Here is a 58,181-nt window from a genome sequence, read left to right as displayed (position 1 = left end):
CTCTATTCACTAAAAGACCAGGTGATACTCATACAACCATAGAAACATTTCCCCCTTCACATGTATTATTGCATTAATTTTAATTTAATACATACATTTTAAACCCTACATTCATTCATAATGAATTCTAGTCAATGGTGGATGGTTAATTAACCATCTCAAATATGTCTTTTTATTATTCTGTGGTGGGTTCATGGTCTTCTCTGTTCCCAGCTTAGGAGGTAAAACTGAGCATACGAGAGCCAATAGACACTATTTTTAGCTCAGCCTTTTCTTTGAGATGCATTCAATGATATTTCAAATGTCAAATGAATCTGCCAGCTGCAGCCAAACATAACAGTGTGGAGAGGAAATACAGCCAAGAAGCCAATATGTGTTCATCTGAGTGGATTCATCTCTGTGTACAGATGATATCCATTATTACCTCTGACCAGCATGAAGTTTTATCATGCCATAATTTATCTAATATGCATTAAGATGGCAGGTGTGGGGATAGACACTAGACAAGCAAAAGATTCATTAATATTTTTCTACGGCAAATCACAGAGTTAAAGAATCAAGCTGCTATGATTCTTCCCAGTACCAATTCAGAACCTAGAAAGTGGAGTTATGAAATGAATCATTCTTGCTTTCTATGTTGTCAACAACTACTAGTACTGGAGATGTAAGGAAGTGGGTAATCTATTTACAATTCCATTTTTTTAGTTACTATGGATAATCAAATTTGATGATCCACTGTAATCCAGTAGCCCAATGGGATAAACTATATTTGATGCATCTTTTTCAAGTTACTATTTGTGTTTCCATGTCATCTTCCTAATGTTTTCTGAGATAATGTTTAGACAGATGAAAGTTCATACAAATACCTGACACTGGTGGATAAGAGTTTCTAGGTACATGTGTTGAACTTCAGTAATTAAATCCATAACTGACAGTTACTAAGTTACAAAGTACAGTAAAAGTGTTTGGGGCAAAGATGTCTGCAAAAAAAAAAAAGAATTCAGGCAAGACATGAACATAAGTAAAGATGATAGAAAAGTTTAGTAGAAAAGAAAAATAATGGGCCAGGAGTTTGGCCTAGTGGTAGAATGCTTGCCTTGCATGCACAAAGATGCGGGTTCAATTCCTCGGTACCACATACATAGAAGAAAGCTGGAAGTGATGCTGAGGCTCAAGTGGTAGAGCTCTAGCCTTGAGAAAGTCCAAGGACAGTGTTCAGGCCCTGAGTTCAAGCCCCATGACTGGTAAAAAAAAATAAATATAACAGAGCACTTGGCATAGATATGCCATAGTAAGATGCCACTTAAGTCAATCTCTTCCATCTTGGCCATCTTCTATCTTATTTGTGACAGAGATTGGCCTTGGGTTAAGTAGTGGGGATTGAATGGCTTTGTGATCAGTGAGTCTCCTTTCTGCTTTCTGTAAAGTGGTGATGAAAAAGATTTAGTGATCCATTCTATTTCCTCATTCTTGTATACTTACTTCCTCCTCCTTTGTAGCTCCTCTGCCCCCATTTCATGGCAGGCAGGTTCTGGGGCATCCGTTTATCCTGTCATCTGCAGCTATTATAGGCTTGCTTTTCTACTCGTATGTATGAAAGGCTGCCTTTTTCCACTGGGTACCACATTGTATCTGTTGATGTAATGGACCCTCCAGACCCTGGCTGAGTCTTACATAGCTGTAAGCTTGGTTGCTGTCCTTAACAAGGTCAGTCAACTCCTTCATCCTTTCCTCTGCCAAGTTGTACCCAGATTCTCAGCTAACTTCTCCAGCTCTCTTAAAAGGCATGCAGAAAATTCTGTGCCAGAGGGGGGGAAAAGCTCATACTGGTACGTGTGTGCTTCCATGTCTACTCACAAAGCCATTGGGCAGAGCAATCATATCACCTCATCCTATTGTAAGAGGCATCTCAGAAGATGTTTTTGCTGAGCCCTATGCATTCACTAGAAAAATCCAGAAGTGGAGCTGTGGTTCAAATGGTTGAGCAAGAAAGGTCAAGGACACCAAGATTCGGAGTTCAAACCCTGGTACCAGCACACACACACACACACACACACACACACACACACACACAGGAAGGAAGGAATAAAGGGTGAATAAATGCAATAGACACTATGTTGAAAATGAACTGCACAATTTACAGGGGATGACAGGAGGGGAAAAACTAAGAGAGAGTGAGGGAAGGGATGATACGATCCAAAAAGAAATGCACTCATTACCTGACCTATGTAACTCTAACCCTGCTGTACAACATCTAGACAGTAACAGTAAGAAAATGTTTTTAAAATAGGTTAAGAAACACATTTAAAAACTTGACATCACAATGAGCAAAATATCAAGTTCCACCATGTAACTTTGGAGAATGTATAAAGCACCAGTTTGTGAATAATAATTCTTCTAAAAAATAAAAAGATGCACAAGTCTTTTGATGCTTAATTAAAACATCTATCCAGATTCATCCCATTCCTTCCATCTGCAGGATGTTTTCCTAGGGCTCTCTCTGAGCAGTCAGGTGAAATCCACAGGCAGATGGAAGTGGTCCTCTGGGACTGGTTCCTGGGCACTGAAATGTCACAAGCATGGTGCATACCCTTCAGATTCATAAAGCTGCTGTTTATATCCCTAGTGTAATGAACCAAGGAGAAATTTATGTCACTGGCAAGTTTATTAAGATGTGCTATGTGGTAGTTATCAAAGCTGTCAAAGCAATTTGCTTGCCATTCTCTTTGCCTGAGATAGATTATAGGTGAGAGCTGATGCTCTTCCAAGAGAGTCACGTGGCGCCCCCTATCCTCAGTGCTACTCTCGTCAAATATTTCAGATAAGGTTGAATGTTTTTTATTCATATATATAATTATTACATGTTTTTTTAAATATAGTAGATGTGAGGAGATTCTCTGAGATAATACATGCATCTTATTCTTCATAAAATTTCACCTGAAGATTTGAACATCAATGGTTGAGTTTTCCACCCAGAGTTGATCATTATTGTGTTGACTGAAAAATGATTGCTCCTAACTTTTCACATTTAGTGTCTTCTGCCATGCTGAAATGTGAAGTCAGGATGGATAAATAGGACTACACAGTATGTATTTTAACTATAGCTGCCTCTTAAAGTTTGTGTATTACCTTCTGTCATCTTCCAGAGGCTTATCTTGTGGTCTCAACACCAGAGGTATATTTCCAAGATCATGAAAGAGATTCAGGATCCAAGTGGATGATGTCAAAACCATTGAATTTGTCTCTGTGTCTGGCCATATTCTAGCTCCAGAGAAATAAGAGAGCTGCTGATGAACTTGATGCCATTTTATATGTCTCCTCTGTCTTGAACTGTCTTAGTGATCCTTGTTCCGATCTTGTCCTAGGTCTCATCAAGTCCTCATTTTCACTAGACCATAGAGTATGGTACCATATACATAGAAAAGCTAGAAATGGTAGCTCATGTGGTAGAGTGCTAGCCTTGAGGAAAACCCAAGGACAGTGTGCAGGCCCTGAGTTCAGTCCCCAGGACTGGCAAAGCACAGGCATGTACCATGAATGCACAATGTCCACAGTTTATTATACTGACCACCAGTCAACGTGAGATGCTTGGGCAGGCTTCTGAGCGACAAGCTGTGATAAAAATGAAGAAAAACAGCACTTGACTGATCAACTCCCAAAGCCCGACTTAGTATTCTACAAGGTTTCTTTTCTATTGGAGTCACTGAAAGGAAAAAAACCCTGAGGGTGAACATAAAGTAGGTTATACCAGGGAAAGAAAAGGTCCAATTTAGTCATTTTCCATGAAAATGTAAGAACACGATTAAAGGAAAATTCTTTCAAATTCAGATTTCTGTAGGAACACATAATGCCTACTCTAATAAATGAGTGAAGCAGATGAGATAAGCCTTTTCCCATTGAGTGTGGGATGGCAGAAGTTTCTAGATACTTTTAGTTGTTCTCTGTGTGTATAGAACCTGCATCTTTCCATCGCATTAGCTGTTTGCTCCTTCCCCTGCCTCTAACTTACTGGCGTCAGATAAGTACTTAGTGTGCCAGTGCAAGGTCATTCACTCTGTTGCAGGGTCCTTCACAACCCCTGTGAAGGGTCAGCGATGGGAAAGGTACCCTGATGATGGAACTTGATACATTGTTTTGATTGTGAAGTGATGTGGTGAAATTGCTTTCTAATAATAATGAGAAGGAGAAGGAGAAGAAGGAGAAGGAGAAGAAGGAGAAGGAGAAGGGGAAGAGGAAGAGGAAGAAAGAGGAGGAGTAAGAGGAGGAGGAGGAGGAGGGAAGGAGAAGGAGAAGAAGAAAGAAGAGGAAGAGGAGGAAGAGGAAGAAGAAGAGGAAGAAGAAGAGGAAGAAGAAGAAGAAGAAGAAGAAGAAGAAGAAGAAGAAGAAGAAGAAGAAGAAGAAGAAGAAGAGAAGAGAGGAGGAGGAGGAGGAGGAGGAGGAGGAGGAGGAGGAGGAGGAGGAGGAGGGGGAGGAAGGGGAGGAGGGGGAGGAGGAAGAAAGAAGAAGTTAACTAGGCACTTGTGGCTCATGCCTGTAATCCTAGCTACTCAAGAGGGTAAGATCTGAGGATCATGGTTTGAAACTAGCCTGGGCAAGAAAGTCTCTGAGCCACTAAATTACCAAAACAGCTAGAAGTAGAGTTGTGGCTCAAAGTGGTAGAGCACTAGCCTTGAGCAAAAGAAGCTGTCTCCTGGTTCTGAGTTTAAGTCCTAGGACCAGCACACACACACACACACACACACACACACACACACACACACACACACACACACACACACACACACACAGAGTAAATATCCATGGTAATAGATTGGTTGTCTTATAAAATATATCACATAGGTAACAGAAACAAGTTCACATTTACTCCCTTCTCACCCTCTGTATGGTGGGATGATCCAATATAAATATGCCAGAGAGGCTGTAGATCTTGGTTAGAAGAAAAGACTCAAGAGTCTTTCTCCTTTGGAGCTGTATGGGAAGCTTTATTTCAGTTTTCCTAATAAAATGTGACAAAATGCATTCGAGACTTTGGCTGCTGACATCCTGTTAGCCCTTAGGAAGCCAAAGGTATGTTTTGGAGCTGTTGATTCTGTCTTACATATAATGTTGAACAAGAAGTAAAATGACATGCAATCTACGCAATCTAAATTGTCCTACTTTAGAGCTCCATGGGAAAATAAAGGGAACAGTAGCACATAGAAATGAAAAAAAAAAAAAAAACCTGGCTGACAAAGATAAAATACAGGTCCATCCCTGGTGGCTCTCCCCTATAATCCTACTCAAGGGGATAAGATGTGAGCATTTATATAGGCAGACTCTTTTATCTCCAATTAAATAGCCAAAAGCCAGAAGTAGTGTTGTGACTCAAGAAATAGAGCACCCAGACAAGAGTGAAAAAGTTCAAGCCCCAGTACCACAAAAAACTAAATATAGAAAACTGAAGGAAGAGGAGGTGAATAGGAATAAAAAAGTTCTGAGTCAGAAGCTCTTTCTACAGAAACAACAGTCTTTCTTGATCTCAGCACTTTGAACTCGTGTGCTTGCTCATATGCATATCTGGCAGCTGCTACAGCAAACCTGCTGTTGGGAGAATTTATGAAGCAAAGTCAATGTATATAAATATCTCAGACAGACTTACTATTTTCAGAAGCCTTCGATTTGGTTGTGTTGAACTTGGATGATGTTATATTTATTGCAGTGTAATCAATGAAGTAACATCTGGCTCAATTACATATAGCTCCAAGGAGCTTATATTTAGAAAACTTCCCAAATATGGCAAGTTTCTTTTTATATTGACCCCAGAGCTTTATCTTTTTTTAGTGAAATATACACTATTGAATCTATCAGGTGATATTGCAAGAAGTAATATGCTTTTGGCACCATGAACACTCTGTAATAGAGCAATGATTGTCCATGCTTAAAAAGGTATTGTACAAAGCTGGGCACGGTGGCTCACACCTGGAAGCCTAGCTACTCAAGAGGCTGAGATCTGAGGATCAAGGTTCAAAGCCAGGTCAGGCACAAAAGGATCTGAGACTCTTATCTCCAATTAAGCACTAGAAAACTGGAAATGGGTCTTGGCTCAAGGATAGGGCAGTACCCTGGAGCTGAATTGCTCGGGGACAACACCAGGCCCAGGAGTATGGTGGTAGCCTTGAGCTGAAAAGCTCAGAGGACAGTGCCCAGGCCGAGTTCAAGCCCCCTGACCCACCAAAAAAAAAAGAGGTATTGTACAGCCAGGCACTTGTGGCCCATGCTTATAATCCTAGTTAATTAGGAGACTGAGATCTGAAGATAGAGATTCAAAGCTAGCCCAATTAGAAAAGTCTGTGAAACTCCTATCTCCAATTAACCACTCCAAAAAGTCAGACATGGAGCTATGGCTCAAGTGGTAGAGCACTACACCTGAAAAGAAAATGAAAGCTCAGAAACGGTGCCCAGGCCCTGAGTTCAAGCCTTAGGACTGACACCCAAAAATAAAGCAATGTACAATACGAAGTAGTGCATATTCAAAAATATATCATCACTGAGCTGTCAGTATATGGGATAAATTTAAGAGGACAAAATAGGGCTATGACTCAGTGTCTCAAATAATCAGTAAGTCATTTAGATTTTTATAATTTCTTTTTTAGGGATCTATTTTTTAATGTCAGTTCTGGGACTTGTACTCAGGACCTGCGCATTGGTCCCTGAGCATTTTTGTTCAAGGCTAGCACTCTGCTGTTTGATCCACAGCTACACTTTTGGCTTTTTCATGATTGATTGGAGATAAGAGTCTCATGATTATCTGGACTGACTTGAAATCTGAATCCTCAGAGATCAGCCTCCTGAGTAACTAGAATTACAGGCATGAGCCACCAGCACCTAACACCATTGTTTATACTGTGTCCCCCCCCCCCTATTTTTGATTGTTGGTTTTGTTTCCAGAAATGAACCTCAAGTTCTTACACATGTTGGCAGTCATGCTACCATTGAGCTGCATTTCCCCCAGCTTCATTGTACACTTAATTTTCAAACCTGAAAGGGTGACTCATGCCTGTGATCTCAGCCTTTGGAGACTGAGGCAGAAAGGAATTGAATTCAACACCAGCCTAGGCCTACCAATCAGACAACTAAAAAAAATTACCTTACAGGCCAATATGCATAATTGATTTGGCCACATTTTACATCCTTGGATAAAAAAATTAGTATGCTTTCATTCTCAGAACACTTTTTTTTTTGCCAGTCCTGGGCTTGGGCTCAGGGCCTGAGCACTGTCCTTGGACTTTCTCAAGGTTAGAGCTCTATCACTTGAGCCTCAGCACCACTTCTGGCTTTTTCTATATATGTTGTACCAAGGAATCGAACCCGGGTCTTTGTGCATGCTAGGCAAGCACTTTAACCACTAGGCCGAACTCCTGGCCCTCAGAACACTTTTTAATGTCAGGTTGATTATGTAAAATCATGAGGGCTAAAGATATAATCTACTTATATTCATTGGAAATTCATTTTATCTTTCCTATCACCAGTTTTGTCAGAATGAAAATAAATAGTAAGCCTGTGTGCAATTCTGAATTTATTCTCATTCAGAGATGGACAAAACAAATAGCAGGTTTCATTTTAGCTGGTTTGTATTGTTCACTCAAGAATATATCTGAGAGATATAAATTCCCAAGGAAATCAGATGTCCTTTCTGTGAGACCAGAGTTGATTGATAGATTGTTCATCTTGCATAAGACATAGCAATGTCAACTTTTTGTCCTTTAAATTTTCTGATGGAAATCATTCCATTCTTTCTATATAAGAGGTAAATGTGGCTTAGCTCATTGGAAGTGATTAGCCTTACTCTAAAAAACATTCACAAAGATAAAAAAAATAAATGCACTCTTTTAAGCATTCAAGAATTGAAATCTGGCCTATGTATTCATATACATACACAGTTAGATGTTGGTAATTCCAAAAAGCTCAGGGACAGCACCCAGGCCCCGAGTTCAAGCCCCGGGATGACACAAAATTAATTAATTAATTCCATGAAAATACAATTTTAGCTCTGTTTTTCAGGTATACAAAGTATAGTACGTCAGGCACTTAGCGGCTCACACTTGTAATCCTAGCTATTCAAGAGTCTGAGATCTGAGGATTACAGTTTAAAGCCAGCAGGAGCAGGGAAGTCAGTGAGACCCTTATCTCCAATAAGCTACTAAAAAGTCAGAAGTAGAACTATGGCTCAAGTAGTAGAGTGGTACCTTGAGCAAAACAGCTGAGGAACTGAACTCAGTCTCAAGTTCAAAGCATCAGAACTGGCACACACACAGGCATACATGCTTGTGCATGTACACACACACACACACACACACACACACACACACACACACTCAAAGTACAACATTACTAAGGAGAATTATCATTGGATTTTCATATTTGCATAGAAAGGGGTAAGGGAAACATTGTTTTAGCCTCCATACTCCAGGCTACATGTGCAAAACAAAATCGTCTTGAAAGAAGCATGCAATCTTTACCTTTTCTCATTAAGACCTCCTCGCCAGATTGACAATTACACGATAGCCAACTTTTATTTCAAATTTATATTTCACTTGGAGTTCCTCTATGTTTTATGCATACTGAAATTATATGTGTACTCATCGTTTTTGTAACTGCTGATTAAATGGGTCTTTCCAAAATTTAGATATACCTGGCTATTTCTTATCAGTTTTCCATAGATCTATCATTCCAACTGAATCTATGGCAAGTGTCAGGTTAAAGAAAAAACACACATGTATAATTACCATTAAGCCTCATTCCTCCCCAGCTGTTAAGAGGAGGATTCATGTAACACGAATCATCTCCAAATGAACTCATCCTGATGAAGCAGACATTAGAAACAGGGAGATCGTGGTTAAGTCAATAAAAGGTTGGCTCCGTTTGGCAGCCATCTGTTACTTATGACCTTGCTTCCTTTGTTCTGTGCTCCTCCACTGATTTAATTTAAACATTAATATTGTTTGACAACTACCTAGTGTCTGTAAGAAATGCTCCTTTTCTTACCCAACAGTTATTTTAATCTTGAGACTATGCTTATACATCAATCATCTTCATTGTGCAGCACTGAGGTTGAGGTAAATATGAGAATTCATGTGTCTCTTATCAAGGCAGACATTAAGAAAATTTATAAGGCATATCTCTTTTATGTAATTTTTTTGCTAAAGTGCATTATTTACATTAGCACATAATTTCATAGGCTAAATTATCATATTATTATTATTTTAAATGGATTAATAAATGTTTTTTTAACTTGTCAAAAAAACCATCTAGACGTAACGTATAAACAACTACTGTATATTTTTTTTTTGCCAGTCCTGGGCTTGAGCTCAGGGACTGAGCACTGTCCTTAGACTTTCTCAAGGCTAGAGCTCTACCACTTGAGCCTCAGCACCACTTCTGGCTTTTTTCTATGTATGTGGTACCAAGGAATCGAACCCAGGTCTTCCTGCATGTTAGGCAAGCACTCTACCACTAGGCCAAACTCCCAGCCCCAACTATTAGATTTTTAAAATGAACTTTCCCAAGGAGATTACATTGCTGACTTCTTTCCCATAGTATGCCTGCGAACCCTGTAGGTTCACAGAGGAAATAAGCTACCAAGATGTAAATTAATACAAATGGCATCTTAGGTTCTCACAGAAAACTGTTTCAAAGTCACATCTAAATATTTGGAGCCATCATTATAACTTTAGGGATTAGGAGCTATGTACAGGGAACTGGCACAAAAGTTGTCCCATATCAGAATAATAACTGAAACCTAACATTTCCAACCCTTAGAAAATTAACAGAAGATGGGCCAGGAGAGTGGCCCGGGCTGGCTTTAAACCTAGATCCTCAGAGGTCAGCCTCACATCTCAGAATTACAGATGTGAGCCACCACGCCCAGCTCCTTTCTTTCTTTTTTTTTTTTTTGTTTTGTGCTGGTCCTAGAACTTGAACTCTGGGCCTGAGGGCTGTCCCTGAGCTTTTGTGCTCAAGGCTAGTGTTGTACCACTTGAGCCACAGCTCCCTTTCCAGTTTTTTTGTGTAGTTTAGTGGAGATAAGAATCTCACAGCCTTTCCTGCTGCTGGCATCAAATTAGGATCATCTGATGTCAGCATCCTGAGTAGCAAGGATAGCAGGCATGATCCACTAGCACCTGACCACATGTCTATTTTCCTATATGATGATGTTACATATAAGACGGTAGGTCAGTGTTCAGGGGCCATTTTTCAGTTTTAAAAAATACTGAATAAAGGTCTTCTCCCGGGTAAGGTGGCTGATTCCTGTGTTGAGAACTGAGTCAGGTGAGCTGGCGTGGGTTACTGGAACAGGAATTAACAGAACTTGAGTCACATGCTCTAGTGACCTCACCCTCTGAGGACAGATAGAAGCATCAGAAAGAAATATCTAGAGGAGAGATTAAGAGTTTCCTGTTCCATAGACTGAGCGGAGCATTTGCAGCCACTCCTGGAGAAAGTTCAAGTGGGAGACCCTCATTACCCTCCAATGACTCACTGATCAATTTGTGACTTCTTTGGATGCCATTACATGCCCGGAATGAACCATGTGAACTCAGTGCTAATCAGGATACACTCTGAAATCCAATCGCCCTCTACTTAATAAAACAAAAAGCTTTCCTTGACTTTCCTGCCCACTTGCATCGCTATCAGCTCTAGCTATGATACACCTCAATATACCATATCATCATTTTTGAAAACTATTAAGTACCTCAATTTAAAACCAAAAAAGTTCCAATAGGGAGAAAACCGGATCTGAGGCCTCTGCTGCTATTGTAAGATGCCACCACACGGTGTCGCTGTTCGTGAATGGACAGAGTCCTGTGGGGGAAATGTGCTGGTTCCCATAGTTACCAGGCTGTTGGCAGACCACAGAATTGGAGGGAAAGGTTAAAATCCAGAAATTAGGGAACGCTATCACAGCAGTCTGCTACAAAGGAGCTTCTAGTCTCACATCTGCACTGTGCAGCTCTGTGGTCCGTCACAGATTCTTGGGTAGATTTCTAAATGAATGGGGGAAATTCTCCCCACTGGGAAAGGTATCTCTGTTTTAAAAAAGAAACATCTCTAAACCCATCTTGAACATTCATAAACTTTAGTTTGGAAAAAAAAATTAGCTTGTGTAAGCAATTTTCCTATCCTGGAATACAAAGGCTCCCGATGTGTTTTGAGAATTTCACATCAATTCTCTCTAAAGTAGTCGAACTACTATTGTTATAACCTAGTGTTTCTCAGCTGAAATATAAAAGCTACATAAATTTGAAAATAAGGAAGAAATCAGAAATAGCTAGCATCAGAAGTTGCATACACCCCCTGCTGAAAGATATACAGCTGTTAAAAATATAGTACTAGATGGGCATGGGTGGTTTACAATTATAATTGTAGCTACTCATGAGGCTGAGAGTTGAGGATCATAATTCAAAGCCAGCCTACACAGAAAAACCTGTGGGACTTTTATCCCCAATTAGCTGTCAAAAAAAAATCTGGAAACGGAGTTGTGCTTCAATTGGGAGCCTTGATCAAAAAAGCTCAGGGACAGCACACAGGCCCTGAGTTCAGGCCCTCAGATCAGCCCACAGACACCCACAAACACACAGACATAGACACGCACACAACAAAAGAACCCTTATGCTGTAGTGCAAAGTAACAAAACACATTGTATGTGTAAAACACACCTCACAAATTCAAACAACTAGAATTCATCTGCATGCCAGTTACCATTGCAGGTGGCTTGATATGGACAAACTTTCTTTAATCCTCTTACCCCTACATTCAATAAAAGTATCCAACATTTACAGTAATCTTTTCTTCAGTTTTCCAGACATATAATCTCATGGTCAGCTTACTTGTATTTTAGAATTATAAACATTATCATTCACATAGAGTATGAATAATGTGCATGTAGTTTAAACAAAAATGATAAGCAAAGGCATTTTTTTTCCTGTCGGGAATAAGAATCCCTGAAGGTTCTACACAGGAGACATGAGTGAAGACAATATGTACAAGGGTGTCATCTGGGCTAAAAGAATTATTAAGTGGAACCATTCAGAGTCAAGCAATAGAAAGAAGCCTGTGCCATGCCCAGGCAAAGGAGGAAAAAAAATGTAAGTCCACAGTCCAGCAAGCTAGAATCGGGAAATAAGGAGCATTTATTAAGAGCTACAGTCGGGAAGGAAGACAGCTACTCCCAGATCCTCAGTGCAAAACGAGGAAAGAAACAGACACATGTGATGTCTCTTTGCTCCTGCTTCTCATTTCCTCTAAAAGCCTCAAACATGCAATTCCACGGGAAACCTGCTGCACAGAGTCCAGAAGATGCTAAACAAAGAGGCCCTCTTCCGGGATAAAGTGAGTCCAGGGAGAGAAAAATGCCCTCTCCTTTATTAGGCCTCCAATTTAGGCTTCTGCAGCCTTGACCACACCAGTTTTAGTAAGAATCCAAAACATAAGACCATCTTCAATGTCAGATCAAATGTCTACTCCTGTCATCCAAACGTGATTTCTGCTCATTTTTGTCTGCTTTCAAAGAGTCCCATTAAGTCATTTTAACAACAGTTCCTTCTGTCCCTGGCGTCTCCACCTGGTTTTCTGCCCTGATGGCTTCGGCTTAACTGTACACCCCATTTGTCCATTTGTCCTTGCAATATTTGGGATCAAATCTTGTTGTATAATCAAGACTCTTTTCCACCCTCTTTCAATGGTTCTTGAATAAAAACATTTTTATCCCTTTCCTGTCTGGCTTTGGTTATTATCTAATCCCATTTAATTACCATATCACCTAGAAGCAATGTCAGTTCAGGTATACACTGAAGTGTAGTGTCTCGGCCAGTTAGGTAAGAGGCAAAAGAGGGGCGGGAGCATTTCTTATTCAGAACTACTGGAGCTAACCTCTTAACAAGTCAAAGTTCCACATGACTTGTTCCTGGCAATTTAGCTGCTCTCACAAGGAAGGAAAGGGGGGGAGGGGAGGGTGCTGTTTGAATTTCTTCTTCCAGGCATGGAACCAACAGGGTTTTGTTGTTGTTGTGTTGTTTTGTGTTTTCTTAATGTGGGACTCGAGCTCCAGAGTACTGACAGCTGGAGGTGGAGAACATGAAGATAAGCTCAGGTGGGAGAGATACTTACACATGGTGGCTAGAAGAGGTTTGGATACCGTCCAGATGTGGTGGCTAACCGGGGCTAAGATAGAAGCCAGTGAAGTCCTTGTTAATGTCCCCAAGCCATGTGGCAGCAAGCAGATGACACTGTGGCCATATAGTTATTCAACTATTCTCTTAGTTGAGCCTGGGAGACACTGGGTCTACACCAGACAGAAAACGCTGGACAGGAAAGGAGAACAGAAATGGATATAAGAGAAAAAGAAATGCATATGTGTTGCTGACAGCCCCAGGCAGGAAACATAGTATCCCAGTACTTCTAGCCAACTGAATGATGCTGGCAGGCCGCTGCCCCTTCCCTCCCGTCTCCCCTCAACCTGGGGCCCAGGAGGCCTGGAAGTCTGGGACGTGCGGGGCCGACACCCCTCCCACCGTGGGTCCTGGGGACACCGGAAGAAGGCTCGGGGACTTCGGGGAGTCCCAGAACTTTAAGCTTCACGCTGATTGGCTGAGGCTCTTAACTCACTGCCATCACCGACCAATCCCGAGGCTCGGTCCGGGAAAGGCCCGGCTTCGGCTGACAGCCCAGCACCTAGAAGCTCGCGCTGGCCTCCCGGAAGGGTCCGCTGGCCATCTGGTGAGTGAGTGGACGCCAGTCCCGGGTGGATGGGGAGCCAGGGTGGGCCCGGCTGCCCGGGCGGTCTGGGTAGCCCCGCGGGGCGGGGGTGCTGCGCGCTGCTGGCCTCTGGTTCTCCTTCCTGCGCCTTGTGCCCGCCGATCTTGCCAGTCTCTGTTCAGAAGGGCGTGTGCCGGGCCCTCGAGGTTGCCCTAGAGCTGGGGGAGAAACAGGCTACCGACATTCTATTTGCCCGGTGGCTGGAAGGGAAGGACAACACCTTCTTCATGTTGCTTTGTGGCAACGACCTGTGGGGGCTGGGAAGGGGAGCTTTGACTTCTGAAGGGGCTCACTGAAGAGCTAAAAAAGCGCCCCCATTCTGAAGTAGTTTATGTAAACTGCGAGTGACCCAAAAGTGCACCTAAATTCAAGAAACAGAGTTGTGGTGCCATTAAGTCCCAGGAACTGACCTGTCTGTGTTAAAAATGAACCAGAATTCGTGTACATTCAGGGGATGGCATTTGTTTTCTAGAACCATAAAACTACCCTCAGACAGCTAATTAGGACTCTACCGGCCTGGGAATCTCCCTCAGCACCCACTGCCTTGAACCATCCCTAACCCCTACCTTATCTCACTCCAATTAATCACTGAATTGCAGAATTGCTGAATTGCTGTGTTAATGTAAATGTATAGCCTTTGTCTTTAAAAGCCCTGTAGAAAAGCTGTCCAGGGCTTCTCCTGGGCTCCCGCTGTATGGGAGTGTAGGACAGAGGCCGGGAGCTAGCCCGCCTGAATAAAGCCTTGCTTTTGCATTTCAGAATGTCTGACTCTCGGTGGTATCTTGGTGGTCGTCCTGAGACTTGGGCATCACATGACCACCACTGATCCTCCGAGTGTGACCACTTAACAATCGTCCCCGGATCGGAGGGTGTGGGTGTGGTGGGTCAAAGGTCCTGACTAGCAACAAGCACCATTGATCTTTCACTTTATTACCTGAGATTGCTGTCATTGGGTCCAAAGTTGCAGGGTGGAAATTGCCCCCTTAGAAGCTGGGCACTGACCTGGGAGGAAATGATCTTGGAAGAAAGATGTATTGGAAGTCAGGGTGATTCTGTGACTCGTCGTGGATTTAGACAATGTGTGTTTCGATCAGGAAATAAGTTGGTGCAGGAATCTGGATGACAGAAGTCATGGAAGTCCTTCGCCACATCCAACTTAAGTGTCCCGTGGGGTGGCCAGGGGAAGGCTATCTGGAACTGGTACAACCAGTGCCCTCCCCCCAAAACATACTTTCCCGTAATAGTCCAAACCACAGCGGAAGCAAGCTGGCCCATGGAAGATCCTCTCCCCAAATCTCCAGGTGACCTAAGGAAAAATGGAAGCAGAGGGACGTAAACCAACATCCTCACAGTCTGAGACTCAGACTTTAGTTGCATCAGTAACAATATATTGGTTACCCATGAAAACGTGATGGGTTTCTGACAGACTTACTTTTATGCACATAAAGGAGTTCAAAATGTCTCCCTTTGCAGATCAATCTTATTTATCCGCTAAGGATTTTTCTAGTGGGAGAGAGAAAGTTGAGACTCTGCCGACTTACCCCAAGGAACAAGCTGAGGTTAGGAAACAGAGAGGCTGAGATTTCTGTGCTTTCTGGAGCATCAGAGCTATGTACCATTCCCTTTTTTTTCAGGTGCGGTCTCCCAGAGGGAAGCTCTTCTTCCTGTGTGGTTTCCACCTTCAATCTTTCCACACACAAGTGTCTGCTTGCACATCCACACCACAAGTCCAAATCAGGAGAGCCAGGACCAGAAAGAGGTGAGTCTCAATTCTAACTTTGCAGAGTGTTTCTTTATTTGTTAATGAACATGGATGAGAACGGTCCCTCCACGTCAGGGAAAATCCCAGCCACTCACAAACAGTAGTGCTATCCCGTGAGTGGGTGGATGGAAGAAAGAGGAGGAGGAGGAGGGGGAGGAGGAGGAGGAGGGGGAGGAGGAAGAAGAGGGGGAGGAGGAGGAGGGACAGTGCAAGAATACTGATGCACTCACCTAGAGATGCTGAAATGTTTTTTTAAAGCCAATGCGAAGTGTGCAAAGAAATGTATTTTCTTCTGAACCAGTACCCAAATGCAAGATTTTATTGGTCATCTCCACTGATGATATAATAATATTATCCTTGGTTTCAAGATTTATAGTGGGGGGGGGCAGAGTCAGAAAACATGGTACCATGTGCTGACAAAGCAGTGAGAGATTTTTGGAAATCATGTAGCTGCCTTTGTGGGTTTTAGCCCAGTAAATGATGACCACACTAGTTCAATGTGCCTGAGGTTAGAAAGGTATTTAGAATTCATACTGCATTCCTAGGTCAGAAATCCATCCTTCCTTCCTTCCTTCCTTCCTTCCTTCCTTCCTTCCTTCCTTCCTTCCTTCCTTTCTCTTTCTCTCCCCTTCTCTCTCACACTGTCCCCTGTCTCTCTTTTACTTTTCTGTAGCTCATGGGAGCCCACAGAAAAGAGTATCAGTCTACACACTGTGTATTTATTTAGTTTCTTTGCATTTTTACACTTTAGGTCAAGATGGGGTTTATATTTTCAAAATCTATGAATGAAAACCTGAAAAATCAGCAAGAGTTCATGCTTATGAATGCACAGCTTCAGGTATGTGTTACAATAATTAAGCTGTTGTGTTGGCACAGGAGTCAAAGTTCTAACTCATGTGGTTCCTTAAAATACGCCACTCTCAAAGACAAGATGACATTAAGTTCTATTTATCTGATGAATGGCCTTGTTTAAGTCTTTAGTCTAGATACTCATGGAAAATTTCCATACTGCAGGAAGAGACAATAGCTCATATTATCATAGAAAGAATGATACTCTCTCTCCGAGATGTCCCCATCCTAATTTCCAGGATATGTAACGTTAAGAATGGCAAAAGGGCTTTCACAACGTGATTGCTCAAGAGTTTCAGATGCAGAAATCGTTTTGTATTATCCATTGTAATAACTCCATTGTAATTGTAAGCATATTTATAAAGAGAAGTCAGAGAGAAATGGAGAGATACAAGAAAGACAAATGAGAGAGAGAGAGAGAAGGAGAGAGATAAGAGAGACAGAGAGAGAGACAGAGAGAGAGAGAGAGAGAGAGACAGAGAGAGAGAGAGAGAGAGAGAGAGAGAGAGAGAGAGAGAGAGAGAGAGAGAGAGAGAGAGAGAGAGAGAGAGAGAGAGAGAGAGAGAGAGAACTTGAAGACAGACCACTGGCTCTGTACATGGAATCAGGGCGACAAGCTAAGGATTGCCTGCAGCTTCTAGAAGACTGAAAAGACAGAAAACAGGTTAGTTCTATAGCCATCAGAAGGAGAGGAGCCCTGCCAGCCCATTTTGGATTTCTAACAACAGGCCTGTAAGATAGCACATTTGTATTCGTTTAAATCCTTTAGTTCTTGATAACTTGTTATAGCAGCAACAGGAAACTAATACAAACTAAAAAAAAAATCTTGACAATGGATCCTACAACTTTAGCAAATATCAGAACATATTAGATTGTTGAACTGTCAAATGCAAGTTGTCACAAAGTATTTACAAATGTTGCCAATCAAAGCTAAATGTCTCAAGTTTGCCCTAAATCATTTGCCTAAGATTTCAAACCAAGGTCACTACGTTTCTGTGGCTCATTGTACTTGGTTCTAATCCTGGTGTACAGCTGGTCACAAACAAGGACTCAAGTCCTTGAGCAAAGATGATGCATATTATATAGAATGATGTTTCCAGTCTTTAGGAAAATGCCTCTCTCGTGTGGAGGATATAGCACACACACAGGCACACACAACATACATGTACCTGTGCTATACATGCACACGTGTATAACCACATCTACATATATACAAGCACACACACATATACATATGCCTGTGTGTACATATACATGCAGACACACATGCATGTGTGTGTACACAGCATATACACGTGGGTGTGTGCACACCCGTGTCTGTGTACATGTGAACAATCTGGCTAAAGCACAGTATCTACATGTGTGAGACACCATGATAAGACCCCATTGAACAATGAACAGGTATTTTTGCAAAAACAAGTATTAGGAAATTGAAACATTTCTGGTCTGTCATTTAAGCATGGGTGGGGGGAAGACAAGTGTGAGGGAGAAAGGAAGCACAACATTTTCTTTGTTTTATATTCCAATGAATATTAGCACAGCCACTCTCAAAGCCAGGTAGGGATTCTTGAAAAAACTAAGAATAGAACTATCATATTCAATGATAACAGTGCTGCATATGTGCCTAAAGGAATCAAAGGCAGAATAGAATAGAAATGCCTGCACATCCATGTTTATTATAGCACTACTCATAATAGCCAAGGCATAGAATCAGCCTAGGTTCTCTTCTACAGAAAAATAAATGTGAAATCATCATGTTCACCAAATAAGACAACTTTAAGAAGACATTCACCCCATGTATTTTGTTGTTGTTTGTTTGTTTGTTTGTTTGCCAGTCCGAGGGCTTGAACTCAGGGCCTGAGCACTGTCCTTGGGCTTTCTCAAGGCTAAAGTGCTACCACTTGAGCCATAGCACCACTTCCAGTTTTTTCTATGTATGTGGTAAGGAGAATCAAACCCAGGTCTTCACGTATGCGAGGCAAGCACTCTTATCACTTGCCCAAACTCCTGCCCTCTTGTGTTCTTTTATATATGGAATTTAGATTTTATTTTTTTTTTAATTATGAAAGTAGAAGAGGGAATATCTAAAAGGAAGGAATGAACATTTAGATATATAGTTGAAGAGGTTATAAGGAAACTAATTAAAATTTATAAAGCAGGAATTTGGCAAGCTTGGACTCTTACTAAACTCCTTATTCCGTAACATCACTGTGCTGGAAACAGGGGCTCTATATAGTTACAAATCTCTATACATCTTCCAGTGTATTTCAGCAATCACAAAAACATCCATTTTCATTTATTAATAGTGTTTAAAAATCAAATGCAGCTGGGTGCTGGTGGCTCACGCCTTTAATCCTAGCTACTCAGGAGGCTGAGATCTGAGGATCATGGTTCAAAACCTGCCCAGACAGAAAAGTCCCTGTGAGATCCTTATCTCCAATTAACAACTCAAACCAGAAATGGTAGAGTGCTAACCTTGAGCCACATAGTGGCTCAGAAACAGCTCCCAGGCTCTGAGTTCAAGCCCCACAACCAAAATAAATAAAAAAAGTGGCAAGAAATACCTTCCAAAACGGTTGTGTACTTCCTCGAGTTCCCTCAGATGCCCAAGTTTCTTCCCTAAACAAGCACAGAGAGTTCTAACTCAGTAAGCAAGACTTTGTGTCTATTTTCTTTTTTTTCTATTTTCATATATTTTATTGTAATTAATAGAAGGGTTACATTATAGTCACCAGATAGAAGGTGCATTACTTCACAAACATTGATGCTTTTTTGTGTCTATTTTCAATTTTGAGTGTTTTTCTATTAGCAAATCAATTGCTAATAGAATTCAAATTTAGTTTTATAATTGTTATAGTTTATGTATAGTTTATATCATTTACAATTGTTGCTACTATATATCTCACCTTTAAGGATCCCTTGACTAAGTGGCAACTCACATGACTTCCTGCTGGCTGGCATGTATGACTTGACACACTTATACTAACAGCCTTCTTTCTCCTGCCCCAGAAAAGGTGACATAACCAAAACACCACTTGGACAGTATATTTTAATCCTAGCTCGGCCAGTCAAATACTGGTGCAGTCACACATGCTTGTCATCCCATTTATGCAGGAATTCTAAATAGGAAGATCATGCTGCAGGCAAGAAAAGAGACTTTCTTTCATAAAAAATAAAAGCAAAAAAAAAAAAAGTTGGGAATATGGTTTAAGGTGTAGGGTGCCTCACAAGTAAACACACACTGAGGCCCTGATTTCAAATCTTCCTACCACTAAAAATATGAAGAGAGTGCATGTTCTTTGAAATCATCAGAAATCTTTTAATTCCAAATAGCCTTTCCTTTCCCAAAGCTGACTGACAAGCTACACTCAGTAAACTGCCATGCCTGTAAAAGAGTAGTTTCTTGGGCCAGGAGTTTGGCCTAATGGTTAAAGTGCTTGCCTAGCATGCACGAAGACCCGGGTTCGATTTCTTGGTACCACATACATAGAAAAAAGCCGGAAGTGGTGCTGAGGCTCAAGTGGTAGAGCTCTAGCCTTGAGAAAGTCCAAGGACATTGCTCAGGCCCTGACCTCAAGCCCAGGACTGGCAAAAAAAAAAAAAAAAGTAGTTTCTTAACGCGCCACTAGGTGGAACACATGAGCTAAGTTTTTATGTCACCTTGCAAATACATTTTGATGTTAGAGAATAGAATGAAACCTGGGCTTGTAAAACAAGAGAGAAAGAATAGCTATAGTCTCACATTATGGAAGCATAGCAGTATGATCAAGTTAAAGACGAATTGGGTAATGAGTTAAGGTTTAGTGACTCAAACTATGATCCTCAGATCTCAGCCTCTTGAGCTAGGATTACAGGCATAAGACAGCAGAGACTGACCTATTATTTCTTCTTGTCTCCTCCTCCTCCTCCTCCTCCTCTTCTTCCTCCTCTTACACCACCTCCTCCTCTCTCTCTTCCCCCTCCTCCTCCTCATCTCTTCTCCTCCTCCTCCCCTTCCTCCTCCTCTTTCCCTTCCTCTTCTGCCAGTACTGGGACTTGAACTCAGTGCCTGAGCACTGTCCTTTACCTTGTCACTCAAAGTTGCCACTCTATCACTTGAGCCATAGCTCCACTTCCAGTCTTTGATTGGTTAATTGGAAGCAAAAGTCTCATGGACTTTCCTGCTCTGGCTGGCTTCAAACCATGCTCTTCAGATCTTAGCCTCCGGATTGCAGGCTGTGAGCCACCAGTACCTGGCTCTATTGTTTCAAAAAATGGTGATTTTTCTAAAAGTTTTCCATGGCCAAGAGCTCTGGGAGGGTGAGAGAGATGGTGGAGACAAGGTCCGAGAGGCACCAGGCTTTGGGCCTATCCTAACCCCTTGGCCATGGATCCTGAGTCATGTGAGAAGCCATTCAAGGGTGATGTGTGGAGGAGTGACACGACAAGAGGGGGTTTTGCCACAGGAAATATACTGTGTGTTCCATAGGTACTTTTTTAAAAAAAAATTACATGCAAATTCAAACCACAAATAATGGTGATGAGAAAGAACGTATTACAGTTGCTTAACCCCCACATAATTTGCAGTGTCTGTCTTTTTCTATCATCCCATCTGTCTTTCCTTTCCTTATGTGGCAGCTGTGGCCACATTTGAACTTTGAGAAGGGGGTCAGGGTTCTGAAGAACTCGAAAGAGCACAGGGTGTGCTTTGTGGAGAGGCTGGAGGTGACCAGGAAATGGAGGAGGAGGTGGGAAAGGAAAGGAAAGGGAGTATGGGAAGCAGCCTGATCTTTTTCTTTTCTTTTTTTTTTTTCTGTAGGCAAAGAGCTGAGATATCAGGTGGAAGTTAGCTAAGGGCCTACAGGGTGTGGAGATTTCACTAGCAAATGTGACCAGTATGAGGGGGCAGAGTGATCAGCAGTTTGCTTAGGCAATAGGGCTACAGAAAGGGAGGAGTTAGCAGGGTCCAGCTCTCTCTACCCTCTGTCTTCCACTTACTCTTCTGGAACTCATTTCTGCCCTTGCCCAACCCCCATTCCCTCTGCCTGGGGACACTGTGTCCCTGGCTCTTAAATCATTCTTCTGAGACTTAAGTGTTTTCTGTTGTGTGTGGGGAAGGGGGGTATCCATCCTATAAGATTCACTATTCTAATGTATCCAGTTCTGTGGCATTTGCTACAGTTCTAATATATGCTTTGTTTATTTATTTAATCATTCATTTTTTTGTGCTAGAACTAGGACTTGAACTCAGGGTCTGAATGCTGTCCCTTACCTTGTTCACTCAAGGCTGGCACTCTACCACTTGGGCCACAGCTCCACTTCTGGCTTTTTAGTAGTTAATCGGAGATAAGAGTTCTCACAGACTGTTCAAGACCATGATTCTCAGATTTCAGCCTTGGAAGTAGCTAGGATTACATATGTAAGCCACTGGAGGCCATTGACATTGTGCTTTTAAATCTGTAACATTCACATCACTCTCAAAGGGTCATTCTAAATTCCTCCCTTCCCTGACCCCACCTGTGACAACAACGAATCCATGTTCTCTTTCTACAGATTTGTCTCTGTGGACATGTTATATAAAAGACATCACACAATCCATCCTCTTTTTTTTTTTTTTTTGCTTAGCTTCCTTCATTTTCCAAGGTTCATCAGTGTCATGACTTCCATCTTGAGCTAAGATTAAACAGCATTCTGTTGTATGAATATATTTTGTCTTTTCACTCATCTATGAGGCTGTTTCTACTGTTGATCTGTTGGAAAAAATAACAGGCTGCCATGAACATTTTTATACAAGTTTTCCTTTGAAACCTTGGTTTCAGTGGCTTTTGGATCATACTTAAAAATGACACTGCAGAATTCTCTGGAAATTTGCGTGATGCACTGGCTGAAGATAACTATGTTGTTTCCCAATGTGCCCATGTAAAAACTATTACAAGTTATGGTGTCTCCACAGTACTTTTCTTCTTTCTCTCCCTCCCTCCCCCTCTCTCTTCTCCTTTTCTCTCTCCCACTTCCTTTTACTCTTCTCACCCCCTTGCTTCACATCACCTATGAAATCTAAAATGGCATCTCATTAGGTTTAGAATTTCCATAGTGACTAAGAACGCATGTGTTCCATGGGTTTGTCGGCCATTTATATTTCTTCTTTGGCGAAATATCTGATCTTCTCTTTGGCCATTTTTAAGTTGGTTGTTTCACTTTTCATTGTTGAGTTGTAAAAGCATTTTGTTTTGGGTTTTGTTTTGTTTTTTTTAACCCAAATGATGACTACTAGATCCTTATCAGATATAAAAACTTTTAAGTCTACGCTCTCACTCTGTGGATGATCTTTGCTTTTAACAGTGTCTCTTGATGGACACGTATTTTTAAGTTTTATGAAGTCCAATTTATTTTTCTTTCACTGAGCATCTGATGTCAGATGACAATGAAATTACAAATCAGGAATACTGTATTTTCTTCTAAGGATTTTAATGTTTTAATATGTGCATTTCAGTCACTGATGCTTTTGAGTGACCTTTTATGTAGAGGATGAGGTAAGGGTCTAACTTAATTCTTGCATATAGATACCCAGATATATGTGTTTTGTATATATAGTGATTGTTATAGTGACCGGGGACCCTTATATGCCCAACACTGCCCTAAAGATTCTATGTACATTGATTACCATATATTGATTCCCATGTAACCCTTAGGGGCCATGTTTGTTATCATTCCCATATGATATAGGGTTTTAATCACCTGCTTCAGGTTAGGTTGTGATAAATCATGGAGTCATGATTCCAGCACAGTCTGTGTGGATTCTCAGTCTGTCATCTTCATCCACACACCATTCCCAAATGTAAGTCGCTTCTCCTCAGCTAGCTTCCATTTTCCATTTCTCTCTCTCTACTTTGGCACCGTTTCTCAGTTCACATTCCTGCTATCCAAATTACTTGTACTGATTTTTTAGCTAATCTAGAAACATTTCTTTCCAGTTTTGTTATGTTGGGTTTTTGTTGTTGTTGTTTTGGGGTTTTTGTTGTTGTAGTTGTTGTTTGTGGGTCATGGGGCTTGAACTCGGCCTGTGTGCTGTCCCTGAGCTCTTCAGCTCAAGGCTACCACCCTACCCTTGAGCCAAGCCCCACTTCCCATTTTATAGAAGTTAATTGGAGATAGCCTCAAGTCTTCAGTGCCTGGGCTGGCTTTGAACCTTGATCCTCAGGTCTCAGCCTCCTGAGTAGCTAGGATTACAAGCGTGAGTCACCGTGCCCAGCTTCTTTCCAGTTTTGAATTCTGGAGTAAATTTTAAAGAAAATATTTGCATTCTCTTCAGATATATTGTTACAGTAATAAAAAAAAGTCCTACCACAGGACTTTATATATATATTATATAAAGTAAGGATAATGCTCTACAATTTCCTTTGAGAAAGTATTTATTGGCTGTTGCTAAGTGAAAAGGCCAGATCACTGTTGAAAGACTTGATTAAATTGTATTAAAAAAAAAACACTGCTTTACAAAGTATCATAATAGAATTAGATACCAGTGGTTCACGCCCGTAATCTTAGCTACTCAGAATCTGAGGATCATGGTCTAAAGCCAGCCAAAGCACAAAAGTACTCTTATCTCCAATTAACCACCAGGAAACAGGAAGTGGCACTGTGGCTCGAAGTGGTAGGCGGCTAGCCTTGAGATGAAGAGTTCAGGGACAGCACCCAGGCCCAGAAGCTGCACAATGCATGTGCGTGTACTCGCACATGTGCGCACACACACACACACACACACACACACACACACACACAGAGGTATCATAATACAAAAGTAATCTTAGAATTACTCAATAAGATACACTTACCTTATTGAGATTTTAAGATATATAATTTAATTCCCAGGACATTATTTAGAGCCATGTTTCATAGAACGTATACTAAAAACAAGCAGGATTCATAAAAACATAAAATCACGTATAATTTATTTCATTATTATGAGATGTTCATTGTCCAAGCCAGCTACCTTCTAACTGTGGAGAGCTGGGGGGGCGGGAGATGAAAGGAGAGAGACACACACACACAGAGAGACAGAGAGAGGAGAATGTGCTGGTTCCTGAGCTTCTACTCAGGACTCAAATTTCTTCATTCATGACTTGTATCTGCTTCTTCAGGCACACCTCCAGGCTGGCATTTTGCTGGTTAATTGGCAATGGATTCACATAGACAATTTTGCCTGGGCTGTCTTGGGATCATAATCCTCCAGATTTCAGGTGCCTGAGTAGCTAGGATTATAGGCATGAGCAGTCAGCCCTTAGCTTGCTACTTCTTATTTTTATGTTGATGGTAAGAGAAAATAAAAATGATCCTGTCCATACCTAGTCTGCCAACTGAAGGAGAAAAGAAAACTTGCTCAGTGAACCCTTCCCATGCTCCAAATCACCCAGAAATTATCTTAACAAAGGGGCATTATCAATAATACTAACAGTTTTTCTGACTGTTAAATGTCAGTCACTGTTCTGATGGTTTTGTGTGTACTTTCTTATTTCACTTCATGAAAATTCAGTAAGGAGCTGCCATTACTATTCTCATTCCATAGACGAGGTCATTAACTGAAGCTTGCCTAAGGTCAGATAGCTGTCTGTAGTGGGGCCAAGATTTAATACAGGGTATCTGACCATAGGAATGGAATACTTGTCTCTTTCTCCTTCAACTATTAATTTACAAAAAGAACACAAAAACAGAGGTAATAAATAATATGAGGAGGTGAGTTAAACGGAAGGTTTTAGCTTCATGAATAATCTTGTTACAAGCCTACAGCAAAGATATGGAGAATAGGAAGCATGTAGAGGAATTTTAGGGTAAGAGGTAGAAATGAGAAACACAGTCTCCTGGGACTCCTGACCAATGGCAACTCACTTCTGTGAATGTGTTAACCCTACACAACAAGTTGGAATTGTAATAGTATCTTTAATAATAGCATCTATTACAACTTGTTAAGTATTACTTAATTTTTCTAAAATGTCCAGATTACACACACACACACACACACACACAGAGTATATGTGTGTATGATCTATAGATAGATACATGTGTATAGAGAGAATACTATAGAGAGATATAGAGATACTATATAGAGATGTAATCAAAAACTTAAATGGGAAAAAAGCAGACACAGAAAATAAAACCAATTTTTCATGTATGTTTAAAGTGCATAAGGCTTGGTTTGATTAAACATTAATCTCCCAGTGTGAGGTTTTGCCACCTCGCATATGTCCAAGGTAGAGAACTCGGTACAATTGTCAGCTCTGCAGGAGTACCAAGCTCAGCCTCAGAGAAGCACCTTCACCCCATCAGAGGAGCACCAAGGAGAGGATTGTGCATTCAGATTGCCTGGGAAGCTCTTTATTTTCTTTCTTTCTTTCCTTCTTTCTTTCTTTCTTTCGTTTTTAAACTGTATTTTATTGTCTGGATAATGTATAGAGGGGTTACAGGTACATTCGTCAGGTAGTGGGTACATTACTTGTTGAACATTGATACCCTGTCCCATGTTTTTCTCCCACTTTCCCTTCCCCCACCCCCTCCCAATAATCTTGGTTTTTCCCCCTTCCCTTTCTTATTTCAAATAAGTAAATAAATGTATATACAATATACCAGGTACCAAAGTCAGATACAGTAACAACATGAGATAAAGAGATAACAACATGAGAAAAAGAGAAAAGGAAAAACTTCACATGATACATAAATAACAATCACAAAGATACATCTTTTATTTCCATATCCTGGAGTTCATTTCACTTCTGGCCATATGTACACAGCTTTTGAGCTATTGTGATCTTCTAGGATAATCCTAGACTATACTAATTATTACAAATGAGGGAAACCATGGAGCCTGTGTTTCTTTGGATCTGGCTTACTTCATTTTATTTTTTTTATTTTTATTTTTTTTTGCCAGTCCTGGGCTTGGGCTCAGGGCTAGAACACTGTCCTTGGACTTTCTCAAGACTAGCACTCTACCACTTGAGCCTCAGCACCACTTCCAGCTTTTTGCTATGTATGAGGAATCGAACCCAGGTCTTCATGCATGCTAGGCAAGCACTCTACCACTAGGCCAACCTCCCGGCCCGTACTTCATTTTAATATGATGATTTTTTTCCAGGCCTTTCCATTTTCTTACAAAGTGGAGGGGGGGTGATGTCATTCTTTCTGATGACAGCATAGAATTCCATTGTGTATATATACCACATCTTCTTGATCCGCTCATCTACTAAGGGGCATCTGGGTTGGTTCCATACCTTAGCTGCTATGATGAACAAAGTTGCAATGAATATGCTTGTGCTAGTAGCTTTAGTATGTCCTTGTTTATGGACATTTGGGTAAATACCCAGGAGTGGGATTGCTTGATCATAGGGGAGCTCTATGTTTAGTCTTTTGAGATATCGCCATACTGCTTTCCAGATTGGTTGAGTTAGTTTACACTTCCACCAACAGTGTAGTAGTGATCCTCCTGGCCACATCCCAGCCAGCATCTGTTATTAGATTTCTTGATGGTGGCCATTCTATCTGGAGTGAGGTGGAATCTCAAAGTTGTTTTTCTTGTATGGCCAGAGATGTCGAGCATTTCCTTATGTGTTTATAGGCCATTCTTATTTCCTCTTCTGAGAATTCTCTCTTTAAGTCTTTAGGCCACCTTTCAATGGGATGATTATTTCTTTGAGGATTTGTTTTTGAGACATTCAATTTTTTGAGATATAGGTATATTTTAGATATGAGTCCCTTGTCTATTGTATGGCTAATGAAGATCTTCTCCCACTCTGTGCACTTTCTATTTAACTTTCTAGCTATTTCCTTTGCTATACAGAAGCTCTGCAGTTCAATACAGTCCTATTTGTCCAGACATTCTTTAACTTATTATGTTTCTGGGCCTTTACTAAGAAAGTTTTGACCTGTGCCAAGGAGCCCTAGTGCATCTCTTATTCCTTCCTGTAAAGTTTTCTGGGTACCTGTTTTTACCTCAAGGTCTTAGAATTAATTCTAATGCAGGGTGAAATATAAGAATCCAACTTTAGTTTTCACAGATGTTTAACCAATTCTGCCAGCACCATTTGTTGAAAAGACTATCTTTCTTCCATCCTATTTTTTTTTTGGCTCGTTTATCGAACAGTAGGTGGCCATTGGTTTGTAGATTCATTTCTGGGTCTTCAGTTCTATTCCATTGGTCCTCAGGTTTGTTCTTGTGACAGTACCAAGCTGTTTTGATTACTATAGCTCTATAATAGAATCTGAAGTTTGATATTGATATTCCTCCCACGTTGTTCTTTCTGTTAAGGATTGTTTTTGCTGCAAGGGATCTTTTATTATTCCATATGAATTTTGGGATTGCTTTTTTTCATTAAAGAATGACTTCGGGATATTGATGAGTATTTTACTGAATTTGTATATAGCCCTTGGCAGAGGCTCTTTCTTAATTGCCACCAGCTCCAGCAAGTCTAAAAGTGTGAGGACAGGTGAGCTATACACAGAACTGAACATACCAGAATACCTGTGGGGGCTTTATATTATGTTACTTGGTTCAATCACAGTGAAAAGCCAGGCTTAACTCTTGTACTTCAAGGCCAGAAAAGCTTACACTAGAGGACAGACCTCAAGATCAGTGCTCCTGGCTACAGGACCCTGTGGTAAAAGCAGAATTGGCTCTACATGGGTTTTCTGCTGCTTTCTGGCATTCTCTTTGTGCCCATGTGACAGACTGGTTTAGTGGTATTTTCTCATATGACCCCATTGTGCGCTACTGTCTGGAGAAATGCTCTGATAAGCAGCATGAAGACATTGCTGTGACCGTCTATGACTCCTTTCTCTTATCTTAGCTTTCCTAAACCCTAGATGATATTTTGTGATATCCTGGCTGTTTTCTCATTCTGAGCAGACAAATGCCATGAGTGAGTGCTCATTTCTTTAATGGGGTGCAATCTTATTCTGAGTTAGCACAAATTAAAGCCATATTACCTCATCGTAGACACAATCAATGGGTATAAGTTGCAAATTTCTTTAAAGATATGTAATCTGATTTCACACACATTAGAAACATATTACATCAGAGTCCCTTCGAATCAGTGACTTTAGATAAGGATGCTTGATGCACACACAAACACATAGCCATTCTAGTCCGGTTTTTAAAGGTCTTTTGTGGCCAACACTAATTCAGCAAAGTGTCTGGTTGTTGATTGGGTTGTGCGGTTTCCTTGCTTTCCTTAGAATTTCTTCTATGTTGTAATTTCAGATAGAAGGAGGACCAAACAGTGCAAAAGGACAAATGACCCAATGATTACAATTTTCTGATAGATGCTAATTAGGTTAGTAAATAAAACTTTAAAGTTTTCATTTACACACACACACACACACACACACACCCACACACACACTCCTTTCTTTTCTTTTTGTTGATGATGGGCTTGAACTCTTGGCCTAGGTACTGTCCCTGAGCTCTTTAGTTCAAGGCTAGCACTCTACTACATGGAGTCTCAGCGCCACTTCCGGCTTTCTGGTGGTTAATTGGAGATCAAAGTCTCATGTACTTTCATACTCTGGCTGGCTCTGAACCATGATCCTCAGACTAGCCTCCTGAGTAGCGAGGATTACAGGTTTGAGCCACCAGCGCCCAGCCTTTCTTTTGTTTTTGAAACCCAGTAGCTTAAGCTAGCCTCAAACTGCAGACAGTGCTGGAGTCACAGATAAGACCCATCATATATGGCCACAGATATGCATTTTGAGACATTACAAATTCCTTCTCTTCCTTGCTTCAAGTGTCACAACCTGCTATGCCGTGTGGAAAGCACCACAAGCTCTAGCTTTGATTGGCGCCATTCCCCAATGCATGTTACCTCTCTGCCTCCCTCCAGCTTTGGCAGGAAGATGTTCTGGGATGCTTTTTCCAGGTAAAGGAGGGTACCATGGAACGTGAATAAGTCTGAGCTGAATGATATCCAGGCCTCTGTGGCTTCAAAGCCACAAACCCCAATGTCAAGGAAAATAAATGTTTGTAAAGGACGAGCGGGAATGGTTAGCTCGGGTTTCCTTTCTGCCCTTGGATGCTGAGGGAGATGGAAGAAAGGTCGCCCCGCCCCACAGCCTGCTCTGATTCTTCATGTCAGGGTGCTATTTTAACCCTTCAGGGGGTCTTTCAGATTTGGGAAAGGGTCCCAGGGACAGAATGTCTCCATTTCTACCCTGGCGGGGTTTTGTTTTGTTTCTTTTTTTTTTTTACATAAAAACAAACAAAATATGAACAAAGTGATAATTGCTGGGATTTGAAGGAAAGCAATCCCTTGAGCTTGGAACACACATAGACAGGAAGATCATTTTTAGAACCTTCCAGACTGCCTGCATTGCTTCCTCTCACTCCACCTGACTTCCTGAAGGAATATTTTGGTCCCTAAAACACTTTCTAGCCAGGTATTTTTTACTGTACACCTATATCCTACATATTTTATACAGCTGGGACCCTTGTGCTCAGCTCCTTCCTATTATACCTGGCCCTTCAGTTTTCCTCCCCTACATTCTGGCTGTAGAGTGGACTGACAGGGAGTTCATTCAGGAAGCTTGATCTGCTGTGAACCTGTTTTCTCCACTTTCCCTGGGGTACCAGGTTTGTTTTGCAGTGTGCACTGGGATCACTTCCTTCCAGGAGTCAGTCCAGTCCTGCAGCTTCCTGTTTTCTCCCTGGGCTTGCTGAGATTCACCTAAGAAGCTTCCAACCCCCATCTGAGAGCTTCCAAAAAATTGACACCCCTCAACCCTTTCCCCCTACCCCCACTGCCCACAAGACAGAGGTAACAAATGTGTCCCAGACTAAGCAATCAGAGCTTTCCTGGCTCAGCATATCTTTTCTGTCCAAGGCTCTGCGTGATGATCTGTCCCTCAGATGGTGTCAGCAAAAACTATGAAAGTCCTCCTGACAGTCACTTTATCAGAGCACGTGACATTTTCTATGTCTACGGAGAGCACCTCACTGATACTATCAGACAGGCCCTCATGGTTTTTCCGTAGAACAAAGCAATTTTCACCATTTAACACCACCAGACAACATTAGTCCATGAGTGTGGTGAACCCCTAAATGGTGTTACCCTGTGTAACCCCAGTAGAGCACACGCAACAGCCACCGGCCCCAGGCTTGACCTTATTAATTTAAATCTTGCACTTACAGAGTATATCCTACTTATTGTAGGAAATGACATGGTTCCTGTATTACAAATATTGCTTCTGTTGAATACTCTTATACATGTGTCTAATGAGACACACAAATCTTTCAGTAGACAGCTTCCTCTCCACAAACCACTCAGAGGTAAGTCTTCTCTCAAACCCCAATACCTAGAATGAGAGTCTCCCTAGCACCGACAGATAATCTTCTTTGGAAAACTATTAATCAGGGCATATCCTCCATCTGTCTGTGTATTGGAAGGGAGGGGCAGTTTTTGTCTTTATATAATTGGTTGCTTAATTTGTCTTACCCACACTTGGGGTTTTCCAGAATCCTCATAAGACAGAACAGGCCTTCTTTAGAGTCTGGGAAGATTGTGGGTGAAGAAATAGAGGCAGAAGACAGCAGGAGCAAGAGAGCTATTCAGTCAGTAGACAGAGAAACATGTGGATGGGGAGGGCAATTGGAGAAGGGAGGAAAAGGGTTTTGGAGAGGAAAGTGGGTGTTGTGTCTCAGCTCCAGTGACTGAAGAGAAAAAAAGAAAAAAGAAAAGGAGGATAAAGAAGAACTAGAAAGTAAGAAAGAGGAAGCAGAAATACAGAAACAGCAAAGAGCTAATTTTACAGATGATAAACTACATTTTAAGTTGAAATGAAAAAATTTAATAAAAACAGAAGTAAAATCAAAGAGTGAAAAAAACAAAAAAACAGCTGAGCTCTCAGCTGCTGTTGTAGCCTTTTTCCAGCAAGTGACAGGGCAGTTGCAGGTTCCACTGGCTACAGTGGGGAGTTTTCCAGTGTCTCTGCGGCACTGTCTCCAGCCGTGCCCAGTTAGAACTCATTGGAACAATAACTATGAAGCTAAGAAATATGAGTTCCAAATGAGGCTTTTCCCTGCTAGTTTCTGCTGAAGTTCTGGAACTGTCTTTACCTTCAGATGGTAACATAACACATACATCTGGGATCGCTGCTTTATAGTTTACTTAATGTGAAGAAGCTTGCTTTTCCCTGTGCCCCCCTATCTGCTCAATTTATTGATATCTTCTAATCTGATTGGGAAAAGTACAGCTTGTAATGTAAGATATTTTTGCCAAGTCAAAATTCTTTTTTTGTTTCTGGAAATTTTATTTTTTAATAATATGTTTCATCTAGGCATAGAAATAGATACAATTATTTTATATTCCTTAGGGAAGATACACAATAAGCTGGCTCCAGAATGTTTAAGCTTGTGAGTAGCTTATAATTTTGCATATACTTAGTGACTTTTTGAAGTCACTAAGGAAAAGACATTTAAAAAAACTTTAACTTGCTACTCATTTCTACATCCAGATTCTTCCTAAACTGAAAAAAAAACCACTGAGCATTTGAAGAAAATATTGAACAAGTTAAGGTAAAACCTTTTTGTCACAGCTTTGATTGTGACTGTATTGTTTTCATAGCAGTGGTAGTTTATAGTTTATGTCTTGTTTTTACCTGAAACAACATTGATGCTGCATTTTCTTCAGAAGGTAACAAAACATAGGAAACAGTCTCATTTCTGATACACACACACACACACACACACACACACACACTCACACACATATATATATCTTTGATTGGGGGGTGAAGGATACATAGAATAACCTTTTGGCATTGCCCAACTAAATAAAAACACAATTGTTGTGTCCCATGTGATTATATCATACATAAATTAGAAGACTATCAGAAACTAAAACCACAAAAATAAAACATAAACTCATTATGTTCTCTCCTTAAGAATAACCTATTTCTGGTCAGGAGTGTGACCTAGTGGCAGAGTGCTTGTCTAGCATGCATGAAGATCTGGGTTCGATTCCTCAGTACCACATACATAGAAAAAAAATAAAAGACAAAAGTGGTGCTGTGGCTCAAGCAGTAGAGCTCTAGCCTTGAGAAAGCCCATGCTCAGGGCCTGACTTGAAGCCCCAGGACTGACAAAAAAAGGGGGGAGGAAGAAAAGAAAAGAAAGGAAAGAGGAGTAATTCCACTTTAAATAAAAATTGTAGTAAGATAAAATTTTTAATGCATAGTTTTTACTTTTAACCAAGTTATAGAATTGTTACAGTTAGTAATAGGTACCATAGCTTCATCAAAATGATACATGGACACATTTATAATATGTTTTTAGAAAGATAGTATAATAAGTGCTTGTTTCAAATTGCTGGTCTAGGAGTTTAAAATTCAAAATGAAATAAAGTTTGCTATGTAGTGTAGTAAGATAAATTTACAAGATAATATTTGCCTTCTTGTTACTGTAGAAATGTCGTGTCTCCATAAAATGCCCTTGTTTTAATACTGTGTTCATGGAAAATTGCATTAAATGATTTGTGGGCGTTTTACATAATTGCCCTTTTGTAAACTCCAAACATTGACAAATTCCTGAGGTTAGATACTTCGTGGCTATGCTTGACACTTTTTAAACAATGAAACTAAAGAATAACAATACCATAGGAAATAGAACAGCTTTATGAATGTGTTTAAATTGCTATGTACACTATTTTTTTGCAATAAGCTAACTTTTTCCAATAAGCTAACTCTTTTATTATTATCTGTTTATGTAATAGAGCTTTTTATTTTACATTTAAAAAATTATTTGCAAATATTTGCACAAAGGAGTTCCATAAACAAAGCAATTTATGAATACAATGCATCTTAATCAGTGTCATCTCTTTAATATTCTCAACTCCTTCCATCTACCCCTTTCCTTACATTTCTTAATTCTTGACTGCATTCTCTCCCCCTTACCATTTCATTCATCAACTCTCTCTTCTTGGCCTCATCTCTCCTCTTGCACATACCCATTTCTTGGTGCTGATTTTGTTGGGCTTGTTTGACCTAACCTTTCTAAAAAAAATTATACTGTTTGAGCTGTCCATAGAAGCTATTATACTTCAGTTATTCATTTGTAACCAGTTGCATATGGCCCATCTCAGTATGTTTACTTAACTTATATTGATTTATAGGTGCATTCCATCTACCACTGTATTGGCATTGCTCTTCCTCTTTCTCTATTCATTTGTCCCTGGGAACAAGGTAGCAAAGTGGGTGGTCTGGTCTGGCCACGTGATTCGTGGTAGAGTCTGGCATCTTGCCTTCATGGTGAGGGGAGAAGTCTCTCCTGGAGACAGGGGTGGGCACTTGGCTGATAGGTTACTAAATCTGTCAGTCCAGTGTCTGGAACTTCCTGTGACCCTGCGCCCTGACCTGACCCTAGATAGGCCTGCACCAGCTCAAGCACCATCACACCATGCCACGTGTCTCCATGTTCCTCTCCTGTTTCCTGGTCACTGTGGCATCCCAATTCACCTCTCCATTGGAGCTGATTTGTTGCTCGTGTTTTTGTTTTTGTTTTTTTTCCTCTCTGGCCTTCTTGGTTCTGTTTCCTGTGTTAAGTGCATTTGCTGGCTGCAGGTCCTTGTAATTGGCCGCCTGCAGACCACTAGGTCTCCAATAAAGACTCCAAAATTCGACCTCTCAAAATGTGGCTTCTCTATTTTCTCATGAGTGGATTGATATCTGATTTAAGGCATCATTTCAAGTACAACAGTAGGCCTGAGCCTGGGTGATAGCAGGTGATGCAGGTTGATTAAGGGCCCATCTCTGGCCAGCACAGGGTTTTCTGCTGTTGTTTCTGTTTGATCCCCTAGTGAGTGGCACATGAGCTGCTCTGAGACCATCTGATGGTATTTCAGGTGAGATTAGCCACAACTTTTCTACACTTCCTGGATTCTGAGGATCCCTTGAAATCCAACTTCCTTCCCCACCCACTAGTTTCTATTTGCTAGCCAAGTGTCTGTTATGGAGTTTTCTGGCCCCTGGGTTTCAGTAACTCTGGTGTGTCATTGGCTTTCCATTTTAGCTACCTCATGTGAACTTCTCTTCTGGTGACCTGAGAGCCCTAAACACTCTGCACACTCCTTAGTAGCTGAGAAAGGCTTAAGTGGCTTTTCTTAGGCATAATCTATGCTTACATGTCCTCTCTGCTTTTCTGCCTCCTAAGAATTCCTGAAAAGAAGCAGAGTCCTAAATTCCCCCTGGGAATTTCCCATGTCTTGAGCTTTCTTTATACCCCCCGCAAAAGTTCAACTCACATGAGGGGCCAAGGTATTGAGCCTTATCTTTATGTCAGGACTTATATTCTTCCCTCCCAGTCCCTGCCAGAAGAAGAAAGAGCATGTTGTGGGGAAGCTGAGTCACATTATTAACCTTTCATCATGAATTCTGTCTGCTGTCTTATAATTCTGCTAATGATTTGAAAAACAACACTTTTTCTCACAAGACTCTGACTCTCTTTAAGAAATGGTCTTGGATTTTTCATCTATCTAGCTTCCTGTGTATTTCTCTTTTCTATATAATTTATTTAATGACTTCTGTTTGTTTTTGTGGTACCCACATCTCAGGCATGCTAGGCAATCACTCTACCCACCAAGCCACATTCCCATCCCTCCTGTGTATTTTTAGTGTTCTGCCATTTTCTCTAAAATAGAAAAAGGAACTGACAAAAGTCAAAGGACTTGGCACAAGAAGAAAAATGTGGCAGAGAAAACCTTCTCTGGTCTCAGGAAACATCTCTTTATCGTTGTATCATCGTATGTTATGGATTTTTCTACTCCAACTCAATTTCAATTTGCAGTTAAATGGATATGAAAGGTAAAAAAGATAGGAGACAAAAAATAATTTCCATGTAAGTGTTAACAATAAAGACCAGGAAGAGGTATCTGTTTTTGAAGACCTGCAGATCTTTCCTCACAGGTGAAGAAAAAAACTAGACATATTTTTGAGGCTTAGATGCAATCTCCAGACCAAGTGCTACCAAGAAGGAACAAATTATCACTCTCTTTTCTGTATATACTCCAAGGGAGCTTTCACTGGACAAAGTGACAGTTGTGGACAGCTATTTGAAAACATGTTTATCCAGGAATATTAAAATGAAAAAGGAAAGATGGAAAGAAGTGACTGCAGAATGAAAATCCACTGGAAAAAATCAGTTAACCTACTCCATGTTCACAGCCAAAGATCTGTGACCACAGTGTGTCTTCTGTTTTGCACTCAGCTGGAAAGGCAGCTCCTGATGCAGAATGAGATGAGGGAAAGACAAATGGCTATGCAGATTGCTTGGTCTCGAGAATTTCTCAAATATTTTGGCACTTTCTTTGGTATTGCAACCATCTCCTTAACAGCTGGGTATGTTTACTTTTTAAGATTTGTATTAAATACTGTGTTTCTTTCTGTCTTTATCATAATTATATTAACTTCGCAAAGATTGGGCTTTAATCTTCGTATGTTTGTATATTATATGATATATACATATATACTTATTGATACAGTATACTATATATGTAATCTATTAGCTTAGACCTCAGGAGAAATACTATAAAGCCAAGATAATAATGGTTAATTTTGCCTTTACTTCCTTGGATTTCTTCTGACTTTCTCTCTACTTTGTAAATTAGACAGAGGATTGACTTGACACCAGGAAAGGAGATCTTTATGGGTTTACTCCACAGTCCCAGTTGGTAGTTCTTAATTGTTATTCATTTAAAAATGAAGAATTTGAGCCTCTGAGTCCAATAAAAATGAGCAAACCCATAAAACTATCTTTGAGAACTCAGAATCCACTTAGGTGTATTGGATAAAGAAATCCTATTTTCATACAGAACTCAAATGAATTCAGTGCCATTGAAAATGGAGAATGCCCTTCCTGAAAAGCAGTTGATTTTTCTTCAGATAGATAGATGAATGGATGGATAGATATATAGATAGGTAGAGTATACAGTTTATTCCTTAATACCAATCTTTTTCTTTTTGAAACAGAGCAATAAAACGAAAAAAGCCAGCCTTTCTCCTTCCTATTGTTCCATTAAGCTTTATCTTCACCTACCAGTATGACTTGGGCTATGGAACCCTCCTACACAGAATGAAAGGTAAATCAGAATTTCTATTTCCTGGTTCATTGTTAATGATACTTTACCAAAGTTCTGTTTACCATCCCTGTCCCTTCCTGGACTATAAGCCAAACATTATTTTATTAGAAAAGGAAGAGCTGCAGAGCTCTCTTCAAGTATTAGGACTAAGGAACAGAATGTTTCATTCATAGAACAAGGAGACAGAGGGAGTGTATGCTCTTAAAAATTCCCATTTAAAAATGGAAATGTATTTTCTGTGTAGAAAGTATATTAAAACGTCCAGAGAGCCAAATGGCTGGTTCTGTAGCATACACAGCTGTACAGTGAGCTAAGTGGTTTTCTTTGTAAGAATGTAAGACCTGGGGCTTGGAGTTTTCCTACTGGTAGAGTACTTGCCTAGCATGCACGAAGACCTGGTTCAATTCCTCAGTACCACATACATAAAAAAAAGTCAGAAGTGGTGCTGTGGCTCAAGTGGTAGAGCTCTAGCCTTGAGAAAGCCCAAGGACAGTGCTCAGGCTCTGAGCTCAAGCCCAAAACTGACAAAAAAAATAATAATCTAATAACCAATTTATAGCAGCATTCCTATGGAAAAACATGCCCTGAGTTTCACAATACTGCTATAGAAAATTAATTTTAGGAATGAAATGCATTTTAACCCAGAAGCTAGCTGTACATACTAGTGCACTAAGGTTAAATCTCGTTTCCATCAACTTTTCAGGTTCATGTAACTCATTTGGCTGGCCACAGATGGCTCCCAGCTATAATCCTAGCTGCTCAGGAGGCTAAGATCTGAGGACTGGGGTTTGAAGCCAGCCTGAGACTCTTATCTTCAATAAAACTGGAAATGGCAGTGTGTCTCAAAGTGGTAGAGTGATAGCCTTGAGAAAAAAAAAAAGAGCTCAGGAACAGTTTCCAGGCCCTGACTAAAAAAAAAAATCATTTGTTCAAGCTCAACCAGGTGTCATATTTATATGGAGACTAGAATTTTTAGCATCTCATTTTTAAAAACATAAGAGAGTTGTGCACTAGTGGCTCATACCTATAACACTAGCTACTCAGGAGGTTGAGATGTGAGGATCATGACACTAGCCTGAGCAGAAAAGACCCCCTGAGACTCAGATCTCTAATTAACTGCTCAAAACCTGGAACTGGCATTGTGACTCAAGTGGTAGAGCACTAGCCTTGAGTACAAAGAAGCTGAAGAACAGACCCAAGCCCTATACTCAAGCCCCACAACTGACAAAAATAAAAGATAAGAACTGCAACTGCATTCTATAGCGCTCTCTTGCCATGTTACTAAAGGAAAGCAATGTTCTGTTCCAGGAAAGTCTAAGTATCTGCAAAGTAACTTTATACACATCTATCAGCCTAAACATTTCAAGTTCCCAAGTGTGGTATATGCATTTCCTGTTTAACTGGGAAATTCCCTGCGGTGGAAGAGTTTAGGTTATTTTTGTCTTGTTAGTCATCCCAACTGAAGGATTAACTCCTGCCTCATTCCCCGTGGTCAATCTAGACACCAGATGTCCACAAAGAGACCGGACCACATGCCTGTCTACAAGCAGGTTATTCCATCATAAGCCTGGCCAGAAGTTCCCATCATTCCACACCATCCCTCTCTCGACCTAACCCAAGTACCCATCCCTAGCCCCCAAGTAATTACACACTGATTTTTATTCTTGTATTCCTTTGTTAAGACCCGTATAAGCCTGACCCCAAGATAGTCCTTTTACAACCTCCAAACCATGGGAAGGTCTGTGCAGCTTACCAGCAGCAAACAGTCCTTGCCTGTTGGTGATTGAGTCAAACCTCCTCCTTTTCTATTCCCTTCCATTTTTGTAACAATGACTCCAAAATATAAAACCTTGTTTAAGTGAATCTTGTTTAATTGAGTCTTAGTTGCTCATCAAGGCTTGCCTAATTATTTATGATTTTTAAATCATCCTAATTCTGAGATGTTGGGAGCCAATCAGATGGTTAAATGGCTCTGGTAGTATGAAAACCATAGCCTGTTTTGTGGGGTTTGAACTACAGTTGAAGAATAAATACAGCCAAACATGATAGTACACCATCTAACACTAGCATTTAAGAGCCTGGAGCAGAATTGTAAGTTCTAGGCTATTCTGGACCCCATGAGCAGATCCTGTCTCCAAAACAAACAAAAGATGAATGCATTAGGTGCTAGATAAGCTAAGTGACCTGCTCTAATAAATATATAAAACATACCTATATAGAAATACCAATTTGTACATAAATTTGTACAATTATGAAAAAAATGAAGTTAGTAAATAGTGTGCTAAAGAAGATTACACATAGGAAGATTTTGTTGTTGTTGTTGTCAGTTGTAGGGCTTGAACTCAGGGCCTGGACACTGTCCCTGTGCCTCTCTGTGCTCAAGGCAAGCAGTCTATCACTTGAAACACAGTGCCCCATCTGGTTTCCCAGTGACAGATTGGAGATAAGAGCCTCATGGACTTTCCGGCTCGGCTGGTTTTCTCTGTGATCCTCAGATCTCAGCCTCCTGAATAGCTAGGATTACAGGCATGAGCCACTGGCCCATTTGAAGAATTTATTAAGATGTGTCTGCTTGGGGCTATGTAACTTCTGAGGAAAAAGGGGCATTTGGAAAAGGCGACATAAGCTTGTCACTACAGTGTCATGACAGCCACTCTTCTCAAATAATGACTTAGCCTTTGTCATCTGTATTTTCTTTAAGGTGAAGCTGAAGACATATTGGAAACAGAAAGGAGTAAGCTGCAGCTTCCCAAAGGAATGATTACATTTGACAGCCTTGAAAAGGCCAGAAGAGAACAGAGTAAATTCTTCATAGACAAATGAAGCCCTGTGTGCAGAATGCATCACCGAGCACAAGATGTCTCAAATCATGGTTTTTACAGATTTGTTTTGTTCTTTTTTTGCAGTGCTCAAAATTTTGATAGGATCGATTTTATATGAAATTATTAAAATGCAAGCTGAGTTTTGTTGAACCAGTTCAAATTCGATTTTGTAACTTTCAACACAAAATTCATGAGGGTATTGTAAACACCTTTCAGGTTTCATCTGTGTGGGTTTTGTAATAATGACCTTAGTGTAAAATTAATAAATTTTCTCATTTGGAATTCCTAGACTGTCCTACAAATGTCCTGCTGCTTGCCATTTTCTGTCACTGCTGTCCCACATCACATCCAGACTCTCACAAAGGCTTTCCTGTGAAGAGGTCAGTTGTGTCCTGACTCCATATAACAGAGCAACAGAGGTAGAAGCTGAATGGCACACCCAAAGTTCATACACAGGCAGAACTGGGAATTGAACCTGGAGAGTTTGGCTCCAGTATCTGCATTCCAAAAGGACTTGAAAAGGCTCGGTCTCCATTTATGCTTCATAGACAAACAAATGTTTCTGGAAGAGAAAACCCAACACTATTCAAACAAGGACTCAAATCATAATTGCAAGAGAGGTAGGAAGGGGTCATTAGGATGCCTGACTTTATGTGGACTCATTGGCAAACTCACACTCATAAAATGCACCTATTTATCCATTCTTGTAGATGCAAACCCTAGCTATAATACATTCATGCCCATGTATTAGCTCTGAGGCTAATACAATGGCGTTCCTACCTTCAAGGAGCTGGTAATATATCAACCTGTGACCCTGATACAGTTATAATTATTGAGAGTCTGGCTCAAGTCTTGAAGGATATATCGATGACCTCCAGGAAAATCCAAGACTCTTATCTTCAATTAACTATCAAAAAAGGCCAGATGTGGAGCTGTGGTTTAAGTGGTAGAGTACTAGCCTTGAGCCAAAGAAGCTCAAGGATAACACCTAGCCCCTGAGTTCAAGCTCCAGGATTGACATAAAAATATTAAAAAAAAAAGAAGAAGAAAAGGATAGGAAAACAGACTTGGATTGCAAAAATAGGGCTGTGCACATACTTTAGTGGTAATATACTCGCTTACCAACTGTAAGGCTCTGAGTTTATTTCTGAACACTGTTGAGACAGAGAGAGACACAGAGACAGAGACAGAGACAGAGAGAAATCAAATTGCAAAAAATAATCTACAGGCAATTTAATGTACCTGAAATAAACATGAGCTAACAGGAATTCACGAAACTTTTTTTTTACATTTCAACAATTTTAATAGAGAAATGTTCAAATATGCTATTCTAGAGATTTGTCAATACCTACTTTTTCTGTTCTACCATCCCAGACATGAATAAATATTTTTTTTCTGGCCCTGGAGCTTGAACTCAAGATCTGAGTGCTGTCCTCAATCTTTTTTTTACTCAAAGCTAACATTCTACCACTTGAGCCACAGCACCACTTCTGGCTTTTTCTGAATAATTTGTGAGAGATAAGAGTCTCTCCTAAGCTGGTTTCAAATCACAATCCTCAGATCTCAGCCTCCTGAGTAGTTAGGATTATTTATAGGCATGAGCCACCATTACCTGGTTAGGAAAAAAACTCTTGATTGAGAAAATGCATCAAGTTAATGCCATTAGCCATGCATAGTCTTTCTTGGCTTTGGAGGTGGCTATGAGTAAGAGGAGTGGAAATGTTCCCTTGGGTTTGGCCTTGTTAATGCCCACAGAGGGTGTTAGTAAACCTGGGCACATTTCTGAAAGCCCAGTTCTTTGAAAGCAGTTGTCAGCAGTTTTTCCCCCAAGGCTAAATTTTTTAAATAGCTTCTTGAATTTTCCTACTGGTAACTTCGAATCAATCCTGTGATTTATGAAGACTGGAGCTATACCGGGAATATAATAGGAAGTCAAGAGTGGTTAGGAAGAGAAAGGATCAGCAAAGCCTAGAAAAGAAAACAGAGGATTCAAGGAAGCAGTCTACAGGAAAAGAGGGAGGTGATTCAAATGCTTCCAATGGTAGAAAGCAGAAAGATGACTAACGGAGCTAAGAGGGTCATGATTTGAGACCAGCATGGGAAAAATGTTAGTACGATCCTCCCTTAAAAATGAGTCTGGCATAGTGGTACAAGTTTGTAATCCCAACTACTTAGGAGACAGAAATAAGGACTGTGGTCCAAAGCCAGACTAGTCAAAACATGAGACCCTATGTAAATACAAATTAAAGCAAAAGGGACTGGAGACATAGTTCAAGTGGTTAGAGCCCTTGTCTAACTACTATAAAGCCATGAGATCAAAGGCCATATCTATATCTGTATAATGTCAGATTAAAAATTATATACAAGAGATACATGTAGTTGTCAAACTATTGAAGTACAACGTGGATCTTGTAAGTGACCAAAGAAACTGATTAAATAGAAGATATAAACCTTTATTCTCCCACTAAAGAAAAAAAAAACTAGTTATCCATAAACAAAAATAGCAGGAGCTAGGAATTTGCCCTAGTGGTAGAATGCTTGCCTAGCATGCAGGAAGACCTGGGTTGGGTTCCTCAGTACCACATGCATAGAAAATGCCGGAAATGACGCTGTTGCTCAAGAGCTCTAGCCTTGACAAAGCCCAAGGATGGTGTTCAGGCCCTGAGTTCAAGCCCCAGAACTGGCAAATATCCCAAAGAAATGTCAAGTACTCTTTTTTTTTTGCCAGTCCTGGGGCTTGAACTCAGGGCCTAGGCACTGTCCTTGGACACTTTGCTCAAGGCTAGCACACTGCACTTGAGCCACAGCACCACTTTTGGCTTTTTCTGCATATGTGGTTCTGGGGAATCAAACCCAGGACTTAGTGCATGCTAGGCAAGAACACTATCACTAGGCCACACTCCTGGCCCATGTCAAATACTCTTTAAGGACTTTGTAACAACACAGTAGAACACTGGAACCAAAAACATGGAGACTTCCTCCACAAGAGGATGGAAGATGAGGCCTTCACCCTGAAACACCAGGAATTATGAACAAGGTCAGCCATGCATCAACCCTACCCCCACCCCCCGCCCCAGCCCTGACAGTAAACACTATATTCTCAAGAAACTTGCTCTAAAAAGGATGCCAGCATCTTTTGGCACAAAAGGAGCTACACACTATTGATTTATTCCTTCCTGGACCACAGAGATGGAGACCTTGCTGCACAACCCCAATGCTTTGTCCCCTGTTTACCTATCCTGCCCACTATGACACCACTCCTCCACAACTGCCCTCATCTCAGAAATGCTGGATGCTTCGCTGTATGGAACTGATTTGTATCCCAGACCATTGAAACTTTAACTCAGTCCTCTGTATGTCTGCTGTTAGCTCTCTATCTAGTTCACCCACACCTATGCTTCACATACCAATACCATTTTGGGAGCCTAAGATCCCAGTCCATTACTGTCCCAGCTCCCAAAGTGGTAGTTCTTCCACATTCCCACAGTCCATCCATGCAGGATCACTGGATTGTTTATGCCATCATCATTAAGAAAGGTCCATCTCCAGAGAAGAAGCTGGGCAAAGACAGATCATGGTCCAGGTTGATGTCCAGTCAGGAAACAAGATGGAATTAGAAAAATAATCAGCCCAAAAGAGATGGAGGTGTCGTTCAGTGGTAAAATGCCTGCCTAGAAAATATAAAACCTCAAGTTCAAACTACAGTACCTACCGTCAAACAAACAATTATAAAAATGAAGAAAAATAACTTTTACATTTGTCAAGTTCTTTTTCCCTATCCCTCCATCATGGTCCACGAAATGATCTATTTGGATGACTACTTCAAATAGAGTTTATTGATCATATTTTTTAATGTGGAAGAAGAAAGAGAGAGCCTGTTTCCCAAAAGACCTTGGAAAAACTAGATATCCACATGTGGAAGACTGAAACTATCCCTGATGGTTTGACAAAGTCTTGAACTTAAAAATCCTATAGGCATACAAGAGGCAACTTTCTGAATAAGACCCCAATAGCTCTGAAAAATTAAAGCAAGAATTGATAATATCATTGCCTCAAAGGAATAGGTTTCTACACATCAGAGGAAATAATTCCCAGGGTGAAGAGATAGACTGCAGAATGGGAGGGAATCTTCATCAGCTTCTCATCTGTCTGGGGACTGATACCCAGAATATGTAAACAACTAAAGAAAAACAAGAAGGAAATTAATCACCCAAAGAACAAATAATCCAATAACCAAATGGGTAAGCATCCTAAACAGACAAAATAAGTACATGGTCAATAAATACATCTGTGAGATGGGAATAAAAATTACATTGAGATTCTATCTCATTCAAGTGAGAATAGTTATCACCAATAAAGCTAATAATGAATGTTGGTGAAAATTCAAGGGGAAAAAGAAATACAGACACAGTGTAGTTGTCATGTAAATTAGTACAGCCATTATGGAAACCTGTTAGAATGCCTATAACCTAACATAGGAAAATAAATCGCAAATGCTGGTGAGAATGTGGAAGGAAAGGATTGTTTACATGCTCTGGGTGGAAATACAAGTCAGTCCAGGCTCCTTCCTCCCAGAAGACCCCATCTTCTACTTTCGACCACCTCCCAGGATTGCTATCAGGTTAGGAATCCACCAAGGGAGAAATCCATTGGCTAGGCCCATTCTCAGAATCCAATAACGTCACTCCTAATCTGGTAGCTGGCAGCCAAATCTCTTATGACCTTCTGAGTCAGGTATTGGTAGCTCACTCCTGTCATTCTAGCTACTTAGGAGATCGGAGGATCTGAGGATCTGAGTTGAAAGCCAGCCTACACAGGCAAGTCCATAAGGCAGTTCTCTCCCACAAACTACACACCTCCCCGACAAAAAAAAAAGAAAGCTAGAAGTGGATCTCTGGCTCAAGTGGTAGAAAGCTAATTTTGAGCAAAAGAAGCCCAAGGATGACACCCAATCTCTGAATTAAAGTTCCAGGAGTGACATGCACAGGCACACAAATATTTATACTTATGTAAAGATGCACGTATGTACCTATACTATCAATATCTATTTGGATTTATAATAGATACTAAATATTTAAATTATATATATATAATTTTATAGTTGACTTGAGAGTCAAGCTGAATCACATATAGAGATGATTGACATGTGGAAGATGCTCTAGATAGTCTATCATCAGAGAAATGAAAGCTAAAGCAATGATGAAATGCATAACTAATGCAAGGACCAATCCAACTCGTGGGTGGCACCAAATGCAGCTGAGAAGCTGAGAAACAACAGGAACTATGCTTCCTGGCAAGGAGAAAATGCATAGGGCTACCATCACTTCTTCCTGGGAATGGTATATGATTGGGTACCTTGTTCTAGAAAAAGAGGGGACAATGACAGATTTGTTTTAATCATCTCTAAGTCATTCTGTTGGTGAGGAAGGATTTCTGCCTTAGGATTTATGTAGATGCTCAAACATGGGACACCTAGGCAGGGAAGATAGAAACAATTTATTTCAGCATGGGGTTCATAGACTTTGTCTTTAATGCACAGGGGCAGCAGATGGAAAACAAACAGACAGGGGCTATGAGTGGCAGGATTTGTGGTGATGGTTCGGTGAAGTGACCCCTGGTTGACATGAGCTGATGTGAATGGCTTCTTATAAATAATTCTGTGTGCTAGGACAGAATTAAAACTTACTGCTCTGAGATACGCACGAGCCCTGCCTGGTTTCCTTGATAAGAAAGGTTGTTTGACTGGAAGACTTTATCTTCAGAGAGTAGGAAAGGGAACTTGTGGTTTAGCCAACTAAGGCCCTTCCAGTTTGGCAGAACAGAACACTGGACGTTAGTTTTAGGCTTTACCCCTAATTTGGTCTCTTGAACCTTGATATCTGATGCTTCTACTTTAATCACCAATATATATATAGTAAGTAGAAGATCTGGATTCCTAGGAAGTGAAATATGCATATGACAAATAGAAAGAGAGACACAATAATGATAATCATTAGGGTTTGAGTCATTTGGAGAAATATTGGTTTCAGTTGTTAGAGAACAACCATATTGGAGGGGGAGATGGGAATCTGTGGTTTCCAGGTTTCTTGGTATGTTCAATTATATGTGACATTATAAAGCATAAGAATTTCTTTCTTGGATGTTTATAATCTTCCTATGTTGTTGATCAATGCACAATAAGTAGTTCCCAGAAAATAGCACGTTTCCTCTTAGAGCATTAATGAACTTCAGAGGCTAAAAGTCTTGGCTAAGAGTGAAGAGTCTGGGAGGTTTGGTATGGTCGTAGCCATTTGATGATTGATAGTAAATGACCTTTGATGGATGGATTAAGCCAGTCATTCTTAGTTCTGTAACATGGTGCCTGATATGGTAGCTCCCAAGAACAAAGGGACCTAGGAATTACACAATAAAAGTGGAGTCCTTGGGGCCAGGAGTTTGGCCTAGTGGTAGAGTGCTTGCCTAGCATGCATGAAGACAATTCCTCGGTACCACATGCATAGAAAAAAAGCTGGAAGTGGTGCTGAGGCTCAAGTGGTAGAGCTCTAGCCTTGAGAAAGTCCAAGGACAGTGCTCAGGCCCTGAGCTCAAGTCCAGGACTAGCAATAAATAAATAAATAAATAAATAAATAAATAAATAAATAAATAAATAAATAAATGTGGAGTCCTTGTATGTGCCTGGCATTCCATTACCAAAGGCTTGTCTTTCTTGATATTTTTTATTTTTGCCAGTCCTGGATCTTCAACTCAGGGCCTGAGCACTGTCCTTGGGCTTTCTCAAGGAGAGAGCTCTACCACTTGAGCCACAGAACCACTTCTGGCTTTTTTGCTATGTATGTGGAATCAAGGAATCAAACCCAGGTCTTTGTGCATGCTAGGAAAGCACCCTTATCACTAGGCCAAACGCCTGTCCCTGCTAGAGACAGCTACCTAGTTACTATGGAAAGAGTTTCCCAAAACTAGATGTAGAAACAAGGTTCAACATGGGTGACTTGTGATGCTCCAGAAGCAGTTGCTTCAATGATGTAGTAAGAAATACACAATGTTTAGCATTTGACTTACACTCACAGGGCACTGCTGAAATTTAACAGCAATCTAGAATTACAATGACCTTATTTCATGGGTGCTCTTTTAACTAATCTAATTAAAGACAATTACGAACACAAAGTATTGAAACAGAGGAACCTATTTGCAATTACAGGTTTCTAGTTTTTCAGCCAGGCCTTGGTGGTTGACTCCTGTAATCTTAGCTACTCAGAAGGCTGAGATTTTAGAATTATGGTTTGAAGCCAGCCCAGGCAGGAAAGTCTATGAGACTCCCAATTCCAATAAACAAATGAACAAATAAAGCCTTGAGCAAAAGGAAGCTCAGGGATGGACCAAAGGCTCTCAGTGCAAGTCCCAAGAGAAGCAAAATAAAGTTTCTAGTATATCAGAGAGATTTTATTTAGCATATTACTTCAGACTTTTGAAATTTTTACAGTTGGCTTAGAAAATTGTTAAAATATGTCTTGCCAAATGTAGCAAACATAACTACATATAAGATTAACTTTTTTCTACTACAAACTATTCTTTTTGAAAATGTAGAGTCTCACTGTTTCTTTGTTGTACCTGAATTCCTAGAACCCCCAAAAGACCACCAGAGGCCACAGTCAAAGCTAAAAAGCAAGGGTCGTTTATTACGAGTCTAAACTCGGACCTCCGCGTACCCATAGCCGGCAACGCTAAGAGGTCCTGATTTTACACAGCTTTTATAGGGGAATTCCAGAGTTAAAATCACCTGATTGGCTGTTTGGTAACTCAAACCACTGGTCATTTTAAGATTAATCAGAGATCAGGTGTCTAACCACTGGGCATCAAGCTGTTGCCACCTGGGGTTCAAGTACATGGGCCCTGAGCGGGGAGGGGGGGGATCATTCCCAGAACGTGGGACAATCTTGGCACATCATCTTTCTCTCTCTCTCTCCCTCTCTCTCTCTCTCTCTCTCTCTCTCTCTCTCTCTCTCTCTCTCTCTCTCTCTCTCTCTCTCTCTCTCTCTCTCTCTCTCTCTCCCTCTCCCTCTCCCTCTCCCTCTCCCTCTCCCTCTCCCTCTCCCTCTCCCTCTCCCTCTCCCTCTCCCTCTCCCTCTCCCTCTCTCTCTCTCTCTCCCTCTCCCTCTCCCTCTCCCTCTCCCTCTCCCTCTTCAGATATAGAATATAATCTCAATTTAAAATATTCAGACAACTGTCTGAATGAAATACTCATAATCAAATTGTCTCCCAGCCTGGTAGAAGGAAAATCTAATGGAAGAAAGTATGTTGCATGTTTTAGATATTATCATGTTTTTCACTGGGAATTTGACATTTTTAATAACCTGAATTCAGATTAAAAATCTCAGCTTATCAATTTAATATCCATCATATCTCTATATTTATGGCTGATCCACAACATATCATACTGTTTAATCTCAGAATAATCTTATTGCAGTTAGAAGGTTATATGGCAAATTTCCGTGCTGGATGACTTTTCTATTGTAGGAAGGTAGGTGATCCTAACTTTATTTTTGTTGATGTAATCTTGTATTATCCTCATGCCTTGCTGTGTCATAAAGGAAAAGTTTGAAACACAGAGATCAGTACACAAATGGTTTGAGGGTAAGAGAAGAGTAAAACAACTGTGAAAAGATCAAGGGCAGAAGAGTGTTATAATGAAAGAAAGCCAAGGAAGGTAAACAAAGAATAAAGAAGAAACTCTCACTGCCGTGGGTGGGAAGGGGTTGGAGCAGATGACGTCAGCCCTCTGTCCCCAGGGTCTAAAAGACAGGTTGGGCTGGTAGAAAAAGCAACCTGAAGCCAAGGTGACAGGCAGGCCCAGGCCAGGACACCACCTCAGTCTCAGTCACCCAAGGCTGGAAAACCCAGAACACTAAAGTCTCATCCCAAGATGTCACGCCTGTTTTTGTTCCACCTCCTAGGATTAGGGTTACTGCTGAGCCAACCTTCCAGAGCGTGGGTCCAGGACCTGTGGTTGGACGAAGTTATTAAAGTGTGCGGCCGGGAATTAGTCCGTACAATGATCAGCATTTGTGGGCAGACCTCTCTTAGAAGAATGGGAATGGCTTTGAACCAGGAGGAGCCACATCTGGAATCGGGGCCTTCCACAGGTGAGAGCATCCCTCCATCGCTGGCCTCCCCACACTTCCCATTGGTTGGCTTCTGCCTCCTAATCAAGAGGAAAACTCTGTCACCACAGTGGGCACAGACCAGCTCAAGATCCCATTGATAGCTTAGCCATAGATGGAGCCTAGAAAGTTGGAACGTTTTCCCCTTTTAACCTGGGTTGAGTCTCAGTGGCTTAGGCTGCTAGCTCAGCCATCAGAGGAGGGGATATACCCAGATTCCGACAGCGGCAGGCACACTCCTATACCCAGAGTGATGACAGTCGCTAGGGCCCTGACTGGAGCACCACCAATTGGAGGGATATTGCAAAAAGTGAGATGGTGACCTGGTAATTGAGCCTTTCTGCATGTCAAAGGACATGCAGTGGCACTCAGAGACCAGGCCCTAATAAACTGAAAGACAGCATTTTGCATTTTGTGACTCTTCTTTGTCAAAAACAAACAAAAAAACAGGGCTGTGGCTTTAAGTCATGAAGATATTTTTTTAAATGTCATATCACCGGCTCTGGTGGCTCATGGCTACAGTCCTAACTATTGTGGAGGCTGAGATCTGAGGATTGCAGTTCAAAACCAGCCTGGGGAAGAAAAAGTCCCTGGGAGACTCTTATCTCCAATTAACCATTCAAAATCTGGAAGTGGAGCTGTGGCTCAAAGTGGTAGAGCACTGGCCTTGAGCAAAGTAGCTTAAGGACAGAGCCGAGGCCCTGAGTTCAAGCCTCACTACTACTGATAAACAAGCAAGCAAACAAATAAAATGTAATATCACAGGAAAAGACTTAATCTCCCATTTCTTAATTGGGTATTGAAGTTAAAAGAGGGACATGGTAGAGAAACAAAAGTGACTGGATAAGACAAGGGTCAAAGGTGATCAGAGAGAAGGGACACTTCGTTCAGAGAACCATGGCGAATGACCTTAGTGATACTTTGAAGTTGTTAAAGCTGCAATGCATTGACTTTTGAACTGCCTCCAAACTGAGTACAGCTTAGACAGATCTGGAATGTTTTACTGGGGAAAAAAATACATTTGTTAGTTATTTAGATATTTGAAAAAGCTAAATTGAAACTGAAATAAGTAACATCAGGATGTTAGAAGTACCACCAGAACCATGAATGTGATATCATGCTAAATTTAGAAAAAAACCATGCTCGAGGGCCAAGAATTAAATGTTTTACATTTCTTATCATAAATGTACTTCATGATGAACCACAAGTAAAAGTTATAGGCTCCATGAACATTCTGTCCAGAACTAATTCACATGCAAAATCATTGTGTACAATAAATATATTTCTTGTGCTTTTATGAGACTTGAGGTACAATAGCAAAATTATTTAATTTTCTACAGTATTTGTTAGTGATTTGTTAAATCCCAGTTTTACTCCTGTATAAAATTAATAGCATACTGCAATCTAGGACTCTCACAATTCAAGCTAGGAAACACTAGATTTCATTGCATTTTCTTTTATTTCTACTTTTCTGAATGTTAATGATAGTGTTCATATTAAATATATATACACAAGTTCAGTAAGAAAAATAGAAAGCACTTATACACAAGAAAATGAAAATATATTAAATAACCTGGGAAAATATTAATACATTGAGATATATTTACCTTATATTTCCACTTCACATTTTTATCTTGAGCAATTTCTCACAACTTTATTCTTGAAAATGACTATTCAAATGTGTCCATGCACTAAATCTGCCACAGATGACCCTGCCACTTAATGAGGTTTAGGTCAACAATGGACCACGTCTATAATGGTGCTTTCAGGAAGCTGTATTGGTGCCTAGCATGTCAGAGCTGTGGTAAAGTCACAACCAAATACAGTAACTTTGATGTTTGATGTTTGTAGAAATAAACTTATTATGAAAAACACTGATTGTGCTGTCTGTCAGTCATGCAAATAAAAGTATAGCACATACTGGAAATGGAAGCATGGCTCAAGTAGTACAGCAATAGCTCTGAGTAGAAAAAGCTAAGCAGGAGAGCAAAGCCATCCAGTTTCCCTGATGTTCCTTGATATGAATAATTTTTTTCATCTTTCATATTTTTAACTTAACAGAACCTATTCCATCCTACGCCAACAAAGACACTGACCTTTTAAGTGTAATGTTGAAATTCATTCCAAATTTGCCACAAGAGCCAAAGGCAACACTGATGGAGAGACAGCCATTATTATTGGAGCTACAGGAACAATATGTACCCTCCTTAAAGGATGCAAATCTCAGCTTTGAAGAATTTAAGAAAATTATCCGTAACATACAAAGTGAAACAGAAGACAAGAATCTTTCAGAACTAAAACACGCTGGCTTGGATAATCACTTCCGACAAAAGAGACAATCTGAAATGCTATTCAGCATGAAATGTTGCCAAGAGGGTTGTACAAGAAGATCGATCACTAACTTTTGCTGAGATGAAGCTAAGTCTGCATGGTGGATCTAATGTTACCACATATTTTTGATGACATTTTGCTGATGCCTCTTCTCCCTGCTCAGTTATTAGAATAGAGAAATCAATTAAAATATCTGGTTTTTTCCATTGCTGAAAAAGAAAATTTCTTTGCCTTGTTGTAGTATCTATTAATAATACTTTTATGCAAGAATGTCTTTTTGTCTTTTATATTAACAGTTTCACTATACAATTGAATTTTAATGCTGTTTGTTGAAAATTACCATTAAAATCTTTATTGCCTCAATGATACAATATAGCTCACTTTACTATAATGTCAAACACCAAAACATAAAATTGATCAAAATGCTTTCTATCAGTTTTAACCCTTAGATCAGATACGCATGAAGCCACAAACCTGGACTTTCCTGAGAGTTCTTAAACTATTTTATGTTTTGTTATTATCAGATCCAGATCACTGGGTTAAGGGCCATAAGTTTCTTGGACTTTTCAGAGAAAAAATAAAACATTCAAGGATGGAGACAGAGGAGGCTTAAGCAGGAGAAGGCGTATTACTACAAAGAAAAATGAAGCAAAATTATATTCTCAAGGAAGAGGGCTGCCCAAGACCTTGAACATTGTGGTCTTGGGAAACCGATGTGCTTGTTCCTAAATAACCGTCATTAATTCCTGAAGGCTGAATTATGCATTAGTACCTCCCACAGAGTGAGCAGGCAGATTTGTGACATAGGTGGTTGAATGGATTTTGGACATGGGTTTTCTGTGACCTTTAGGGACTGTGGGTCAACACGATTCACCCTGCTGTAAGTCATGAATTCTGTCAGTGTCCGTGGGACAAGATGTAATTTGGGGAAGAGGGATATTGAAGATTGAGTTCAGAGCCTCATATTCACTAAGCAATTGCTCTGCTATTTGAGCTACACCTCCTGCCCTTTGAGGTTTTGTTTTTGAGCTAAGGTCTCATTAACTTTACCCAGTCTGGCCTTGAACTTGAGACCATTTTTTTTTTCTGTCAACATTCCACCCACTGTTCTCAGCCATCAGTTTTCCTAACTCCCTGCCTAACATATTTCCATCTCCAGAGTGTAGTCACTTATACTCTTATAAGAGAAAGTCAGAAATGACTTTGCTGGATAGTTGCTGCTTACAGGTAAAGGTCAAGACTAAGTTGAACAACAGAATGATGTGAGAGCTTTAGCCAGTAGTCCTACTTGCTAATGAAGCTTATCTTGTAATACTGGCAGTATTGTATAGAAGCAAACTGACATAGTTAGACAGTTTACTGTCAAATTATTTAACAAATGGTGCCTTCCCCCGGCATCCATGACTTCCCCAACCAGAGGTTTCTGTCCTGATTGAACAGCAGCAAAATGGGTTCTGTCCAGGGGCAAGTCTACAGTACAATTGTGAAGGTGTACCCACACAAATTGTGCCACTTATTCAAAACATGCTGATAGGACAGCATATGAAGTTCCTATCAGAACAATCTGTAGACAACAGTCCCCTTCTTGTTCTTGTGATTTCCACTGTCCTAGCTCCTTCCTTACCTATAGCTTCCTGTCATCCTCTAGATTTGAGGGAATTTTCATGAATTATTATGCACTTTTCCTTGGTATAAACTAGGGACCATGTGGTCTGAACATTAGGAGGAGACTGAGATATTCATTTTCAGGCACCCTTGCCATCCTGCCATAGGAGAGGCAGCTCTTACCTTCCAAGGTCTTGCATACTACCAGCACAGAAGTGTCCTGAGCATTTGATATGCACCTTCTCATATTCCTTTCCTGCTGCTGTGGCCTTAGAGCTTTCCAGAAGCTTACCAAGACAGCATCGGGTTTCCTCTTGATTGTATCTCATCACAAATCCTGCCACAATCATTCTATGACATATCTGTAGTCTTCTGGTTTTTCCATTATCTACCTATTTTCCATTTTTTAACAATCTTTGCTCTTAGAGGGAAAAAAACCTTTATCTTACCATATAAAATCTTCATAACCCTTTTACTCACTCTTTTCCCATGCCATACTCAGTCAGCACAAATATTAAATAGTCCTGCAACAAATTGTTAGCTTCCTGGTCCTGCTCTTCCTTTCCTACTTTCATCTTTTTTTTTTTTTTTTTTTTGCCAGTCCTGGGCTTGAGCTCAGGGCCTGAGCTCTGTCCTTGGACTTTTTCAAGGCTAGAGCTCTACCACTTGAGCCTCAGCACCACTTCCGGCTTTTTTCTATGTATGTGGTACCAAGGAATCAAACCCGGGTCTTCATGCATGCTAGGCCAAACTCCTGGCCTACTTTCATCTTTTGAAGCCTCTCTTTACTTCCAGACAAGACCTTATTTTCACTAAAAGTATTGTCTTATAAAAATTCTCTCAGGCCAGGCTCACGTCAGTAATCTTAGCTACTCAGGAGGCTGAGATCTGAGGATTGTGGTTTAGAGTCAGCCTGGGCATGAAAGTCCCTGAGACTCTAATTAATTACAAGAAAACAAGAAGTGGTACTGTGGCTCAAAATGGTAGAGCACTAGCCTTCAGCTGAAGAGCTCAAGGCCCAGAATTTAACCCCACAACTAAAAAAAAAAATTCTCTCTTCAAAACGTGGTGCTGTGGCTCAAGCAGTAGAACTCTAGCCTTGAGAAAGCCCATGCTCAGGGCCTGAGTTCAAGCCCCAGGATTGACAAAAAAAGGGGGAGGAAGAAAAGAAAAGAAAGGAAAGAGGAGTAATTCCACTTAAGACAAAATAAAAATTGTAGTAAGATAAAATTTTTAATGCATAGTTTTTATTTTTAACCAAGTTATAGAATTGTTACAGTTAGTAATAGGTACCATAGCTTCATCAAAATGATACATGGACACATTTATAATATGTTTTTAGAAAGATAGTATAATAAGTGCTTGTTTCAAATTGCTGGTCTAGGAATTTAAAATTCAAAATGAAATAAAGTTTTCTATGTAGTGTAGTAAGATAAATTTACAAGATAATCTTTGCCTTCTTGTTACTATAGAAATGTCATGTCTCCATAAAATGCCCTTGTTTTAATACTGTGTTCATGGAAAATTGCATTAAATGATTTGTGGGCCTTTTACATAATTGCCCTTTTGTAAACTCCAAACATTGACAAATTCCTGAGGTTAGATACTTGGTGGCTATGCTTGACACTTTTTAAACAATGAAACTAAAGAATAACAATACCATAGGAAATAGAACAGCTTTATGAATGTGTTTAAAATTGTTATGTACACTATTTTTTTGCAATAAGCTAACTTTTTCCAATAAGCTAACTCTTTTATTATTATTTGTTTATGTAATAGAGCTTTTTATTTTACATTTAAAAAATTATTTGCAAATAGTTGCACAAAGGAGTTCCATAAACAAAGCAATTTATGAATACAATGCATCTTAATCAGTGTCATCTCTTTAATATTCTCAACTCCTTCCATCTACCCCTTTCCTTACATTTCTTAATTCTTGACTGCATTCTCTCCCCCTTACCATTTCTTTCATCTCCCTCTCTCTTCTTGGCCTTATCACTCCTCTTGCACATACCCATTTCTTGGTGCTGATTTTGTTGGGCTTGTTTGACCTAGCCTTTCTAAAAAAAATTATACTGTTTGAGCTGTCCATAGGAGCTATTATACTTCAGTTATTCATTTGTAACCAGTTGCATATGGCCCATCTCAGTATGTTTACTTAACTTATATTGATTTATAGGTGCATTCCATCTACCACTGTATTGGCATTGCTCTTCCTCTTTCTCTATTCATTTGTCCCTTGGAATAAGGTAGCAAAGTGGGTGGTCTGGTCTGGCCACGTGATTCGTGGTAGAGTCTGGCATCTTGCCTTCATGGTGAGGGGAGAAGTCTCTCCTGGAGACAGGGGTGGGCACTTGGCTGATAGGTTACTAAATCTGTCAGTCCAGTGTCTGGAACTTCCTGTGACCCTGCGCCCTGACCTGACCCTAGATAGGCCTGCACCAGCTCAAGCACCATCACACCATGCCACGTGTCTCCATGTTCCTCTCCTGTTTCCTGGTCACTGTGGCATCCCAATTCACCTCTCCATTGGAGCTGATTTGTTGCTCGTGTTTTTGTTTTTGTTTTTTTTCCTCTCTGGCCTTCTTGGTTCTGTTTCCTGTGTTAAGTGCATTTGCTGGCTGCAGGTCTTGTAATTGGCCGCCTGCAGACCACTAGGTCTCCAATAAAGACTCCAAAATTCGACCTCTCAAAATGTGGCTTCTCTATTTTCTCATGAGTGGATTGATATCTGATTTAAGGCATCATTTCAAGTACAACAGTAGGCCTGAGCCTGGGTGATAGCAGGTGATGCAGGTTGATTAAGGGCCCATCTCTGGCCAGCACAGGGTTTTCTGCTGTTGTTTCTGTTTGATCCCCTAGTGAGTGGCACATGAGCTGCTCTGAGACCATCTGATGGTATTTCAGGTGAGATTAGCCACAACTTTTCTACACTTCCTGGATTCTGAGGATCCCTTGAGATCCAACTTCCTTCCCCACCCACTGGTTTCTATTTGCTAGCCAAGTGTCTGTTATGGAGTTTCTGGCCCCTGGGCTTCAGTAACTCTGGTGTGTCATTGGCTTTCCATTTTAGCTACCTCATGTGAACTTCTCTTCTGGTGACCTGAGAGCCCTAAACACTCTGCACACTCCTTAGTAGCTGAGAAAGGCTTAAGTGGCTTTTCTTAGGCATAATCTATGCTTACATGTCCTCTCTGCTTTTCTGCCTCCTAAGAATTCCTGAAAAGAAGCAGAGTCCTAAATTCCCCCTGGGAATTTCCCATGTCTTGAGCTTTCTTTATACCCCCCGCAAAAGTTCAACTCACATGAGGGGCCAAGGTATTGAGCCTTATCTTTATGTCAGGACTTATATTCTTCCCTCCCAGTCCCTGCCAGAAGAAGAAAGAGCATGCTGTGGGGAAACTGAGTCACATTATTACTTTTCATCATGAATTCTGTCTGCTGTCTTATAATTCTGCTACTGATTTGAAAAACAACACTTTTTCTCACAAGACTCTGACTCTCTTTAAGAAATGGTCTTGGATTTTTCATCTGTCTAGCTTCCCGTGTATTTCGCTTTTCTATATAATTTATTTAATGACTTCTGTTTGTTTTTGTGGTACCAACATCACAGGCATGCTAGGCAATCACTCTACCCACCAACCCACATTCCCATCCCTCCTGTGTATTTTTAGTGTTCTGCCATTTTCTCTAAAATAGAGAAAGGAACTGACAAAAGTCAAAGGACTTGGCACAAGAAGAAAAATGTGGCAGAGAAAACCTTCTCTGGTCTCAGGAAACATCTCTTTATCGTTGTATCATCGTATGTTATGGATTTTCTACTCCAATTCAATTTTAATTTGCAGTTAAATGGATATGAAAGGTAAAAAAGATAGGAGACAAAAAATAATTTCCATGTAAGTGTTAACAATAAAGACCAGGAAGAGGTATCTGTTTTTGAAGACCTGCAGATCTTTCCTCACAGGTGATAGAAAAAAACTACACATATTTTTGAGGCCTAGATGCAATCTCCACACCAAGTGCTACCAAGAAGGAACAAATTATCACTCTCTTTTCTGTATATACTCCAAGGGAGCTTTCACTGGACAAAGTGACAGTTGTGGACAGCTATTTGAAAACATGTTTATCCAGGGATATTAAAATGAAAAAGGAAAAATGGAAAGAAGCGACTGCAGAATGAAAATCCACTGGAAAAAATCAGATAACGTACTCCATGTTCACAGCCAAAGATCCGTGACCGCAGTGTGTCTTCTGTTTTGCACTCAGCTGGAAAGGCAGCTCCTGATGCAGAATGAGATGAGGGAAAGACAAATGGCTATGCAGATTGCTTGGTCTCGGGAATTTCTCAAATATTTTGGCACTTTCTTTGGTATTGCAACCATCTCCTTAACAGCTGGGTATGTTTACTTTTTAAGATTTGTATTAAATACTGTGTTTCTTTCTGTCTTTATCATAATTATATTAACTTGGCTAAGATTGGGCTTTAATCTTTGTATGTTTGTATATTATATGATATATACATATATACTTCTTGATATAGTATACTATATATGTAATCTATTAGCTTAGACCTCAGGAGAAATACTATAAAGCCAAGATAATAGTGGTTAATTTTGCCTTTACTTCCTTGGATTTCTTCTGACTGTCTCTCTACTTTGTAAATTAGACAGAGGATTGACTTGACACCAGGAAAGGAGATCTTTATGGATTTACTCCACAGTCCCAGTTGGTAGTTCTTAATTGTTATTCATTTAAAAATGAAGAATTTGAGCCTCTGAGTCCAATAAAAATGAGCAAACCCATAAAACTATCTTTGAGAACTCAGAATCCACTTAGGTGTATTGGATAAAGAAATCCTATTTTCATACAGAACTCGAATGAATTCAGTGCCATTGAAAATGGAGAATGCTCTTCCTGAAAAGCAGTTGATTTTTCTTCAGATAGATAGATGAATGGATGGATAGATATATAGATAGGTAGAGTATACAGTTTATTCTTTAATACCAATCTTTTTCTTTTTGAAACAGAGCAATAAAACGAAAAAAGCCAGCCTTCCTCCTTCCTATTGTTCATTAAGCTTTATCTTCACCTACCAGTATGACTTGGGCTATGGAACCCTCCTACACAGAATGAAAGGTAAATCAGAATTTCTATTTCCTGGTTCATTGTTAATGATACTTTACCAAAATTCTGTTTACCATCCTGTCCCTTCCTGGATTATAAGCCAAACATTATTTTATTAGAAAAGGAAGAGCTGCAGAGCTCTCTTCAAGTATTAGGACTAAGGAACAGAACGTTTCATTCATAGAACAAGGAGACAGAGGGAGTGTATGCTCTTAAAAATTCCCATTTAAAAATGGAAATGTATTTTCTGTGTAGAAAGTACATTAAAACGTCCAGAGAGCCAAATGGCTGGTTCTGTAGCATACACAGATGTACAGTGAGCTAAGTGGTTTTCTTTGTAAGAATGTAAAACCTGGGGCTTGGAGTTTTCCTACTGGTAGAGTACTTGCCTAGCATGCACGAAGACCTGGTTCAATTCCTCAGTACCACATACATAGAAAAAAGTCAGATGTGGTTCTGTGGCTCAAGTGGTAGAGCTCTAGCCTTAAGAAAGCCCAAGGACAGTGCTCAGGCTCTGAGCTCAAGCCCAAAACTGGCAAAAAAAATAATAATCTAATAACCAATTTATAGCAGCATTCCTATGGAAAAACATGCCCTGAGTTTCACAATACTGCTATAGAAAATTATTTTTAGGAGTGAAATGCATTTTAAC

The 58,181-nt window shown here is 40.4% G+C and overlaps 2 protein-coding genes across 3 annotated transcripts; both read left to right on the top strand.

Annotated features, from left to right (window-relative positions):
- The first annotated feature begins 16,305 nt into the window (after window positions 1–16,305).
- On the top strand, window positions 16,306–39,596 carry Plgrkt (plasminogen receptor with a C-terminal lysine). 2 transcript variants are annotated; one of them, XM_090329076.1, is made up of 4 exons: window positions 16,306–16,394; window positions 35,424–35,749; window positions 36,380–36,489; window positions 39,191–39,596. In XM_090329076.1, exons 2-4 carry the CDS (start codon window positions 35,508–35,510, stop codon window positions 39,310–39,312), a joined length of 474 nt encoding a protein of 157 aa, XP_090185202.1. In that variant the 5' UTR covers window positions 16,306–16,394; window positions 35,424–35,507; the 3' UTR covers window positions 39,313–39,596. The 2 variants fall into 2 exon arrangements, with proteins under 2 accessions (XP_090185202.1, XP_090185203.1); XM_090329077.1 differs by having other exon boundaries at window positions 16,312–16,394; window positions 35,619–35,749.
- An 8,635-nt stretch (window positions 39,597–48,231) lies between these two features.
- On the top strand, window positions 48,232–50,897 carry Rln1 (relaxin 1). Its single transcript, XM_090329075.1, has 2 exons — window positions 48,232–48,451; window positions 50,531–50,897. Exons 1-2 carry the CDS (start codon window positions 48,232–48,234, stop codon window positions 50,878–50,880), a joined length of 570 nt encoding a protein of 189 aa, XP_090185201.1. The 3' UTR covers window positions 50,881–50,897.
- Window positions 50,898–58,181: the final 7,284 nt, after the last annotated feature.

Source organism: Megascapheus bottae, chromosome 3, assembly GCF_031878675.1.
Source record: "Megascapheus bottae isolate mThoBot1 chromosome 3, mThoBot2.hap1, whole genome shotgun sequence".
NCBI lineage: Eukaryota > Metazoa > Chordata > Mammalia > Rodentia > Geomyidae > Megascapheus > Megascapheus bottae.
Note: the sequence above shows the minus strand (reverse complement) of the source record. Positions and strands in the feature narration are given on the sequence as shown.

What these genes read in the sequence shown, in the direction of transcription:
- Plgrkt (XM_090329076.1), top strand. Translation starts at nt 35,508, where the DNA reads ATGGAAAGAAGTGACTGCAGAATGAAAATCCACTGGAAAAAATCAGTT. An exon ending in ACCATCTCCTTAACAGCTGG is followed by an intron (nt 35,750 to 36,379) that starts GTATGTTTACTT and finishes TTTTTGAAACAG; the next exon opens with AGCAATAAAACGAAAAAAGC. An exon ending in CCTCCTACACAGAATGAAAG is followed by an intron (nt 36,490 to 39,190) that starts GTAAATCAGAAT and finishes ATTTTCTTTAAG; the next exon opens with GTGAAGCTGAAGACATATTG.
- Rln1 (XM_090329075.1), top strand. Translation starts at nt 48,232, where the DNA reads ATGTCACGCCTGTTTTTGTTCCACCTCCTAGGATTAGGGTTACTGCTG. An exon ending in GGAATCGGGGCCTTCCACAG is followed by an intron (nt 48,452 to 50,530) that starts GTGAGAGCATCC and finishes TTAACTTAACAG; the next exon opens with AACCTATTCCATCCTACGCC.